Source organism: Lipophrys pholis (assembly GCF_963383615.2).
Source record: "Lipophrys pholis genome assembly, chromosome: 20".
NCBI lineage: Eukaryota > Metazoa > Chordata > Actinopteri > Blenniiformes > Blenniidae > Lipophrys > Lipophrys pholis.
Genome location: NC_137648.1, coordinates 9,600 through 80,425, shown reverse-complemented (window position 1 = coordinate 80,425; position 70,826 = coordinate 9,600). Strand labels below are relative to the sequence as shown.

General features: G+C 47.6%; 3 protein-coding genes across 5 annotated transcripts; 2 read left to right on the top strand and 1 right to left on the bottom strand.

Annotated features, from left to right (window-relative positions):
• Nucleotides 1-4,702: 4,702 nt before the first annotated feature.
• LOC308125761 (clavesin-1-like) lies at nucleotides 4,703-14,855 on the bottom strand (the record flags this gene model as incomplete). Of its 2 annotated transcripts, none has more annotated exons than XM_080489737.1 (7): nucleotides 4,703-4,781; nucleotides 8,239-8,468; nucleotides 8,587-8,697; nucleotides 9,501-9,675; nucleotides 11,083-11,201; nucleotides 13,099-13,269; nucleotides 14,754-14,855. In XM_080489737.1, 7 exons carry the CDS (start codon nucleotides 14,853-14,855, stop codon nucleotides 4,703-4,705), a joined length of 987 nt encoding a protein of 328 aa, XP_080345863.1. The 2 variants fall into 2 exon arrangements, with proteins under 2 accessions (XP_080345863.1, XP_080345864.1); XM_080489738.1 differs by having other exon boundaries at nucleotides 4,750-4,781; nucleotides 8,279-8,468; nucleotides 14,754-14,852.
• A 5,987-nt stretch (nucleotides 14,856-20,842) lies between these two features.
• Nucleotides 20,843-30,930, top strand: riok3 (RIO kinase 3 (yeast)). Of its 2 annotated transcripts, none has more exons than XM_080489188.1 (13): nucleotides 20,843-21,172; nucleotides 23,538-23,653; nucleotides 23,802-23,947; nucleotides 24,025-24,132; nucleotides 25,158-25,267; nucleotides 25,342-25,485; nucleotides 26,789-26,916; nucleotides 27,498-27,680; nucleotides 27,755-27,914; nucleotides 28,591-28,671; nucleotides 28,762-28,851; nucleotides 29,540-29,659; nucleotides 30,277-30,930. In XM_080489188.1, exons 1-13 carry the CDS (start codon nucleotides 21,137-21,139, stop codon nucleotides 30,388-30,390), a joined length of 1,536 nt encoding a protein of 511 aa, XP_080345314.1. In that variant the 5' UTR covers nucleotides 20,843-21,136; the 3' UTR covers nucleotides 30,391-30,930. The 2 variants fall into 2 exon arrangements, with proteins under 2 accessions (XP_080345314.1, XP_080345315.1); XM_080489189.1 differs by having other exon boundaries at nucleotides 20,864-21,172; nucleotides 22,760-23,653.
• Nucleotides 30,931-31,767: 837 nt separating this feature from the next.
• Nucleotides 31,768-44,290, top strand: rmc1 (regulator of MON1-CCZ1). Its single transcript, XM_080489992.1, has 21 exons — nucleotides 31,768-31,993; nucleotides 32,475-32,551; nucleotides 32,714-32,798; nucleotides 32,870-32,926; nucleotides 33,000-33,086; nucleotides 34,049-34,189; nucleotides 35,119-35,222; nucleotides 35,809-35,898; nucleotides 36,025-36,130; nucleotides 36,204-36,312; nucleotides 37,310-37,354; nucleotides 37,427-37,480; nucleotides 38,483-38,611; nucleotides 38,720-38,826; nucleotides 38,904-39,023; nucleotides 41,224-41,301; nucleotides 41,396-41,500; nucleotides 41,584-41,652; nucleotides 42,557-42,644; nucleotides 43,607-43,744; nucleotides 43,918-44,290. Exons 1-21 carry the CDS (start codon nucleotides 31,865-31,867, stop codon nucleotides 43,995-43,997), a joined length of 1,998 nt encoding a protein of 665 aa, XP_080346118.1. The 5' UTR covers nucleotides 31,768-31,864; the 3' UTR covers nucleotides 43,998-44,290.
• The last annotated feature ends 26,536 nt before the right edge of the window (nucleotides 44,291-70,826 follow it).

The following is a 70,826-nucleotide window of genomic DNA, read 5'->3' as shown; positions in this document are numbered from 1 at the left end:
GCCTGGTGTTGGTGTAAATGTTTACTTCTATACATTCATTGAAAGGAAATACATTACATTACAATCCAGTGGAGCGAGTCCAACACTGTACAGATAATTCAGGTTCTCCAGCGTGACAATAATAATATACAATCTTTAATTAACTCAGTAGAAACAATCTTTGAGGTTAAAGGTGAGTGTTCACCCTGGAACGACACTTCCTGTTTGTTCTCATGCATGTGATGGGAACCGGAATTCGAAATGCTTCGATTTAGTGCCGAGATCCAAGTGAAGGTTCTAGAACATTGTTTGTACTTGACCGAGTGAAGGTTCTAGAACATGGTTTGCACTGGACCGAGTGAAGGTTCTAGAACATCGTTTGTACTTGACCGAGTGAAGGTTCTAGAACATGGTTTGCACTGGACCGAGTGAAGGTTCTAGAACATCGTTTGTACTTGACCGAGTGAAGGTTCTAGAACAGGGGTCTCCAACAGGTAGCTCTAAATAAGTAGCTCTCCAACCAAATTGAAAATGTAAAACAATAATAAAAGAAACAAAATAAAGAAAGGAGCGAACTCGATCTAGGTATTACAACTCTAGAACTAGCCACACCCCCGCCCACCCAGCAACAAATATCAACCAATCACATTTGTATTTTGGACTCCGCTACCCGTCCTAACGAGCGAATGTAAACGGAGTTCCGACTTTAAGACAAAACGATGTGAACCGGGTCCGTCCAAGAAGAAAAAACCCAGAAGTCCAACTATGTCCATCAGGAGTGGGAGACGGACTAGTTCTTACTAAGAAAAGTAATGTGGAGCGACTCTGAGCAGGGTTCTGAGCAGGGTTCTGAGCAGGGTTCTCCAGCTGGCCACAGCCTGCGCTCAGCTGACCTGAGCTGAAGGTGGGATTACAACAACAGCAATCGTTGCTTACAACGCCGAGGCAGCAACCGAAGCATCGTTCAAAGTTAAAGGCAAAGAACAAAAACACTTTTTCTGAGGGACGTTTTGTTAAGGAAGCAGGGACTCGTGTTCCTGATACGAGGTCATGAGGTTTGACGATGACATGACGACATGATGATGACATGATGATGACATGGCGATGACATGATGATGACATGACGACATGACGATGACATGAAGATGACATGACGATGACATGACGACATGATGACGACATGATGACGACATGACGACGACATGACGACGACATGACGACGACATGACGATGACATGACGATAACATGACGATAACATGACGTTGACACGACATGACGATGACACGTCATGACGATGACATATCGATGACACGTCATGATGATGACACGTCATGACGATGACATAACAATGACACGTCATGATGATGACATAACGATGACACGTCATGACGATGACATAACAATGACACGTTATGACGACGACATGACGATGACACGTCGTGACGATGACATGACGACGACATGACGGTGACATAACGATGACATAACGATGATACGTCATGACGATGACATGACGCTGTCAGAAAGACTACAAACTCTATTCAGGCGAAGGCCAAACAACATGGAAGCTTCAAGTCTTGTTTGGATGAAGATGGTCAGAAGGTTCTGCTGGTTTGCTGCAGACAGAGATCAGATGCTGACTCACGTTTTAACTCTTCTGTCTGAAGTCAAAACTTTCATGGAACCAAGAGACGAGGACACGACTGTACTGGCTGTCTCTGAATGTCTCCCTGGGAAGAAAGGAAATGACCTGAACTGTGAACTGCAAGCTGAGAGGACAACGACCCGTGGTACGTCCAGTGCTGGCAAAGCTGGGCAAGTGAAGACAAGGACAACGCAGCACCTCCCCTCTGCGTCCCGGCCATGGACATCCAGAAGTAGCCAGACCTCTGGACCAGGCTGGACCAGGACGTGGAGGACAGATTCAGTGTCACATTCATGTCAAACCCCTTCATGGACGTGGACATATCTGAGATTTCTGAACAAATGAGTGAGACGTTGATCTGGAGATGGAAATTCTCAGTCTGCAAAATGATGAAGTCACAAGTCTGCTGAAGATTTCTGGAGACGTTCCTCAACATCTGCAGGAGACATGAGACGTTCTGCTCTGTTTGTCCATCTGCCTTTTCTGACTTGAACTTTATCAAGTCAAAGTTCCCAACTGGTCTCAAGATGCCCCCCTGGATCTCTGCATCAGAGTCAACCTCTCAGGATACACAGCAGGTTCTGACGTTCTAAAGCCCTGGTCGACAGCATGCAGCCTCAAGCACCTGATTAAAGGGAAGTAAAGAACCCTAATAGGAACTCGAGAGGTCGCTCGCCACTTCTTTTATTGTTTGAAAGTAGCTCTCATCTTAAAAAAGGTTGGAGACCCCTGCTCGAGAACGTCATCTGTGCTGGACCAAATGAAGGTTCTAGAACATCATCTGTACTAAACCAAGTGCTCTAGAACGTTGTTCGTCTGTCTCCAGGACTTTAAAGTCGTAAATGAAGATTTTTCAAAAGGTTCAAAAGGTTTTGTTGAAATCAAAACATTTTCATTGAGATGAACGGAACCCTGAACGGATTTCGACGTTCACTTCGGTCTGGATTCACTTCCAGCTCAGATTTACACCTTCAGGTTCTCCGCTGGGCAGGTTTTGTTCTCCATCACCTCAGAAAGTTATTTCACAAACACTACAAAGATGTTATCCTACTTTAAAACTGAAGTTTTAAACAATCGCAGATTTATTTGGTATGAGCAGACGTTTGGTGTTCCAGTTAGAATTTAGGTTCTAAAGATGTAAAACATGCAGGGACGTGTTGGAGACGGACCGAGATCATTTTAATGTCTTCAAATTTCATTCTTGCTTCAGAATCAAGCCAGTCTGGCTCTTTGGACGAGTTCTAATTAGAGCGGACTGACAAAGTTTGGATAAACTAAGAAGAACTGAATTGATCGCTTGTTAAATGTTTAATCCACGACAGGAACGTGTCTGGAACGTTGGATTTCTCTGGATTCGTCCACTTGTGGCTCCATGACGACGTTTTAAAGGTCAAGTTGTGTGTCCACATGTCAAACACATTTTCCACTCGACTCGTTCACACGACGACGTTTCAAGAGAAAACAGGAAACCTTCGGAGCGATTTGGCCGTCGGACCACGAAGGTGCTGGAATGCAACTTTTTGAAAACTCTGAGGAGGAGGAGGAGGATTGATTCGATTCTGACGATTCCGATTTGGAAGAAAGAACAAACAGGTTCCTTAGTTTAGAAGTAACACGATGTTACAGACACAGCAGTGAGGTCTCAGGATGTCCACAGTCTCAGGCTCCTCGGTGGATCCACAGGAAGCATTAACAGCAGAGGAGGACAGAGGAGGACAGAAGAGGACAGAAGAGAACAGAATAGAACAGAGGAGGACAGAGGAGAACAGAGGAGGACAGAGGAGGACAGAGGAGAACAGAGGAGGACAGAAGAGGACAGAGGAGGACAGAGGAGAACAGAAGAGGACAGAGGAGGACAGAGGAGAACAGAGGAGGACAGAAGAGGACAGAGGAGAACAGAAGAGGACAGAGGAGAACAGAAGAGGACAGAGGAGGACAGAGGAGAACAGAGGAGGACAGAAGAGGACAGAGGAGGACAGAGGAGAACAGAAGAGGACAGAGGAGGACAGAGGAGAACAGAAGAGGACAGAGGAGGACAGAGGAGAACAGAATAGAACAGAGGAGGACAGAAGAGAACAGAGGAGGACGCTGGGGTGCATTGGTGACTGACACCACCACGCACGTTGCGTAGCTTGCGTAAGCTAAACGACGTGCGTGGCGGTGTAATTGGCGCCCCCTGGAATTAATAAGGGAATCGTTTGCAAAATTGGCAAATGATTCCAAGGAATTGAAAGACTGGGAACTGATTCGCAACGAGAACCGGTTTTTGATCCCCATCTCTGGCTCTGACGAGGTCTCCATGGAAACGGGAAAAACACAACTTTTCTGAAACGCTGCTACTGGTTCTGATCACCAGGACCGTCGTCACTAGTAGTTCTGCACATGCTCAGTAGAGCCAATCAGAACGCTTCCTCCAGAGTGTCACGACTCCCAGTCCATATTCTCCTAGACTTGGTACTTTTATTTTGACAGTCATCGTAATAACAATCCAATTTGGCCGTCTGTCCACCAGAATGTCCGTGTTCTGTGTGTTGTTGTGTTTTCATTACCAAACAACCAACAGCGCCGACTCGTAGCCTGGGATGCTAACGACACCGTTCTCAGGGTTCCTAACGTTTTCAAAAGGCTGCACTGTGAACTTGTAACTTTTCTGTAAAGTAATACGGTGTGTTTTCTCCTGAAACGTTGTCGTGTAAACGAGGCCTCAGGTTTCGTCTTCTTCTTCTGTCCCGTCAGAGCAGATGTTCCTCAAACCGTTGAGAACATTCGAAGAGGATCTTCGTTAAAGTGAATCTGAGTCGATTCAAATGAATTAAAGTTCTGATTGTGATTTACAACTTCTTCCTCGTCGTGGCGGTTTCACTGAATAACGACATTCTGATCCGTTCTGCTACGTTCTCCACTGTGTTCGCTAAAGTTCTAGTGTCCAACTCGTCGTGAAGTTCAAAGAAAAAAACGTCCATCCTGGAGACGTCCAAGTGAGGAGAGATGCTCAGTGTGTGTGTGTGTGTGTGTGTGTGTGTGTGTGTGTGTGTGTGTGTGTGTGTGTGTGTGTGTGTTAGCGTTAGCATTAGCGTTCAGTCCAGAGCTAGCAGCGGCGTGCTGGTCTCTCGGTCCGTCTGTCTCAGAGTTCCCGGTTCCACCGCCGACTGAGACCTGAAGACAAACAACGTTAACAACAGGAAGCAAAACACTGGGATGGTGCTAATGCTAATGCTAACAGGCTACATGACATAAAGGAAACATCTCTTAGAAATCCCATGTTTCCTTGTTAAAACAAATATATTGGTGATTGTTTCTTGAATATCTGGAGTTTTGTTGTTTGGGCTCTTTGTTCAAACCAGAATCGCCCACAAGGGGGCGCACCTTGAAACAGAACTTGGAGGTTAAACACACCTCTGGTAACTTTAGTCTCTAGCGGCCAACCACTCGCGACTAACATCGTTTCTTTGTTTTATTTTTCGTGTGAGCAAAGTACCGCTATGCTATCGCTATGCTATTGCTATGCTATGCTATCGCTATGCTATCACTATGCTATCACCATGACTGGCAGTTCCTGCAGCCAATCAACACGAGCCTAACATCCCGACCAGAGGAAGGTGTGGGATGGAAACGGGTCAGAATGAGCTCCATGTTTGATTTTCTTTCCTAATATATTTTAAGAATTGATTTAAAGACGTGTTAAGGGAGACTGGTGACCAGCCGGCGACCGGCCGGCGACCTGCCGGCGACCTGCCGGCGACCTGCCCGCGACCGGCCCGCGACCGGCCGGCGACCTGCCGGCGACCTGCCGGCGACCTGCCGGCGACCTGCCCGCGACCGGCCGGCGACCGGCCGGCGACCTGCCGGCGACCTGCCCGCGACCGGCCCGCGACCGGCCGGCGACCGGCCGGCGACCTGCCGGCGACCTGCCGGCGACCTGCCCGCGACCGGCCGGCGACCGGCCGGCGACCTGCTTGTGACTCCTGAGAAAGTTTTTTCTTCTGAACCGCTTAAGGAGTGAGATTCTGGTTCAAGAGGATTTTCAGTTTCATTGCTCCCTGATGGACACAAACGGCCGTCTGAGATCAAATCAATAGAATTTATTACATTTTACAGATTATTATTACATTTAGCTTCAGGAAGAGGAAAGAATGTGGAAAGAAAAGATGGAGAAGTGGAAGGAGAGAAGAAGGACGACATGAGGAAAGGAAATGAAGAAGAAATGAGGCAAAGAACTAGAAGCAGTCAGGAACCAGGAAGTGAGAGAAGGATACTGAGGTAACAAGAGGAGAGGAGATGAGGAAACATCAAGGAAACAAAGTGAGGAACCAGGAAGGAAACAAGGAGAGGAGATGAGGAACCATGAAGGAAACAAGGAGAAGAGATGAGGAACCAGGAAGGAAACAAGGAAACAAAGTGAGGAACCAGGAAGGAAACGGAGAAGAGATGAGGAACCATGAAGGAAACAAGGAAACAAAGTGAGGAACCAGGAAGGAAACAAGGAGAGGAGATGAGGAACCATGAAGGAAACAAGGAAACAAAGTGAGGAACCAGGAAGGAAACAAGGAGAGGAGATGAGGAACCATGAAGGAAACAAGGAGAAGAGATGAGGAACCAGGAAGGAAACAAGGAGAGGAGATGAGGAAACAGGAAGGAAACAAGGAGAGGAGATGAGGAAACAGGAAGGAAACAAGGAGAAGAGATGAGGAACCAGGAAGGAAACTAGGAGAAGAGATGAGGAACCAGGAAGGAAACAAGGAGAAGAGATGAGGAACCAGGAAGGAAACAAGGAGAGGAGATGAGGAAACAGGAAGGGAACAAAATGAGGAATCAGGAAGGAAACAAGGAGAGGAGATGAGGAACCATGAAGGAAACAAGGGAACAAAGTGAGGAACCAGGAAGGAAACAAGGAGAGGAGATGAGGAACCATGAAGGAAACAAGGGAACAAAATGAGGAACCAGGAAGGAAACAAGGAGAGGAGATGAGGAACCATGAAGGAAACAAGGGAACAAAATGAGGAACCAGGAAGAAAACAAGGAGAGGAGATGAGGAACCATGAAGGAAACAAGGAGAAGAGATGAGGAACCAGGAAGGAAACAAGGAGAAGAGATGAGGAACCATGAAGGAAACAAGGAGAAGAGATGAGGAACCAGGAAGGAAACAAGGAGAGGAGATGAGGAACCAGGAAGGAAACTAGGAGAAGAGATGAGGAACCAGGAAGGAAACAAGGAGAAGAGATGAGGAACCAGGAAGGAAACAAGGAGAGGAGATGAGGAAACAGGAAGGGAACAAAATGAGGAATCAGGAAGGAAACAAGGAGAGGAGATGAGGAACCATGAAGGAAACAAGGGAACAAAGTGAGGAACCAGGAAGGAAACAAGGAGAGGAGATGAGGAACCATGAAGGAAACAAGGGAACAAAATGAGGAACCAGGAAGGAAACAAGGAGAGGAGATGAGGAACCATGAAGGAAACAAGGGAACAAAATGAGGAACCAGGAAGAAAACAAGGAGAGGAGATGAGGAACCATGAAGGAAACAAGGAGAAGAGATGAGGAACCAGGAAGGAAACAAGGAGAAGAGATGAGGAACCATGAAGGAAACAAGGAGAAGAGATGAGGAACCAGGAAGGAAACAAGGAGAGGAGATGAGGAACCAGGAAGGAAACTAGGAGAAGAGATGAGGAACCAGGAAGGAAACAAGGAGAAGAGATGAGGAACCAGGAAGGAAACAAGGAGAGGAGATGAGGAAACAGGAAGGGAACAAAATGAGGAATCAGGAAGGAAACAAGGAGAGGAGATGAGGAACCATGAAGGAAACAAGGGAACAAAGTGAGGAACCAGGAAGGAAACAAGGAGAGGAGATGAGGAACCATGAAGGAAACAAGGGAACAAAATGAGGAACCAGGAAGGAAACAAGGAGAGGAGATGAGGAACCATGAAGGAAACAAGGGAACAAAATGAGGAACCAGGAAGAAAACAAGGAGAGGAGATGAGGAACCATGAAGGAAACAAGGAGAAGAGATGAGGAACCATGAAGGAAACAAGGGAACAAAATGAGGAATCAGGAAGGAAACAAGGAGAGGAGATGAGGAACCAGGAAGGAAACAAGGAGAGGAGATGAGGAAACAGGAAGGAAACAAGGAGAGGAGATGAGGAACCAGGAAGGAATCAAGGGAACAAAATGAGGAATCAGGAAGGAAATAAGGAGAGGAGATGAGGAACCAGGAAGGAAACAAGGAGAGGAGATGAGGAACCAGGAAGGAAACAAGGAGAGGAGATGAGGAAACAGGAAGGAAACAAGGAGAGGAGATGAGGAACCAGGAAGGAAACAATGAGAGGAGATGAGGAACCAGGAAGGAAACAAGGGAACAAAATGAGGAATCAGGAAGGAAACAAGGAGAGGAGATGAGGAACCAGGAAGGAAACAAGGAGAGGAGATGAGGAACCAGGAAGGAAACAAGGAGAGGAGATGAGGAAACAGGAAGGAAACAAGGAGAGGAGATGAGGAACCAGGAAGGAAACAAGGGAACAAAATGAGGAATCAGGAAGGAAACAAGGAGAGGAGATGAGGAACCAGGAAGGAAACAAGGAGAGGAGATGAAATTGGAAACGGAGAGGAGTCTCCCTCACCTCTTCATCATGTCCTTGTCTCCTCCTCCTCCTCCTCCACAGTTGTTGCGGACGTGCAGAGCGTCGTAGGTCAGGGTGTACTCCGTCTCGTCGTTGTAGTCGGGGCCGAGCAGCGTCCGAGCCCAGATCCCCATGTCGTAGGGCGGCAGCGTCCCCCCGAACTCCGAGGGAAGACACTCCGGCTGGATGAGCTGGTGCAGAGAGTTCAGGTTGTTCCCATGGAGGAAGATCTGAGGATGAGGAGGAAAAGGTGGAGAGATGTTAGGGGGAGATGGGAGGAGCCAAAGAGAAGGAGGAGGGGCCCGAGATAAGGGGGAGGGGCCAACGAGAAGGAGGAGGCGTACTGACCCGTTTCCTGGTCTTGTCTTTGAGGAACGGCTTGATGATGGTGTACATGGCGTGAATGTACCAGGGCTGGTTCACAAAGTGGATCCCTCCAAACCGAGCTGGGAAACTGTCCTGAGGGCGGAGCAGAGGGCGGAGCAGGAGGAGGTCAGAGGGGGAGGGGCAGCAGGAGGAGAGAAGGAGGAGAAGAACTGAGCATAACAGGTGAAAAGGAGCAGAGACCTGCAGTCCTCCGATGGCCGTTTGAGAATGATGGGGGTGAGGAGGTGAGGTAATGAGGAGGTGAGGAGGAGGTGCAGAGACCTGCAGTCCTTCGATGGCCAGCTTCAGGATGTTGGGCGTGAGGAGGTGAGGTAATGAGGAGGAGGTGAGGTAATGAGGAGGAGGTGAGGAGGAGGAGGAGCAGAGACCTGCAGTCCTTCGATGGCCAGCTTCAGGATGTTGGGCGTGAGGAGGTGAGGTAATGAGGAGGAGGTGAGGTAATGAGGAGGAGGTGAGGAGGAGGAGGAGCAGAGACCTGCAGTCCATCGATGGCCAGCTTCAGGATGTTGGGCGTGAGGAGGTGAGGTAATGAGGAGGAGGTGAGGAGGAGGAGCAGAGACCTGCAGTCCTTCGATGGCCAGCTTCAGGATGTTGGGCGTGAGGAGGTGAGGTAATGAGGAGGAGGTGAGGTAATGAGGAGGAGGTGAGGTAATGAGGAGGAGGTGAGGAGGAGGAGGAGCAGAGACCTGCAGTCCTTCGATGGCCAGCTTCAGGATGTTGGGCGTGAGGAGGTGAGGTAATGAGGAGGAGGTGAGGAGGAGGAGCAGAGACCTGCAGTCCTTCGATGGCCAGCTTCAGGATGTTGGGCGTGAGGAGGTGAGGTAATGAGGAGGAGGTGAGGTAATGAGGAGGAGGTGAGGAGGAGGAGCAGAGACCTGCAGTCCTTCGATGGCCAGCTTCAGGATGTTGGGCGTGAGCTTTGAGGCCTGTTTGAAGGAGAAGTTGCTCCAGTCGATGATCAGGATGAATCCATTAATCTGCAGGTCTGGATTCTCTATCAGCACCTCCAGGGAGAGCAGGATGGCCCGCAGGATGTCCGTGAAGGAGTTCCTGAGGAGGAGAGAGGAGGAGCGAGGAGACGCAGGGGAGAGGAGGTGAGAGGAGGAGACGCAGGGGAAGAAGAGAGAGGAGGAGAGTGAAATCAGAGTGAAATCAGAGTGTGATCAGAGTGTGATCAGGGTGTCTAACGATACCAGAGACCCTGAGTCAGTACTGTGTGTGTGTGTTTGTGTGTGTGTGTGTGTGTGTGTGTGTGTGTGTGTGTGTGTGTGTGTGTGTGTGTGTGTGTGTGTGTGTGTGTGTGTGTGTGTGTGTGTGTGTGTGTGTGTGTGTGTGTGTGTGTGTGTGTGTGTGTGTGTGCGTGCGTGTGTGTGTGTGTGTGTGTGTGTCAGGTTTAATGGCAGCTGACTATGACTCTGGCCGTAGTAACTAGTAGTTCTGCACATGCTCAGTAGAGACCATCAGAACAACGTTTCCTCCAGAGTGTCACGACTCCCCGTCCAGATTCTCATTGACAGTCACTGTAATAACAATCTAACTTGGTACTTTTATTTTGACGGTCACTGTAATAACAATCTAACTTGGTACTTTTATTTTGACGGTCACTGTAATAACAATCTAACTTGGTACTTTTATTTTGACGGTCACTGTAATAACAATCTAACTTGGTACTTTTATTTTGACGGTCACTGTAATAACAATCTAACTTGGTACTTTTATTTTGACGGTCACTGTAATAACAATCTAACTTGGTACTTTTATTTTGAAGGTCACTGTAATAACAATCTAACTTGGTACTTTTATTTTGACGGTCACTGTAATAACAATCTAACTTGGTACTTTTATTTTGACGGTCACTGTAATAACAATCTAACTTGGTACTTTTATTTTGACGGTCACTGTAATAACAATCTAACTTGGTACTTTTATTTTGACAGACTGTAATAACAATCTAACTTGTTACTTTTATTTTGACAGTCACTGTAATAACAATCTAACTTGGTACTTTTATTTTGACAGTCACTGTAATAACAATCTAACTTGGTGGTCTGTCCACTAGAAGATCTTTGTTCTCCCAGTGTTTCATGTTTAGAGCTCATTGTTCTGTGTCTGTTTAGTTTCATTATAAAAACAACTAACAGCGCCACCTCATGGCCCAGGATAGTAACTACATCGTTTTCAGGGTTTCTGCCGTTGCCTTGAAAACGCAAAACTTTTCTGAAATGGAAACGCAAATATTAGGCCAAGTAAACAAGACCTGTGCCCAAACTCTGAAATCAAAACATACGTCACACGTTCACACATCTACTGATCAAATAGTTCAGGACGTGTGAAGCTGCTTTAAAACGAGTCCTGAAATCAAAAACAGATCAAGGTGAGTCGTGTTTTTATCCGATGAGTTGAGTTGGAGGTTTGGTGAAGTTACGACGACGCTGGAAGAGAGAAAGTGAGTTGTACCTGCTCTGGTCCCAGTTCGAGGCGAACAGAATGAGGATCTTCCGGCCGTGCTGGTCGGGCGTCTCCAGGACGCCGGGGAAACCGTCCATCAGAGCTCGCTTTATCCCGGGGTCGTCCACCTGGTGGCGCAACGCAAGATTTTTCAGTCCACAGCAGAAACAACAGGGGTCTTTCCACGAGCATGTACTCTGCTCGCCTCGCCTCTTTCAGGCTTTTCCATTGCATGTTAGTACCTGATACCAGGTACTTTCATGGTACCTCCTCGACCAAGGTTCCAGGCGAGCTGAGGCGAGGAGACAATGTGACGTCAGCAGACGGCAGGCTGTGATTGGCCGGGGCGTGACCACCCAGATGAGTCAGGAGAGCGACTTGTTCATCTCGCCTTTTTTTAAACCCGATCACAACAATAACGCTCAGGAATACAGACATCAGCCTCTTTGTCTGGTGGCGACCAGAGGATCCAGAGGATCCAGAGGGTCCAGAAGATCCAGAGGATCCAGCGGATCCAGAAGATCCAGAGGATCCAGAAGATCAGTGGATCCGGAGGATCCAGAGCATCCAGAAGATCCAGAGGATCCAGCGGATCCAGAGGGTCCAGAGGATCCAGAAGATCCAGAGGGTCCAGAGGATCCAGAAGATCCAGAGGATCCAGAAGATCAGTGGATCCAGAAGATCCAGAGCATCCAGAAGATCCAGAGGATCCAGAGGAGCGAGACGCCGCGTCCTGCTACGAGCTGCTGGCGGATACCACCGGTGTTTCAGATTAACGGGTTTCCCTGTTAACTGGTGAGCGGCTTCCTAGAGCATCCCTGGTCACAGCAGATGTTAGAAACCCGTAGCTGTCCTGGTGAACGTCATTGAACTGCATTTCTATTAAAGTTTAAAGGATCAAAATGTTTGTTTGTCTTATTTTAACTTCAGCTGCTGCTAACAGCTGGTGGCAGAAGTCACCAGTTAACAAGGGAACCAGTTAAACCGAAACACAGGAGCGTGACGGCATTGTCACAATCCATATTTTGTAATATTGATCATTGAACTTCTGAATGAACGTGCGCGCCGCAGCAGGGGATACAGATTCTATCGGGGGGGGGGTTACCACTCCGGAACCAGCAGGACCTGCCGGGCCTGAAGTTCTCCCCCTGAAGCTCCACCAGCTGGAGAACTGCTGAGTGTCAGGAGTACTACTTCATGCAGAGGAAATACTACTTCACTGTTGGAATCACGAGTTTTTAGTCTGACTTTGCCGTGTCACCGTGGAGTACCACAGGGCTTAGTGTTGGAGGCCCTCATCTCTTCACATCTGCTCCCCTTGGAGTGAATCAAAGGTTCTGCTGCTCCTGTCGGTGGTTCTGGTGACGTTGTGACGTCACATCCCACTGCTGTGCACAGGAGGAAGCTCTAAAGCTAGCATTAGCTTCACACGGCTTAGTCCTCAAAGCCGCCGAGTCATTTTAGAGAAACTGTTAGCTTCAAGGCTAACTTCTTTAGCATGATGACTCAGCAGTCAGGAGTTACGGTCACATTTTCCGGACAGGCGCTGAAATTTCAATGAGTCAGCACTATTTGATCTTCCCTACAGGATGTGAAACAGGTCTCAGTGGTTCCTCGTGTCTGCTAATGCTGAAGTGGTTTAAAAAAGAATCAGCTTTACTTTGAAGTCTTTGTTGTTTGCTTGGTGGTTTGGGGAGATTTGAGCCTCTTGCGGGACGGTTCTGACCCACAGGTTCTACGTTTGACACCAGGGCTTTAGACTATAAAGAGCTCTGCAGAGTCGGAACGTGGTTAAAGCGGAAGTCCAATCAGTGGAAGAACATCTCAAACTTCTGATGACGTTCAATCGAGGCTCCGCCTCCATTTCAAAGTAAGAGCTGAGAAGTTCAAGGTTGGACAAACTGTCAATGGAGACTGGAGAAGGTGACTCCAAACGTCCAACCCTGAATACTGTCCTACAGTAGAGTCTCGTCTAACCATCGGGGGGACTCATTGGAGCGTTCCAGTCTTTCTAGTTCAACCGACCTTGAAGCTCTGGAACATGTCGAGGTTCTGCTGCCTGAACTGGAAGTACTGCGCCAGCAGTCTGAAGGTCTCCACCTGGTCGAACTTCCTGGCTCTGAGGAAGCGGAGGATGAAGTCGTCGTCCGTTCGGAGGAACCCGATGTCCGGCCGTGTCACGATCATGTCCCGAACCTTCAGACGGCACATCAGGGAAACGTTCAGACAATCAGACACATCCTTGAAAACATTCTGTTCTGGAGAACAGAACCTTCAGGTGTTTACTGGCAAATAAAACCTCGGATGAACACGGACAAACATGTTTTCTCCAGTTTTTCTGGGAAATGTCCGCTGAGTGTTTGTCTTCACTGGGACGTCGAGGAACCAGAACGTTGGTCAACAGCTTTTCTTCAGGTCCCGTTGACGGAAAGATTCTTCAGGTGAAAACGTTAAACCTTCGGAGCGTTTTGGGTTTACACCTTTACACCTTTACACGTCTACACGTTTACACGTCTACACATCTACACATCTACACGTCTACACGTTTACACGTCTACACCTTTACACCTTTACACGTCTACACGTTTACACGTCTACACATCTACACGTCTACACGTTTACACCTTTACACCTTTACACATCTACACGTTTACACGTCTACACCTTTACACCTTTACACATCTACACGTTTACACGTCTACACGTTTACACATCTACACGTTTACACGTCTACACGTTTACACGTCTACACATCTACACGTCTACACGTTTACACCTTTACACCTTTACACATCTACACGTTTACACGTCTACACCTTTACACCTTTACACGTCTACACGTTTACACGTCTACACCACAACGGTGCTCAGGGCCACTGAAAGTACAACTTTTTGAAGACGGCTCCGAGGTAGAACTCACGGTAGAAAATACTCCATCAACGTCTCAGTGGAAACTGAGGAAAAGCGCAACTTCTGGAAAACGAACAGAACTTTTTGAAAACACTCTGATGCCATTGAAATGGAGAAAATGTGACTTTTCTAAAATGCAACTTTTTGAAAATGCTCTGTCTCTGTGCAAACAAGGAAATTGCAACTTTTTCAAAAACGCGCCGACTCAGTCTCTGTGGAAATGCAAAAAATGCAACTTTTTGAAAACGCTCTGACTCCATGGAAATGAGGGAAAAGACAATCTTTCCAAAATTCTCCATTTTGGTGGAAATGCTGAAAATGCAGCTTTTCAAAAACGCTCTGTCCCGGTGGAAACGGAGAATCCGTAACTTTTTGAAAACACTCCGTCTCTATGTGACGGTGAAACAACTTCTCTGAGACGCTGCTACCGCTCATTCACACCACGGCCGCAGTAACTAGTAGTTCTGCACATGCTCAGTAGAGACCATCAGAACAAAGGTTCCTCCAGAGTGTCATGACTCCCAGTCCATGTTCTCCTGGACTTGGTACTTTTATTTTGACAGTCCCCGTAACAACGATCCACCTTGGTGGTCTGTCCACTAGAACGTCTGTGTTCTCCCGTTGGGAATGTTTAGAACTCTTTGTTCTCTGTGTGTTTATGTTTTCATTCAAAAAGAAGAAAGAAATGAGCTGGCAGGATAATGACATCATCAGGGGGGTCTGATCGCCGTGTCAAAGTAAAGGTGAGGTGTGATGAAGGTGAAGACTACCTGCTGGATGTCCTGATGAAGAGTGTCGGGGTTTTCGTTGAGCTCCAGCCGAGCCTTCTCCGTCGTCTCCGAGCTCAGGCCGGCGTGCAGGTGAGTCATCATGGAGTCGGTTTGATCCCCGGACCGAACGCCGCTCACCTCCGTCCAAGATGGACGCCTGCTTCCTCTGGATTAAAGTCTTGGTCCGTGTATCAACAATCGTGTTTGCTGTATGGGATCTTTAGAGACAGAACAATCGTGGTCGTCTTGTCCTACAATCCACCGCGGTGGCGACTCTTCTTCGTCCCACGGTTGCGGCTCAAGACGTGACAATCATTGGCCCTCGTCTTCTTCTACATCGTCCCCCTTCAGGAGGCGGGACGTCTCCACATTCTGGGTTTGTGAGAAAAGAAGCTTGAGGTTTTGGTTTCTGCTGCTGATGGAGGACTTTCAGAGAGACGGCGCCGCTCCACTCCTCAACCTCCCGCTCTCCGTCATGGCGGCTCGTCCAGCTTCAGGATTTAGTGGGCGGAGTCAGATGATCCGTGCTTCGCCATGCTGGAGACGTCAGAGACGATGAGTCCTGTTCTTCAGCAGCTCGGCCCGACGGGAGCTACGTACCAAACCCAACAGGAGACAGGTTACACCACCCTTCTGTGCTAATGCTGTTAGCATTAGCTTGAGCAACACTTTCACCTCAACTTAGTTTTTTCAGATTTTATTTCCAGACTTCCTGTTTGCTGGAGCCTCAAATAACCCGCTGGCAGTAGCATTAGCATTAGCCCACATTAGCGTGCTGACGTAGCATTTAGCTTCCATTTCTAGTAGCTGTCTGCATGTTAGTAACCCCCACCCTTACCATCAACTCTACCCCGCCCTCCACCCATAACCCCCACCCTAACATCCACTCCAAACCCCACCCTAACATCCACCCAAAAAACACTATAACCCCACCATAACATCCACCTTAGCCCCACCCAAACATCACTATAACCCCACCATAACATCCACCTTAGCCCCCCCCAAACATCACTATAACCCCACCATAACATCCACCTTAGCCCCCACCCAAACATCACCATAACCCCACCCTAACATCCACTTTAACCATCATCCTAACCCACACCTATATCCCCCACCTTGATTTCTATCCATGACATCCACCCTAAAGTCCACCCCAACTCCCACCATAACCATCACCCCACCCCCACCTCCACACATAACCCCAACTCCCACTATGATCCCCCCTCTAACCATCACCCCTACCCCCACCCTCAGCTCTACGCGTCACCCCCACCCTAACATCCACCTGAGACCCCACGATGACTCCCACCCTAACATAACCTCCACCACAACAACCATCATCATAACCCCCACCGTAACATCCACCATATCTCCCAGTATCATCAGCACTACAACCCCCACCCTACCTCCACCAGCCCATCCACCCTAACCATCACCATAACCCCCACCACACCACCCGCCTCCTCCGGCGGCTCGCCCCCATCTGCCATCTAATAGTGTCAGATGTCCACAGAGACACCGACAATTAAAGGTCTCAGAGGAGGAGGAGGAGGAGGTGCAGGAGGAGGAGCAGGAGCAGGAGGTGCAGCCTGGATGCTGGGAGAAAAGACGCTGATGGAGGAGGTTTTAAGTTTGATGATGAAAGTGACCCCCACCACGCGTCCTCTCAGCCAAACGCTGCGTCCTCCCGCCTGCAGAAGTCCCCGAACATCCTCCTCCTCCTCCTCCTCCTCCTCCTCCTCCTCCTCCTCCTCCTCCTCCTCCTCCTCCTCCAGGCAGGAGCACTCACGGTGCGGCGGGCCGCTAGGTGCGCTGGTTCGATCCCCGCGGCCCTCCGGAGCTGGAGATGGTGCTGATGCTGGGGATGGAGCTGGAGGTGGAGGTGGAGGTGGAGGGGGCGGCCATCGGAGTCCGGCCGAGCACAGAGCGCCCCGAGCGGCTGAGAAAAACACCGAACACCCGAAGAGAGAGAGGGGGGGGGGGGATGAAAAGATAATAAATATCCCTGAAGGAATCAGAGAGGAAGAAGAGGAGGAGGAGGAAGAGGAGGCAGGGCCGAGGGAGTCCGAGTGGGCATCATCCCGGAGGAGGAGGAAGAGGAGGAGGAGGTGCGCTCACTTTGTGCTCAGACAGAAGACGTCAGGATGCTTCACCTGTCAAGTTTTATCAATGAAACACACTACTTCCGCCCATTACTGTCAAAATAAAGCCACTACTTACAACGCATTCAAGCATGTTTGTTCATTAAATCTTTATTTAAGAACACAAAACTGACAGAGAATAGTTCATTTGCATGATAATTTCCTAAATCTGTCACGTTTTCTTGGAGGACAAAATTCTCCATGAAAACTGTCCAACTGTGCTAATTTAATGTTTTTTTTTTGTTTTTTTTTTATTATTTTACATTTTCTTTCTGTTTTATCTTATTTCATTCTTTACTATTTAGGTTTTTGGCATCAACTGGGTCTCAAGAACAGCGACCCGGTTGTACCAGGAGAAGAAAAGAAAAACAGATTGTAATGACATGACTGTAAAAATCCTTGAAAGAAAAACGGAAAAGTTATTAAACTAAACAGTATTAATTCTAATATCGCTATATGAGATGATGCTCATAGTTTAAAATGTTAACATAATGTATATGGTTAATTTATTTGGTATTTAGCACCCTAAGCCACCTCTAGGTGTGTGTGTGTGTGTGTGTGTGTGTGTGTGTGTGTGTGTGTGTGTGTGTGTGTGTGTGTGTGTGTGTGCGTGCGTGCGTGCGTGCGTGTGTGCGTGCGTGTGTTTAAAGATATGATTGTACAAAGTTAATATTGTAAATATTTACCCTGCTTGTGTTGTGAATAATATTTATAAAAATATAAAAAAAATAATAATAATTATTGCAGTATATTTAGATAAACACATTTTACTCGACCCTAAAATACATCTGAATCTTTATTTTCAAACATTAAAATGACAATTGCCCAAATTAATTAAAACACCCAGAGACAGAAAGAAAAAGTCACTGAACGGATGAACAGATGAATACGAATAAAGAAATAAGAATATTACTGGATTACTATATTTTCTTCACCGGGTTCCACTTGAGCCGTGCTTTTGCCCTGAAAGCTCTACTAGGCGCGCTTCCGGTCTCACTTCACCTGGACGCGCCTGACTGTGACGGTGCGCGTTCATGTGCTAAAACTGGACAGATTGAAGGTTGACGCATGCACGCGCCGGCGGGAACGCGCACAAGACGAAAGTTGATGATCATATAAATATTATTCTATTTACCTGGAAAGGATATGGATATGTATTGATTCGGTTGTTTGTTTGTTTGTTTGTTTGTTTGTTTGATATGTTGACACTGCAGGTTTTTATAATTCGTTTAGAGCTTATTTTATGTAATTTTGTAAATGTCAAGATACACTTTACTGCTCATACTATACCTGGTGTGTGTTGTGTGTGTGTGTACACACACTTATCGATAAATGAATGAAAAACCATTGTCATGACTATAATTATTTCTTCCTTCCCTTTTATACACATGTTGAAGTAGATTTATCAGATTAGATTATTAGAGATGAACAAGTCTGTCTTAGAGCCGAGTCCAAGGACGCAGCGCTCACACTGGGAGTACAAAGACCAGAACAGGTAGACGGGATTGGCAGGTAAACTCCACACTCCATGATCAGTGTAGTACTCCAGAGTATTAGGGCCACTGAAGAAAAATTAATTCAGAGGTTAAAAAAACAAACATTAATGAAGTTCAGAAAAAAGTCAAAAATCAAAGTGGAGATTTTCTTTTCCACGGAGAGACGTCTGTCCGTCCCTCAACATTGTCTCTTAGATTGAATCCCTTATTTCTGACTCTATCGTGTTGCTTACTGCTGATGGACGTGATGTTACACAGGATCTCCTTGATTAATAATAATATATTTCATAAGCAGCCCGGGATCCGTGTCTCTGTCCTTCGTACTGGACGAACTTCCAGGACAGAACCAGGCTGCAGGCTGCTCTGTCTCTTCTCGTCCTGATACTGAGGACTGACTGTCTTTAGGAGGGACACTCTGTCCTGAAGCATCTTTTCAATTTCTTTGAGAACCCCGGGGAGACAAAAGATTGTTTTGTCTCATGTGGATGTGGCCTCCAGGTATTATTATGGAGGTATTATTGGTAAAGAAAAGGTTTGATCACTTGTAAACCTGGGATTTGGAGTTGTGTACCTGTAGAAGTTTTCTCTCTCCACAAATACACCACCACACTTACACGTTCACACAATCTTAATTACAGGAAGACAAATCCTGTTTTACAAGTCAGATTAAAAAAGTGACACGCTCATATTTTTACTACAATTGTTGCAGTGAATTTGGTGAAAAATCATCAAATTAGTGCTTCTGAAGCAACGTGAAGTTCTTCCCCACGAGTCACGTTCTGGTTTCTTTAACTACAAGTCAAACATTTCTCACATCTCACGTTTACAGTCGTCCACTCACTGATGGCGCCACCTGCTGGAGAATCAATGTAGGACTACAATATTATTCATATTTTTAAAAGTGTGTGTGTGTGTGTGTGTGTGTGTGTGTGTGTGTGTGTGTGGGTGTGTGTGTGTGTGTGTGTGTGTGTGTGTGTGTGTGTGTGTGTGTGTGTGTGTGTGTGTGTGTGTGTGTGTGTGTGGCCTGGGGCACTGCAGAAAGCCGCTCCATGGAGGCGGGGTTTAGTAGCAATCTAACCAATAACTGATTAACACCAGAGTGACGGACATCAAATTAAACCAATCAGCTCATGTCATGTCCAGACTGGGCCACCGATTGGCTGTAACTCACTTCTGGTTTGTTCTGGCTTGTTTCTACCAGATGTTGAGATGAAGACAACAAGCAGCGAGTCTCTGGTCATTAACTCGGTTACATCTTCTAATTTAGAAGTTTAGAGGAATTGAGCTGAAAAGCTGCAGGTCAGGTTCAACCTTCTCCACTATAGTTATTTTAAATGCACACAAACAGGTTTGTTAATATTTATAAATCTTTAGATACGCTCATATTTATTAATGACTGAGAATGTAAGAGCTCAGGAAAAGCAGTTTATGTTACACATCTTTTTTGTGGATTCTAAAATGCTTTGGAAGAGGAATCGATGTGTTGTTTGAAAATAAACCTGATATTCCTTTTGTTTTCCCTAAACTCAGACTAACTGTCATTTCAAGTAAACCAGCAACAAAACATTCATTTTCTAAAAGGGAGTAATGAAGCTTCAGCTTGTTCTTGTTAAGTATGTTAATGAAATAGTTTTAATAAGTGCTCTCTGTTCACCAGCTGTTTAAAAGAACAGAACATGTTCCATCACTGGCGGCGGCGCGATCTAGAAAAGGCCAGATTGTTGTAATGTGGTTTATAAATGGACTATATTTATATGAAGTTAACATGAGCTGAAATCCAATAATAATGAAGACCCCACCTCAGAAATGTATCACCGGCCGCCACTGGTCACGACGCAACATTAGTCGTAGGACCAACGTGGAGGTTGAGGCTCAGGCGTCCAGCGGTGAGCCTCGGTTCTCTGTGGGGAAAACGTTCTCATTCCAAACCGCAGCGTCCAGCTCCTCTCTTGTTCTGGAGAGGAGGGTCTGCACCTCATCTGAACACCAGGGGGCAGTGTATTGCTGACATTTCAGTAAACTGAAGTTAACAAAACAAGCAGTGAGCGCAAAGCGATGTATGTGAACAACAACTGGAGGGTTGTTGACCAATCAGCAGACGGCTGTTGCTGCTCCTCCTTATGGAAACGTACCGATGTGCTAGGTACGTCAATAGAGGGATAATGAAAAGTCATAACCGTTGGTCACGGTTGTTTGTGTACCATCCAGAAGTTTGTCAGTGGGGACGCACGAAATCCCAAAAAGTACCGAAAATTGGTACCGTTGAGTACCGGTACTGATTCCTGGGTAATGGGTATCAGTACCGTACCAGTTCAAATGTGAAAGGTACCAATCCCAACCCTCAATAACCAGGGCCTTCAGCACCTCGTCCACTTTTATTATTTTATTTTTACTAGTATTATTTTATTACTTTTGTTATGAAAGATACTGACGCAGTTCCGGCATTACTGACTTCATTGTGCGTAACTTCCGGCCTCACAGTGCCTGAAAACTCCCCCGTGAGTGTTTCTACCTCCGTCAAACCTCCAGTTTAGTCTGCAAAACCCTCCGTCACCGCCTCGGAAACTATTTTCATCCCTTCACTGAAGTTTATGAGTATTTGTTCGGCTTCGTGTCATTTACGTGACGTTCGTCTTTTTGCGTGTTTTTCGGGACCTTTGAAACGACGCTGGGTGACGTTAGCTCGCCTGTTAGCAGCCACTATTCACCCTCCGCAGGACAAAAAGAATAAAAACACACAATCATGGACCAAGCAGGCGTGGCAGCACAAACTCCGAAGGTAGGTCGAGCTTTCTGTGACACTGTCTCTTCATTCCGTCGTGTTTTACTCCTGGTTTCACTCATTGGACCCGCGGGCTTCGACAGCTGATAATGCGAGTTCGGATCCAAAATGGCGTCTCCTGGTCGCAGTTGCCCTTAAAAGGCTGCAGTGAGGAGAAACTACTGAGCCAGGCTTCATCCGGGTTACGGATGAAAATAAAGTGCTGAGTCATTTGAGAACAGTTTCAAACATTAACAGTCAGATTAGAGGAGGACACGGCGATTAAAGGGATTATTTCTGTGTAAGCAGCTCATGAACCAGACGTGAAAGAATGAAATACTCCAACTCGGTCTGAGATACTTCGTTACATGTAAAAGTACCGAACTCAGGATGTAAATAAATAGTAATCATGATCAGAATAGAAGCGCCAGTTTGATGACCCTCTATTACAAGTTATTAAAGTTGTTATGAATTATTAAGGTTACAAGTCTTAATAAAGTGAATAAGGTGACGTCATTGATGTGCTACATCTGTGATGACTTCTTCAGTTGAACCCCCCCCCTCCCCCCATGGTATTGAATCAATAGGGGGTCTTTTTTAAGATACTTGATTTACTAAAATAATCCAAATTTGACGTTTAAACAACGTTTCAAGTGAAAAAATGTTTTTTGTGTTTTTGTTTCAAAAAAAATTTCTTTATCTGATAAAGTTTTGAAAATGATTCACATGGAAACGGCAGAAGCAATAAATACAATGTAGTTATCATGCCAGGCCATGAGTTGGCGCTGTTGGTTGTTTTTATAATGAAACCACACACTCAAAACGATATGCTATAAACATTAACAACAGGAGCACACGGACATTCGACTAAGGTGGATTGTTATTATGGAGACTGTCAAAATAAAAGTCCCAAGTTAGATTGTTAGTCCCAGGAGAACATGGACTGGGAGTCATGACACTCTGGAGGAACCTTTGTTCTGATGGTCTCTACTGAGCATGTGCAGAAGAACTAGTTACTACGGCCGTGGTGCGCATGCACTAGCTGCGTTTCAGAGAAGTGGTGTTTTCCTGTTTCCACAGAGACAAAGTATTTACAGAAAGTTAGTTACCTCCGTTTCCACGGTGTGTTTTCAAAAAGTTGCACCGTTCACAGTGAGTCCGAGCGCTGATGTTCCACAAAACGTCCCCAAAGTTTCCCGTTCTCACTTGAAAACGTTTGAGTTTAGTCGTTCTGGACTCGATGTGAAGAAAAGCAGTGAAATTCTTTCACTTTTCACATTAAAACTCAGAATGATTCTTTTTTAACTGAGCCTCAAGCCTCTTTTTTACAATCCAGGATGTTTATTGAACACGGGGAAGTTTTCCAGGAGAAAACCTGAATCTGTTATTGTTGTTCTATGTGCTCACCTCCGCCCTGGAAGTGGTATCGTGTTGCTCAACACTTAAATCGTTGCGTGTGAATAAAAATGTGTATTTAAAATGTTAAAAATGCTTTTCTGCAAAATGAGATAGAAAGAAAGTGAAGTTAAAAATCTAAATGTAGTCAAACATTCAAACTCTCCTGAGTTTGTTTGTTGGTGTGACTGAGCTCCAACATGTCTGAAGAAGTTCCTGCGCTCCGTCCTGTTCCTGAGTCCGACCAGCGGAACGCGGTGGAACGCAGTGGAACCAGCGGAACACAGTGGAACCAGCGGAACGCGGTGGAACCAGCGGAACACGGTGGAACGCGGTGGAACCAGCGGAACGCGGTGGAACCAGCGGAACGCGGTGGAACCAGCGGAACGCGGTGGAACCAGCGGAACGCAGTGGAACCTCCTGCTGCTTCCTCACTCATCAGCTTAACAACCACAAACCTTCACATGAACTGTGTTTTTATATAAAATCCAGTACTTTGACAGAAACTTTACTAATACAGAGACATTAAATAATAAAAGGTTTTTTTTTTAATTACTTTAAGCAAAGTAATATTTACAGACGAGATCTATGAGGTCAAAGTACAATATGTGTCATAATGAAGATTATTCTTGTTTATTGTTTTATAAGGTGCTGTATAAGCTTTTTTCCATGATGGTTCTCCAGTTGTTAAGTATTGTATAATAATCAAAACAGAATCTAGATGAATTCAAACACTTTGAATCACTGAATGAGAAGTTCTATTTGATCTTCAAATCGTTATAACAGTTATACAGAAATTAGGGAATATAGGGAGAAAAAATAAAAATACAGTAAATGGAAGTAAACAGCTGACCCATGTAAACGTCAAAGATTCCTTTGGTTAGTAAAACACCGAGGTCAGGAGCCAAAGTTTCACGTTCGAAATCCACTTTTTTATGAGGAAGGAGACAAAAGAAGTTCTAATGGCTGGTTTGACCTCTGACCTCAGAGCCCGTGGGGCAGGGCAGCTCCAGCCCCTCCGACCTGCTCGCTATCCGACGTGATGAGTGAAGAACTGGCCCGGCAGCTGGACGAGGAGAACCACTCGGGCCCCGCTCTGTCCCTGTGAGTACACACAGACACAGACACGCACACTGTTGCCCCCTGGTGGAGCTGGGACGCTCCACCACTCGTGTTCTGGTTCATCTCCGTCAGTCCACAGTGAAGGGCTTCTTTATTGTGAAGACTGTCTGATCTGGTGTGTTCCTCTCAGTCCTGCAGCCGATGAGCTGCTCTCAGACGGAGCTACTGACACCACCAGCGACCTGATGCTCGCCCAGATGCTGCAGATGCAGTTTGACCGCGAGTTTGACCATCAGCTGCGGCGCGAGGAGAAGAAGTTCAACGGAGACAGTAAAGGTAAGCGGAGATGAAGTCGGGTTTACGAGAACGTTCTACTCAGTGAGTGTTCCTGAAGCCTCACCTCTTCTGTCCAGTGTCCATCTCCTTCGAGAACTACCGGAAGGTCCATCCATACGAGGACAGCGATAGCTCCGAGGACGAGGTGGACTGGCAGGACACCCGACACGACCCCTACAGAGCAGGTAGAGCGTCCACACAGTAGGTCCGGAGCGCCCAGCCAGTGGATTGTGGTCAGACTGATCCCAGGTCGGTTTGTTTGGGTGTGCAGGTGTTACTTTTTCTATTACTGTAAATGTACTCTACGACAGTCATCTGTGGTAAAACGATGATGTCATCAACCGCCTCACCCCACATGGGGATTCACTGATCTAATATCCACAACCATGAGGGACTCCATCCTCGAGCAGAACTGCAGAAGCCACTGACCCCAGCAGGAGGAGCAGGGCCATAGACCTACAGTACTCCGTTATAATGAAATATAGGAGCAGGAGTCGACTTCTAAGTTTCTATTTGCTCTGTCTTCTTCTGCGTTTTTGGTGTATTTAGTGAGTGCCCCCTAAAGGCCTGGCATATGTACTACATGCCCTGGCGTGTGGTGTTGAGCCGTGTTCATAGTGACGTGTGGACGGAATTTCTTTGAGAACCCCGGGGAGACAAAAGATTGTTTTGTCTCATGTGGATGTGGCCTCCAGGTATTATTATGGAGGTATTATTGGTAAAGAAAAGGTTTGATCACTTGTAAACCTGGGATTTGGAGTTGTGTACCTGTAGAAGTTTTCTCTCTCCACAAATACACCACCACACTTACACGTTCACACAATCTTAATTACAGGAAGACAAATCCTGTTTTACAAGTCAGATTAAAAAAGTGACACGCTCATATTTTTACTACAATTGTTGCAGTGAATTTGGTGAAAAATCATCAAATTAGTGCTTCTGAAGCAACGTGAAGTTCTTCCCCACGAGTCACGTTCTGGTTTCTTTAACTACAAGTCAAACATTTCTCACATCTCACGTTTACAGTCGTCCACTCACTGATGGCGCCACCTGCTGGAGAATCAATGTAGGACTACAATATTATTCATATTTTTAAAAGTGTGTGTGTGTGTGTGTGTGTGTGTGTGTGTGTGTGTGTGTGTGTGTGTGTGTGTGTGTGTGTGTGTGTGTGTGTGTGTGTGTGTGTGTGTGTGTGTCCCCCTCCCTCCAGAAAAGCCCCAGACGACCCCCCGAAGAGGATTCACTGGAAAAGGAAAGAACATCACCACCAAACACGACGAAGTGATGTGTGGCCGTAAGAACACGGCTCGGATGGACAACGTAAGGCGGCAGGTCAGCGTGTGGCGAGGCGACGGAGCAGCAGACCGACTAACGCCCGCCGTGTTCCTCCACAGTTTGCCCCCGAGGTCCTGGTGGGCGACGGCCTGGGGATGGATCTGAAGCTCTCCAACCAGGTCTTCAACTCTCTGAAGGAGCACTGCCACAGCGAGCAGCGGCGCAGCGCCAAGCTGCACGAGAAGAAGGAGCACTCCACCGCCGTACGTACTGAGCAGCTGCAGTGGAGGCTCCATAGGCAGTTTGTCTCGTTTCCATTTTATTTACGCTCGTCGTTTTCAAAATGACTTTTATTTCTTGGATGAAAAAGGCTTTAAATAAAACTAAAAACATCTTAAGAGGGAAAACTCGCTAAACCCACAAGAAAGTAGGAAACTAAAATGACTCGACTTTGTAAAAAGGAGAAACAAAGTGTGCAAATGGACGGAACGACCAAAACAACAGCTTGGAAAAGAGATAAAATGGTTAAAGTATCTTTCCTTCCTGTGGCCATGAGACTCTTTCACTCCTCCATGTAAATAATGTTTACTATGTTTTAGTTCATTGAATCCTCTCTGTGCTTCTGTTAGTCACACTTAATCCTTATTCATATTAATGTTTAATAGTACTGATTTAATTCTTACCCTGTCTTATTTGATATTCAACGTTCTATTTGTTCACTGAGGAGCTCAAAGGAACTTCACTCTGGGATAAATACGGTTTTCTATTCTAAATGTTAGAAATGTTGGAGAAGAAGGATGAAACTGGTTCAAAATGGAATGAAATATTTCCCGTCTTAAATTGTACTTGAAAATTCATAAGATGCCGTTTTTGTACGTGTTTCAAAACTACAGTATATAAAACTTCAGAAGCCTCATTTTAAAGGTTCCACGTGTTTTAAGGTTCCAGGTAAATTTGATTTAGTTGAAAAATCATAAAAATGTCGCTTTTGTTCACAAAGGTTTCAGACCTCTGGGATAGACACCCCCGACTCCTCCTCTTCTCTCTGACTCCTCCTCTTCTCTCTGACTCCTCCTCTTCTCTCTGACTCCTCCTCTTCTCTCTGACTCCTCCTCCCTGACCCCGCCTCTTCTCTCTGACTCCTCCTCTTCTCCCTGACTCCTCCTCCGTGACTCCTCCTCTTCTCTCTGACCCCTCCTCTTCTCTCTGACTCCTCTTCTCTCTGACTCCTCCTCCCTGACTCCTCCTCTTCTCTGACTCCTCCTCTTCTCTCTGACTCCTCCTCCCTGACTCCTCCTCTCTGACTCCTCCTCTCTGACTCCTCCTCCCTGACCCCTCCTCTCTGACTCCTCTCTGACCCCTCCTCTCTGACTCCTCCTCCCTGACTCCTCCTCTTCTCCCTGACTCCTCCGCCCTGACTCCTCCTCTTCTCTCTGACCCCTCCTCTTCTCTCTGACTCCTCTTCTCTCTGACTCCTCCTCTTCTCTCTGACCCCTCCTCTCTGACCCCTCCTCTCTGACTCCTCCTCTCTGACTCCTCCTCTCTGACTCCTCCATCTCTCCCCAGGAACAAGCGGTGGACCCTCGGACCCGCCTCCTCATGTACAAGATGGTGAACGCTGGCGTGCTGGAGAACATCAACGGCTGCATCAGCACAGGGAAGGAGTCGGTGGTGTTCCACGCTGACGGAGGGAGGTGAGGAGGAGGAGGAGGAGGAGGAGGAGGAGGAGGAACTGATCTCCATAAATGCAGACAAGAAATGATGTTCAACCACATGATATAGCTGGAAGGACAAACATCAACTCCCTCCCTCTCTCATTCTCTCTCTCTCTCTCCCTCTTTCCTTCCCTCTACCCCCCCTCGACCTCTCTCTCTCTCTCTCTCCCTCTATCCCCCTCTCTCTCTCTCTCCCTCTATCCCTCCCTCTCTCTCTCTCTCTCTCTCTCTCTCTCTCTCTCTCTCTACCCCCCCCCCTCTCTCTCTCTCTCTCCCTCTATCCCCCTCTCTCCCTCCCTCTCTCATTCTCTCTCTCTCTCTCCCTCTTTCCTTCCCTCTACCCCCCCTCGACCTCTCTCTCTCTCTCTCTCCCTCTATCCCCCTCTCTCTCTCTCTCTCTCTCTCTCCCTCTATCCCCCCCCCCCCTCTCTCTCTCTCTCTCTCTCTCTCTCTCTCTATCCCCCCCCCTCTCTCTCTCTCTCCCTCTATCCCCCCCTCTTTCTCTCCCTCTTTCCTTCCCTCTTTCTCTCCCTCTTTCTACCCTGCCCTCCCTCCTTCAGTCTGGAGGATCAGCCCGTCCCGGACGAAGTTGTCCTGAAGGTTTTCAAAACGACCCTGAACGAGTTTAAGAACCGCGACCGCTACATCAAGGACGACTACCGCTTCAAGGAGCGCTTCAGCAAGCTGAACCCCCGTAAGGTCATCAGGCTCTGGGCCGAGAAGGAGATGCACAACCTGACCAGGTAACGGGAGGCCCCGCCCCCTCGACCGCCGGCCCCGCCCACCAGGCCTCTGAACCGACTGTGTGTGTGTTCAGAATGAAGAACGCTGAGATCCCCTGTCCAGACGTGGTTCTGCTGAAGAAACACATCCTGGTCATGTCCTTCATCGGTAAAGATCACGTTCCAGCTCCCAAACTCAAAGACGTCATGCTGAGCTCCGAGGACATGAAGAAGGCCTACCACCAGGTTCTCTACGTACGTACTCACACCAGGTTCTCTACGTACGTACTCACACCCAGAAGCCTCATGAGGCTAGTACCGGAAACACTGTGGTACCACACTCGTCTAGTACTGGAAACACTGTGGTACCACACTCGGTTAGTACTGGAAACACTGTGGTACCACACTCGGTTAGTACTGGAAACACTGTGGTACCACACTCGGTTAGTACTGGAAACACTGTGGTACCACACTCGTCTAGTACTGGAAACACTGTGGTACCACACTCGTCTAGTACTGGAAACACTGTGGTACCACACTCGTCTAGTACTGGACACACTGCAGTACCACACTCTGTTAGTACACTGTGGTACCACACTGAGTTAGCACAGAGTTTCGTGAAAATTAACAGCGGCTCCTCCTTTCTCCAGTTAGCTAATGCTAAAAGCGGCCTGAGTTAGCATTAGCATTGTAGCTCCACGTTAGCTAATGCTAAAAGCGGCCTGAGTTAGCATTAGCACTGTAGCTCCACGTTAGCTAATGCTAAAGTAGTTGCTGTCGCTTTAGCATCCATAACAACGACAAGCGAGATCCTGCCAATGTGAACATTGAGCTTTTAAACTGAACTTGAGCTGATGTTCTCGAAGAACTTGGCAAGAACGTCAGTAGTGTTTGACCTTTGACCTGACGCGCAGCGCTTCCTGTGTTCCAGCTGATGCAGCAGATGTTTCAGGAGTGTAACCTGGTCCACGCTGACCTCAGTGAATACAACCTACTGTGGCACCAGGGGAAGGTAACTCCTCTTCCTCTGCTTCCTCTGTCTTTCTTCTGCTCAGTTCCTCTGTTTGGTTGCACCTTCTAAGCTCTCTGCTGCCCCCTGCAGGTCTGGGTCATTGATGTCAGTCAGTCTGTGGAGCCCACTCATCCTCACGGTCTGGAGTTCCTTTTCAGAGACTGCAGGAACGTCGCCACGGTAACGGCACCAGCTTCCTTTTGGGGCTTTTGGGAAGTTAAAATGACAACGTGTGTCCTCACCCATTGTCGGGTCCTCACCCCGTGAGCCTGTGACCCTCTGACCGGTCCTCACCCTGTGACCCTCTGACCGGTCCTCACCCTGTGACCCGTTGACGGGTCCTCACCCCGTGACCCTGTGACCCGTTGACGGGTCCTCCCCCTGTGACCCTCTGACCGGTCCTCACCCTGTGACCCGTTGACGGGTCCTCACCCCGTGACCCTCTGACCGGTCCTCACCCTGTGACCCGTTGATGGGTCCTCACCCCGTGACCCTCTGACCGGTCCTCACCCTGTGACCCGTTGACGGGTCCTCCCCCTGTGACCATCTGACTGGTCCTCACCCCGTGACCCTGTGACCCTCTGACCGGTCCTCACCCTGTGACCCTCTGACTGGTCCTCACCCCGTGACCCTCTGACTGGTCCTCACCCCGTGACCCGTTGACGAGTCCTCACCCCGTGACCCTGTGACCCTCTGACCGGTCCTCACCCCGTGACCCGTTGACGGGTCCTCCCTCCGTGACCCGTTGACGAGTCCTCACCCCGTGACCCTGTGACCCTCTGACCGGTCCTCACCCCGTGACCCTCTGACCGGTCCTCCCCCCGTGACCCGTTGACGGGTCCTCACCCAGAGTCTTGTGTCCCTGCAGTTTTTCCAGAAGAGAGGCGTGAGCGAGGCCATGAGCGTCTACGAGCTTTTCAACGCCGTGTCTCAGCTGAACGTCCCGGTGGGGGACGAGGACGAGGACGAGGCGGAGTTCATGGCCGAGGTGAAAAGAAAAGAACCAACTAAACCGTCTGTTAGAACCAGCGCACAGAACGGTTCTGACATTGTGAGGAACATATGTTTAGTGTAATGACCTTGTAGAATAGCGTGAACACGTTCATTACAAACATTTAAACAAATTGAACCTAATTTTTACGTGAACAAATTTAATAGAAAAATGCTTATGTAAATTAATTTAGCATAAAGGGACATAAATTATACTTTGATAAATTTAGCATAAAAAATGTCAACATTTTTATGTAAATAAATTTAATAGAAATTTTGAGTAAATAGATTTTGCGTAAATGAAGGTAAACTTTCCATGAATAGATTTAGTGTAGATAATCTTAATTTGATTCTTATGTGATTAAATTTCATGGAAATAAATTCAACATGAATAAATTTAGCATAATTAAGTTTAGTGCAGATAAATGTAAAGGAAGTTGACAAATGTAGTTTAAATATATTTAGTCTGGTCAAATTTAGCACAACTAAATTTAGAATAAATGAACAGTTAATAATTTTAGTGGAAATGAAAACATAAATTCCTTTGTTAGCAGCGGTATGGTTTTGTTAGCGTTAGCATTAGCGGCGGGCCTCATGGCGTCCCTGTCCTCTCAGATCGTGGCGTTGGAGAAGAGGAACGAAGACCACGTCCAGAAACGAGGGAAGAAGACGTTTCCCCCGACGTCGGAGGACGACGCCCCGCCTTTAGATCCTGACGCAGACGACTAGTGACGCCCGGCGAGCTCGGCCTGCGCGGCGTCTTGAAATCCATTGGCCTTGAAGGAGGAGCGCTACACTCGACCACGCCTCCTCTGATGCTCCACCGGGCCGAAGGAGCGCCTCCTGCTGGAGGAGGAGGAGCGTTCAGGCCTCCTGACACCACCTGTGACTCTCTCTGATGTCATCGGCTCGTTTTAAAGAATTCAAAGTGTAAACAAAGGAAGAGATGAGCTTCAGGGAAAACACCTGAGGTCAAAGGTCATCCGAGCGTGTCGGTTCCTCCACAGGAAGTCGTTCAGGGATTATTGTGTGTCTGATGAAGAATCTGAACATCTTGTTGGTTTCATGGCGACAAATGTGAAATAAACTTAAAGATAGAAGATGGAAACTTCTCCTGTTTTATTATCAGAAAACTATTGTGGATAAACATGGAGCACTGATGTAACTTCTAATTATCCAGATTATAGAGCATCTTCCTCTAACATCCAGATTAAAGATCATCTCCCTCCTCTTGACATCCAGATTAAAGAGCATCTTCCTCTGACATCCAGATTAAAGAGCATCTTCCTCCTCTGACATCCAGATTATAGAGCATCTTCCTCTAACATCCAGATTAAAGAGCATCTTCCTCCTCTGACATCCAGATTATAGAGCATATTCCTCTGACATCCAGATTAAAGAGCATCTTCCTCCTCTGACATCCAGATTATAGAGCATCTTCCTCTAACATCCAGATTAAAGAGCATCTTCCTCCTCTGACATCCAGATTATAGAGCATCTTCCTCTGACATCCAGATTAAAGAGCATCTTCCTCCTCTGACATCCAGATTATAGAGCATCTTCCTCTAACATCCAGATTAAAGAGCATCTTCCTCCTCTGACATCCAGATTATAGAGCATCTTCCTCTGACATCCAGATTAACGAGCATCTTCATCTAACATCCAGGATAAAAAGCATCTCCCTTCTCTGACATCCAGATTATAGAGCATATTCCTCTTCTGACATCCAGATTATAGAGCATCTTCCTCCTCTGACATCCAGATTATAGAGCATCTTCATCGAACATCCAGGATAAAGAGCATCTTCCTCTGATATCCAGATTATAGAGCATCTCCCTCTTCTGACATCCAGATTATAGAGCATCTTCCTCTGACATCCAGATTATAGAGCATCTTCCACTAACATCCAGATTATAGAGCATCTTCCTCCCATTAACATCCACATCATGGAGCATCTCCCTCCTCCAACATCCAGATTAGAGAGCATCGTCCTCCTCTAACAACCACAATATAGAGCATCGTCCTCCGTTAAAATCCAGATTACAGAGCATCATTATCCTCGGCGGCTCTTTCCGTGAAGGAGTCCGCGGAGGTCTCGTGACATCCGGCTGCCGGAGCTCCGGTCCTCCGCCCCTCCTCCGCGGCTCTCTGACAGCCAGTCCAGCGGGGAAGAGCGGCCCAGCCGGCGGACCGCAGCGCGAGGATGAGCGGGGAGCACCACCTGGGGGAGCTCTACCTGGGGGAGCACTACCTGGAGCTGAGCGAGGACCCGGTCCAGTTCGAGCACGCGTCCAGCGTCAACAACGTCTTCTTCGACGAGGCTAACAAGCAGGTGGCTAATGCTAGCGGCTAACAGGCTAACGACAGCTCCACAACACCTGGACCTTTTAAAGTGACTTTACCAGAGAGGAACTAGTGACTTTACCAGCAGGTTGGACAAGGAACTAGTGACTTTACCAGCAGGTTGGACCAGGAACTAGAGTCTTTACCAGCAGGTTGGACCAGGAACTAGTTACTTTTCCAGCAGGTTGGACCACAGAGGAACTAGTGACTTTATCAGCAGGTTGGACCACAGAGGAACTAGTGACTTTACCAGCAGGTTGGACCAGGAACTAGAGTCTTTACCAGCAGGTTGGACCACAGAGGAACTAGTGACTTTACCAGCAGGTTGGACCACAGAGGAACTAGTTGCTCACGTTCACATTAAGGAGTTACAGTTAGAAGGAATACTTTAGCCGTACTACTGAGTGTGTGTGTGTGTGTGTGTGTGTGTGTGTGTGTGTGTGTGTGCGTGCGTGCGTGTGCGTGTGTAGGTGTTTGCGGTGCGTTCGGGTGGAGCGACCGGCGTTGTTGTTAAAGGTCCTGATGACAAGAGCAGTGTTGCCTTCAGGTACGTCCTGCTGCGTGGGAAAGTTTATAAACACGTCTAAAGTGTAAAAGTCTGTTTTGGTCTTTTAACTTTAACTGATGAAAAGACGTGTTGGCGAGGATTTGATGATGATGATGATGATGATGATGATGATGATGATGATGATGAATCATTCTTCTTCAGAATGGATGACAAAGGGGAGGTGAAGTGCATCAAGTTCTCCATCGGGAATAAAATCCTGGCGGTTCAGAGAACCTCCAAATCTGTGGTGAGTTGAGAGCAGAGGAAGACGAGTCCAGACCCAGTGATGAAGGTTCTCACTCCTTCTTGTGTTTCCAGGATTTCATCAACTTCATCCCCGACTACCCGCACACCGAGTTTACGCAGGAGTGCAAAGTAGGACTTCTCCAGGTTCCTCGGCGCGTTCTAGTCCCACTGCGGGGCTAAACTCTTTGCTTTGGTTCCTCAGACGAAGAACGCCAGTGTTCTGGGGTTCTGCTGGACCAACTGGAACGAGATCGTCTTCATCACCGACCAAGGAATCGAGTTCTACCAGGTGAACCACTGATTCCCACCCTGAGTCGTCTCCGGTGTCAAACCTCCAGAACTTCTCTGGCGCCGTTTAACTTCCCTGCCCTTTCGGCTTGTCTGTTTCCATGACAACGGTGCTCGGAGTCACTGAAAACGTAACTTTTTGTAAAGTGCTCCTGAAGTGAAACGTTTTGGAAAAGCGCCGACTCAGCTGTCGTATAAACTGAGGAAGATGCTACTTTCTGAAAAAGTTCTGGCTCCGTTGCCGTGGGGACGGCTGACACGGTGGTACTGCTCAGTAGAGACCATCAGAACAACGTTTCCTCCAGAGTGCCAGAACTCCCCGTCCATATTCTCCTGGACTTGGTACTTTTATTTTGACAGTCACCGTAATAACAATCCAACTGGTTGGTCCGTCCACCAGAACGTCCCGATACTGTGGTTAATGTTCAGAGTGTATGAAGCTTTCTTCTCCCAGTCGTTCTGTTAAGGTTCCATATAGGCCAGGCCTGTAGGGGGCGCTGTAACTCTGCCACAGAAATCCACCTGAAAGCGATGAAAACACTGAGCATGAAGACACGTAGAGATGGACGGGTTAGAGTCCGGTTAAAAGCAACGAGCATCAGCAGCTTCTGCAGCGCCACCTAGAGCAGGTAGTCCGCCTCATCCGGGTCAAGAGGTGGGGCCATGACATCATCGTGTCCGTCGACACGTTTTAAAATTCCTCCACTCAGGAACCTTTTTAAAAAACGAAAGCGGTTTCAGACTAAAGCGCAGAGTCGGCCAGAAATGATGCGTGGACATGAAACAATGTTGTTCTGGACGAGTGTGTGTGGTTCAGCGCCGACTGGTGGCCTGGCATGTTACTACATTGTTTTCTGGGTTTCTGCCGTTTCCGTGGAAACGGACATTGTTCTCAAAATGTTGCCACAAACTTCTGGAACAAAAAATAAAAGTTTTCACTTAAAACCTAGTTTTTTATCTCAGGTGTTTCCAGACAAGCGCAGCCTGAAGCTGCTGAAGAACCAGAACATCAACGTGAACTGGTACCAGTACTGTCCAGAGACCGCCGTCATCCTGCTGTCCACCACCGTGCAGGGGAACGTCCTGCAACCCTTCGCCTTCCGGGTAGGAGAACCTCCCCACCAAACATTCAGGTCCCTACGAGGCAGCGTTCTGTAAGGCAGGATCAATGAAGGTCTGGAGGATTACTTCATTACTCCAAGTATCAATCAGGAGTCACACAAAAACACAAAAACACAGAATGGCTGTTTCCTGTTTTCAGTCGGGATGAAGCAAAGAGAAGAATCATGTTCCCATAAGTCATTCAACTATTATAACCAGACTCAACCCTGACCCTGACCCTGACCCTGACCCTGACCCTGACCCTGACCCTGACCCTGACCCTGACCCTGACCCTGACCCTGACCCTGACCCTAACCCCTAACAAGACAGGACACTTTCAATCAGGACGTACCAAAGTACCAGATGGTTATCTGCTCGTTAGACTCGGGGTTAGTCTAACCATAACCCTCACCCTAACCCAACCCTACCCTAACCCAACCCTACCCTAACCCTCACCCTCCCCTAACCCAACCCTACCCTAACCCTCACCCTCACCCTAACCCAACCCTCACCCAACCCTCACCCTAACCCAACCCTACCCTCACCCTAACCCTCACCCTAACCCAACCCTACCCTAACCCTCACCCAACCCTACCCTCACCCTCACCCAACCCTCACCCTAACCCTCACCCTAACCCAACCCTACCCTAACCCTCACCCTAACCCAACCCTACCCTAACCCTCACCCTAACCCTAACCCTACCCTCACCCAACCCTCACCCAACCCTCACCCTAACCCAACCCTACCCTAACCCTCACCCTAACCCAACCCTACCCTAACCCTCACCCTAACCCTAACCCTACCCTCACCCTACCCTAACCCTCAGGCTACAGTAGAGGACAACAACAGACACTGTAGGAACCTGTCCTGTTTCTAAAATAAAGCCGGACAAAGATCCTAGTATTGTTGAGCGTTTCCGTGTTTCCTTCAGAACGGGACCATGTCCAAGATGTCCAAATTCGAGATCGAGCTGCCAGTCGTCCCCAAACCCGCCAAACTCAGTCTGTCGGAGAGAGACATCGCCATGGCAACCATGTAAGTCCTGCTACTCACCTTTGTGTTTGTTAGCATGGACCTTAACAGGACCTGTTAGCATGTTCCGCTCAGAACACGAGCTAACAGGCTAACACTGCTAGTGTTAGCATGTTCCGCTCAGAACACGAGCTAACACTGCTAGTGTTAGCATGTTCCGCTCAGAACACGAGCTAACACGCTAACACTGCTAGTGTTAGCATGTTCCGCTCAGAACACAAGCTAGCACGCTAACACTGCTAGTGTTAGCATGTTCCGCTCAGAACACGAGCTAACACGCTAACCCTGCTAGTGTTAGCATGTTCCGCTCAGAACACGAGCTAACACGCTAATACTGCTAGTGTTAGCATGTTCCGCTCAGAACATGAGCTAACACGCTAACACTGCTAGTGTTTTCAGTATATTCCAAATGTTCTGTATGAATCGTTATCCTGCTACCACGTGTGTGTGTGTGTGTGTGTGTGTGTGTGTGTGTGTGTGTGTGTGTGTGTGTGTGTGTGTGTGTGTGTGTGTGTGTGTGTGTGTGTGTGTGTGTGTGTGTGTGTGTGTGTGTGTGTGTGTGTGTGTGTGTGTGTGTGTGTGTGTGTAGTTATGGCCAGCTGTACGTCATGTATCTGAAGCATCACTCCAGAACCGCCAACAGTCCCAGTGCGGAGGTGGTTCTCTATCATCTACCGAGGTAATCTTAGTTTCAGTCCCAGGAACTGGTCTCTGGAAGCTAGTACTCCATTACAGTTACTTCAAACCATATTTATTTTTAACCCTGCGTTGCTTGTTTGGTGTGTGTTGTCCCGCCGGTGTTCAGGGAGGGAACATGTAAAAAGAGTCAGGTGCTGAAGCTGAACACGACGGGGAAGTTTGCTCTGAACATTGTGGACAACCTGGTGGTGGTTCATCACCAGAGCTCTCAGGTGGGAGGAGCTAAAGGTCGGAGGGAGTGACACTCTAGGCGAGGAGTCTTTGATTTACTCTTTTCTCTGTCAGACGTCTTTGATCTTCGACATCCGGCTGACGGAACCCGATTGTGCCGTTAACACGCACCAACCCGTCCTGCCTGCCAGGTCCATCCACCCCTACAGGATCCCCCTGTCAGGTAAACAAACACACCCAAGTCTCAACTCCAGGCCTTCTCCTCCTCGACCTCCAACCCGAGCATATCAGGCAGTCTCTAACCAGAGCAGCGTGTCTCTAGTCTCTAACCAGAGCAGCTTGTCTCTAGTCTCTAACCAGAGCAGCGTGTCTCTAGTCTCTAACCAGAGCAGCGTGTCTCCAGTCTGTAACCAGAGAAGCGTGTCTCCAGTCTCTAACCAGAGCAGCTTGTCTCTAGTCTCTAACCAGAGCAGCGTGTCTCCAGTCTCTAACCAGAGCAGCTTGTCTCTAGTCTCTAACCTGAGCAGTGTGTCTCTAGTCTCTAACCAGAGCAGCGTGTCTCCAGTCTCTAACCAGAGCAGTGTATCTCCAGTCTCTAACCAGTGCAGCGTGTCTCCAGTCTCTAACCAGAGCAGCGTATCTCCAGTCTCTAACCAGAGCAGCATATTTCCAGTCTCTAACCAGAGCAGCGTGTCTCCAGTGTCTAACCAGAGCAGCGTGTCTCCAGTGTCTAACCAGAGCAGCGTGTCTCCAGTCTCTAACCAGAGCAGCGTATTTCCAGTCTCTAACCAGAGCAGCGTGTCTCCAGTCTCTAACCAGAGCAGCGTATTTCCAGTCTCTAACCAGAGCAGCGTGTCTCCAGTCTCTAACCAGAGCAGCGTATTTCCAGTCTCTAACCAGAGCAGCGTGTCTCCAGTGTCTAACCAGAGCAGCGTGTCTCCAGTCTCTAACCAGAGCAGCGTGTCTCCAGTCTCTAACCAGAGCAGCGTATTTCCAGTCTCTAACCAGAGCAGCGTGTCTCCAGTCTCTAACCAGAGCAGCGTATTTCCAGTCTCTAACCAGAGCAGCGTGTCTCCAGTCTCTAACCAGAGCAGCGTATCTCCAGTCTCTAACCAGAGCAGCGTGTCTCTAGTCTCTAACCAGAGCAGCGGTAGCTGAAGCTCATGTAGTCAGCCAGCCAGCCAGTCTCTGAGTAGAGTTCCCTGTGTTCTCCTCTGCAGGTCCAGCTGTGGTTCCCTCTCAGCCTCCGGTTCCCTGTCAGCTCTGTATCCTTCCACTCAGGTTGCTTTGGTTCTTTCTCTGCTTAGAGTTTTTGTTCCTGAGCGTTCCTGCTGCAGACTCTTCGTCCTGGAGCGTCTTCCAGCCCGACATCATCATCAGCGCCAGTGAAGGTTTGTGGAACAAAGTTAGTGAGTTCAACCTTTTTTACACAAGAACGTTTTCAAGAAAGAACCAAAACCTTCAAGGTGAAACAGTGAGTAAAGCTGCTGTGTTCCTACTGGAACCTTCTTCTCTCTTCTGTTCTCTGTTCACCCCAGTGTTCTGCTGGGTTCTCCTCAGTGTTCTGCTGGGTTCTCCCCAGTGTTCTCCTCAGTGTTCTGCTGGGTTCTCCTCAGTGTTCTCCTCTGTTCACCCCAGTGTTCTGCTGGGTTCTCCCCAGTGGCCTCCTCTGTTCACCCCAGTGTTCTGCTGGGTTCTCCCCACTGTTCTCCTCAGTGTTCTCCTGGGTTCTCCCTATTGTTTTCCGTTCTCCTCAATGTTCTCCTCTGTTTTCCTCAGGTTCCTCAGCGATATCCTCAGTGTTCTCTGTTATCCTCAGTGTTCTCTGATTTCCTCAAGTTCCTCATTGTTCTCCTCAGTGTTCTCAGTCACATCCTCAGTGTTCTCCTCAGCGTTCTCCTCAGTCACATCCTCAGTGTTCTCCTCAGTCACATCCTCAGTGTTCTCCTCAGTGTTCTCCTCAGTCACATCCTCAGTGTTCTCCTCAGTGTTCTCCTCAGTGTTCTCAGTGTTCCCCTCAGTGTTCCCCTCAGTGTTCCCCTCAGTGTTCTCCTCAGTCACATCCTCAGTCACATCCTCAGTGTTCTCCTCAGTGTTCCCCTCAGTGTTCCCCTCAGTGTTCTCCTCAGTGTTCTCCTCAGTGTTCTCCTCAGTCACATCCTCAGTCACATCCTCAGTGTTCTCCTCAGTCTTCTCCTCAGTCTTCTCCTCAGTCTTCCCCTCAGTGTTCCCCTCAGTGTTCCCCTCAGTGTTCTCCTCAGTCACATCCTCAGTGTTCTCCTCAGTGTTCCCCTCAGTGTTCCCCTCAATCACATCCTCAGTGTTCCCCTCAGTCACATCCTCAGTGTTCCCCTCAGTGTTCTCCTCAGTCACATCCTCAGTGTTCTCCTCAGGTTACCTGTGGTACCTCCAGGTGAAGCTCCCCCCCACAGTGAACCTGCTGCAGGACAAGGGGAAGCTGATGGACTTCCTGTTACGGAGGAGAGACTGCAAGATGGTGATCCTGTCGGTGTGTTCTCAGAGTACGTCTCCTCCTTCTGGGCGTCCAGGTTCTGTTTGTTCAGTAGAACCAGGTGAGCAACGGCCATCAGAGTGTTGACATTCTGCGGTTCTGGTCTTCTGTCTTCTAGTTCTGGAAGGTGGGGCGAAGGGAAGTCTTCCTATGGTGGCAACGGTCTTCGACAAACTGAACCAGGTGTACAAAGAGTACCTGGAGGCGGAGCAGAGCTACACCCTGGTGAGAACCCAGTCGTCCTGACAGCAGGTCCAACACACCTGCTGGAGGCGGAGCTTTCATTCTGGACCCGCCCACAGGCCATGGAGTCTGGTCCCAGTCGAGGCAGCGCCGCCCAGAAACGTCCCGTCAGGACGCAGGCGGTCATTGACCAGTCGGACATGTACACACACGTTCTGTCGTCCTTCACCGAGAAGAAGGTACACACACACACACACACGGTACCGGTGTAACAGAACGTTAAAACGATCCGGTAACCTGCAGGTTGGAACTGAGGTTCAACCAGAACTTTAAGATCCTCTGTTCTAAACTCTGACCGATCAGGTCCAAAGCTGATTGAACTTACACAAGGTTGGATCTAGAACAGGTTCTATTGAGACAAGGTTGGATCCATAACAGGTTCTATTGAGACCAGGTTGGATCTAGAACAGGTTATATTGAGACCAGGTTGGATCCAGAACAGGTTCTATTGAAACCAGTTTGGATCCAGAACAGGTTCTATTGAGACCAGGTTGGATCTAGAACAGGTTATATTGAGAGCAGGTTGGATCCAGAACAGGTTCTATTGAAACCAGTTTTGATCCAGAACAGGTTCTATTGAGACCAGGTTGGATCTAGAACAGGTTATATTGAGAGCAGGTTGGATCCAGAACAGGTTCTATTGAGACAAGGTTGGATCTAGAACAGGTTCTATTGAGAGCAGGTTGGATCCAGAACATGTTCTATTGAGTCCAGGTTGGATCCATAACAGGTTCTATTGAGTCCAGGTTGGATCCATAACAGGTTCTATTGAGTCCAGGTTGGATCCAGAACAGGTTCTATTGAGACCAGGTTGGATCTAGAACAGGTTATATTGAGAGCAGGTTTGATCCAGAACAGGTTCTATTGAGAGCAGATTGGATCTAGAACAGGTTCTATTGAGAGCAGGTTGGATCCAGAACAGGTTCTATTGAGTCCAGGTTGGATCCATAACATGTTCTATTGAGACCAGGTTGGATCTAGAACAGGTTCTATTGAGACCAGGTTGGATCCAGAACAGGTTCTATTGAAACCAGTTTGGATCCAGAACAGGTTATATTGAGAGCAGGTTGGATCTAGAACAGGTTATATTGAGAGCAGGTTGGATCCAGAACAGGTTCTATTGAGACAAGGTTGGATCTAGAACAGGTTCTATTGAGAGCAGGTTGGATCTAGAACAGGTTCTATTGAGTCCAGGTTGGATCCATAACAGGTTCTATTGAGTCCAGGTTAGATCCAGAACAGGTTATATTGAGAGCAGGTTGGATCTAGAACAGGTTATATTGAGAGCAGGTTTGATCCAGAACAGGTTCTATTGAGACCAGGATGGATCCAGAACAGGTTCTCTTGAGACCAGTTTGGATCTAGAACAGGTTCTATTGAGACCAGTTTGGATCCAGAACAGGTTCTATTGAGAGCAGGTTGGATCCAGAACAGGTTCTATTCAGACCAGGTTGGATCTAGAACAGGTTCTATTGACAGCAGGTTGGATCCAGAACAGGTTCTATTGAGAGCAGGTTGGATCTAGAACAGGTTCTATTGACAGCAGGTTGGATCCAGAACAGGTTCTATTGAGACCAGTTTGGATCCAGAACAGGTTATATTGAGAGCAGGTTGGATCTAGAACAGGTTCTATTGAGAGCAGGTTGGATCCAGAACAGGTTCTATTGAGACCAGGTTGGATCCAGAACAGGTTCTATTGAGAGCAGGTTGGATCTAGAACAGGTTCTATTGAGAGCAGGTTGGATCCAGAACAGGTTCTATTGAGAGCAGGTTGGATCTAGAACAGGTTCTATTGAGAGCAGGTTGGATCCAGAACAGGTTCTATTGAGAGCAGGTTGGATCTAGAACAGGTTCTATTGAGAGCAGGTTGGATCCAGAACAGGTTCTATTGAGCAGGTTGGATCTAGAACAGGTTCTATTGAGAGCAGGTTGGATCCAGAACAGGTTCTATTGAGAGCAGGTTGGATCTAGAACAGGTTCTATTGAGACCAGTTTGGATCCAGAACAGGTTATATTGAGAGCAGGTTGGATCTAGAACAGGTTCTATTGAGAGCAGGTTGGATCCAGAACAGGTTCTATTGAGAGCAGGTTGGATCCAGAACAGGTTCTATTGAGAGCAGGTTGGATCTAGAACAGGTTCTATTGAGAGCAGGTTGGATCCAGAACAGGTTCTATTGAGAGCAGGTTGGATCTAGAACAGGTTCTATTGAGAGCAGGTTGGATCCAGAACAGGTTCTATTGAGCAGGTTGGATCCAGAACAAGTTCTATTGAGAGCAGGTTGGATCTAGAACAGGTTATATTGAGAGCAGGTTGGATCTAGAACAGGTTCTATTGAGAGCAGCTGGTGCAGGTAGTACTGACGGCGTTTTGTCCTTCAGGGCGTCGCTCATAAGTTCATCATCGCGGTTCTCATGGAGTACATCCGGTCCCTGAACCAGAACCAGATCACCGTGCAGGTCAGTCCAGAACTGTTCTACCTCTGTAGCCCACTACTTCACTGTGTATACCAGTACTTTCCAGAGTGTATCCGAGTACTGTCCTGTGTTGCAGCACTACCTGTACGAGCTGGTGATCAAAACTCTGGTTCAGCACAACTTGTTCTACATGCTTCATCAGTTCCTGCAGTACCACGTTCTGAGTGACTCCAAACCACTGGTCAGTCTTCCTCCTCTTCCTCCATCCTCCTCTTCCTCCTCCTCTTCCTCCTCCTCCTCTTCCTCACTGTGTTTGTCTCTCAGGCCTGTCTGCTTCTGTCTCTGGAGAGCACCTACCCTCCTGCTCACCAGCTGTCTCTGGACATGCTGAAGGTACACACACACACACACACACACACACACACACACACACACACACACACACACACACACACACACACACACACAGACACGCGCACACACACAGACACACACACAGACACACACACACACACACGCACACACAGACACACACACACAGACACACACAGACACACACACACAGACACACACACACACAGACAGACACACACACAGACACAGACAGACACACACAGACACAGACACACACACACAGACACACACACACACAGACACACAGACACACACACACAGACACACACATACACAGACACACACACAGACACACACAGACACACACAGACACACACACAGACACACAGACACACACACACACACACAGACACAGACACACACAGACACACAGACACACACAGACACACACACAGACACACACATACACAGACACACACACAGACACACACAGACACACAGACACACACACACACACACACAGACACACACACACAGACACACACACACACACACAGACACAGACACACACACACAGACACACACACACAGACACACAGACACACACACACAGACACACACACACACAGACACACACACACACACACACAGACACACACAGACACACACAGACACACAGACACAGACACACACACACAGACACACACACACAGACACACACAGACACACAGACACACACACACACACACACAGACACACACACATGCACGCGAAGCTAAAAACTCGTCTTTTATTCACATGAAACTTCTTTTTACTGTTTAAGGAGATTTTCTGACTAAAAAGCTCAAAGACGGAACTCCTCACGGTTCTTCTGGGTTGAATTCATCACGTTCAGAATGTTGACGTGTCTTTGTGTCCTTGTGTCTTCATGTCTTTGTTCCAGCGTCTGTCGACGGCGAATGACGAGATCGTGGAGGTTCTGCTGTCCAAGCAGCAGGTTCTTGGAGCGCTGCGATTCATCCGCAGCGTCGGTACGAACGGTCTGGGAACCTAACATCTGTACTCTAGAACCTAACATCTGTAGCCTAGAACCTAACATCTGTACTCTAGAACCTAACATCTGTAGTCTGCGCAGTATGTGCCGGGTCGGTGTGGAACAGCAAAGCTTACCCAGACTGAACTCTGTTGTGTGGTTCCACTGCAGAGAGTACGGTTAAAGGAAGCGGGATTAAGATCAACGCTGGTGTGTGATGTCACTTCCCAACAGTCGTCACAGAACGTAGAACACAGAACACATTAGTTGTTGCGTCGCCGCTCAGTAGAACCTTGAGCCTCGTTCTCTGTGACACAGCTTGGAAAAGGTTCTCATTGTGAGCAGCAGCGTCCAGCTCCTGCTGAAGCTCCTCCTCCTGTTACTGTTACTGAGAGGAGCGTCTGAACACCAGGGGGCAGTGTCGCCCCGACGGGACTAAACCAGTTAACAACACTACCAGTGAGGATGTAAACAACAACAGGAGGAGGAACTGCTGCTGCTTGTCCATAGTCACCATCATCACCACCAATCAGCAGGCGGCTGCGTTGTAGCTCCGCCTTTTGGAATTGTTCCAATGTTCTAGGTACTCCAACAGAGGGGTTACCAAGTACAGTAACAGTTGGTACAGTACGGTACTTTCAGTACTGTCCACAACGTTTGTCAGTGGAAATGCATTAAAACCCAAACTGGACCGTAGTGGCTCATACTGTGTAGTATGACCCCAGTCTCCCAGTTGCCCCAGTCTCTGAGTTGCCGTCTCTGAGTTGCCGTCTCTCTGAGTTGCCGTCTCTCTGAGTTGCTCGAGTGTCTGAGTTGCCGTCTCTCTGAGTTGCCCGAGTGTCTGAGTTGCCCGAGTGTCTGAGTTGCCGTCTCTCTGAGTTGCCGTCTCTCTTAGTTGCCGTCTCTGAGTTGCCATCTCTCTGAGTTGCCGTCTCTCTGAGTTGCCGTCTCTCTGAGCAGGCGGCCATGACAACGTGTCGGCCAGGAAGTTCCTCGACGCTGCGAAACAAACCGGAGACCAGATGTTGTTCTACACCGTGTTCAGATCGTTTCAGCAGAGAAACCAGAGACTGAGGGGGGGTCCCTGTTTCAACCCTGGTCAGCACACACACACACACACACACACGCGCGCACACGCACAACACCAATTACAAATTCTCCCTCTCTCTCCCTCTCCCCCGCCCCCCCCCCTCCCTGTCTCTCCCTCTCTCCCTCCCCCCCGTCCCTCCCCCCTCCCTCCCTCCCCCCCCCCCCCCCCCCCCACTCTCCAGGTGAGCACTGTGAAGAACACGTTTTCCACTTCAAGCAGCTGTTTGGTGACGAAGCTCTGATGAAACCGTCTACTGTGTGACGTGTGTGTGTGTGTGTGTGTGTGTGTGTGTGTGTGTGTGTGTGTGTGTGTGTGTGTGTGTGTGTGTGTGTGTGTGTGTGTGTGTGTGTGTGTGTGTGTGTGTGTGTGTGTGTGTGTGTGTGTGTGTGTGTGTGTGTGTGTGTGTGTGTGTGTGTGTGTGTGTGTGTGTGTGTGTGTGTGTAACAAGCTGCACTGAGAGTTTGAATCATTTTAAGCTTTAATTCTGTTGAATGTCACTAAAATAGAGAAGTTGATTTTTAAATGTTAAAAAAAGATTAAAGTTTAAACAAACAGTTCTGAGTCTCGTTCGTCCTCAAACTTCGATTAAACGACTAAAGAAGCGGATTCATGGGGCGATGGGAGGAGCTTCCGGGTCTCCCGGTCCTCTGGGTTCTTCTGGGACATTTCATGTTTTACTAAAGTTCATCAAACATCAAACCATCTTCTTCACCTTCATCCCTTCATCCCTTCTGTCAGCACCACGCGGTTCCTCAGCAGCGACAGGAACCACACCTACCATCCACCTTCTCACCTGGGACACCTTGACCTTTGACCTGAAGCTCCGTTCTATTTTGTGACTCCACCAGAGGGCGCTGTTGGCTTTAAGATGGCGGCTGAAGGACAGGCGACGTGTGCGTTCAAATATTTGTTGAACAGACAGCGCCCCCCAGTGGCCTCCCTGTGAAATGATGTAAAGAAAAGTCCAGAGTTACAAGTACCACGAACGGTATGTCAACGCAAAGTTAAGTTCATCATAAAATCTCCAGAGTGAATATTAAAAAAATGATGTGAGTTGAAAACAAAACAAAAACATGGTAAGACGAATAAGATTTCCACAAAATTAAAATAATGGAAATGTTTGAAATTAGTCAGCGTCTCGCACCACTGGAGGAAACGTCTGGCACCACTGGGGGAAACGTCTGGCACCACTGAGGGAAACGTCTCGCACCACTGGGGGAAGCGTCTCGCACCACTGGGGGAAACGTCTCGCACCACTGGGGGAAGCATCTCGCACCACTGGGGGAAACGTCTCGCACCACTGGAGGAAACGTCTCGCACCACTGGGGGAAGCGTCTCGTGACACTGGTGGAAACGTCTCGCACCACTGGGGGAAGCGTCTCGCACCACTGGGGGAAGCGTCTCGCACCACACCACTGGGGGAAGCGTCTCGCACCACACCATTGGGGGAAACGTCTCGCACCACTGGGGGAAACGTCTCGCACTACACCACTGGGGGAAATGTCTCGCACCACACCATTGGGGGAAACGTCTCGCACCACTGGGGGAAACGTCTCGCACCACTGGGGGAAACGTCTCGCACCACTGGGGGAAACGTCTCGCACCACTGAGGGAAGCGTCTCGCACCACTGGGGGAAACGTCTCGCACCGCACCACTGGGGGAAACGTCTCCCACCGCACCACTGGGGGAAACGTCTCGCACCAGTGGGGGAAACGTCCCGCACCACTGGGGGAAGCGTCTCGCACCACTGGGGGAAACGTCTCGCACTACACCACTGGGGGAAATGTCTCGCACCACACCATTGGGGGAAACGTCTCGCACCACTGGGGGAAACGTCTCGCACCACTGGGGGAAACGTCTCGCACCGCACCACTGGGGGAAACGTCTCGCACCACTGGGGGAAACGTCTCGCACCACTGAGGGAAGCGTCTCGCACCACTGGGGGAAACGTCTCGCACCGCACCACTGGGGGAAACGTCTCGCACCAGTGGGGGAAACGTCCCGCACCACTGGGGGAAGCGTCTCGCACCACTGGAGGAAACGTCTCTTACCACTGGGGGAAACGTCTCGCACCATACCACTGGGGGAAGCGTCTCGCACCACACCACTGGGGGAAACGTCTCGCACCACACCACTGGGGGAAACGTCTCGCACCACTGGGGGAAACGTCTCGCACCACTGGGGGAAACGTCTCGCACCACTGGGGGAAACGTCTGGCACCACTGGGGGAAATGTCTGGCACCACTGGGGGAAACGTCTCGCACCACTGGGGGAAGCGTCTCACACCACTGAGGGAAGCGTCTCACACCACTGGGGGAAACGTCTGGCACCACTGGGGGAAACGTCTCGCACCACTGGGGGAAAGGTCTCGCACCACTGAGGGAAGCGTCTCGCACCACTGGGGGAAAGGTCTCGCACCACTGGAGGAAACGTCTCGCACCACTGAGGGAAGCGTCTCGCACCACTGGGGGAAACGTCTCGCACCACTGGGGGAAACGTCTACAGACCTGCTTTAAATGTCTTCTATGTTGAGAACGGTGAGGTGTTTGGACTGGAGGTACGTCCGTCTGCCATAGAGACACAGCAGATTGAGTCTGCACACTGGACAAGTTTGCTGCGAGGCTTTCTGCTCGATGCATTTTTATACAGCCGGTGATTTTGCTTTTTCTCAAGCCGTGTGTCTAACAACGCTTCATCATGTGCCCTCCTGCAGCAAATTCAGCAGAGACAGCATATGCATCCCAAACAAGCTGCCGTCCTGTTATCCCGAGGCAGGAGCAGTCAGCGGGTTTGAAGTGTGTCTGGAGGATCACCTATTTCTGGACGCTCGTCCACCTGAGCTGTCTATGTGGACGGCTGTAGAAGACAACATTTACATCAAGCAGAACCAGGTAGATTGTTGTTGGAACCACAAATGATGTCAAATTACCATTAAACATCACAACAGTGTAATAGTCTTTGGTTTTACTGGATGACTCAGCATCATTTTAATGGAATATTGATTTTGGAAAAGTTTCAGAAAGATGTTTTAATGCATGTATGACCATCAGCCATGGCGCCACCTGCTGGAAACAGAAAGTTAGGTCTCAGGTCATGGTCAGGTCCATGCGCCGACTGGCCCCAAATTTCACATGTTTTATTAGATGACATATATATGCAGACTGACATTCTTGGTCAGAGTCAAGCAGTGAGGACCCATTCAAGGCTGCTTGTAGCTTTAATTTAGCATTATGTCTGCTGTCCATCCTTATCTTACTGATGTGCTGCTGAAATTCAGCAAAGACTTAATAACTAGACGTGTGAATCAAAATGTGTCTGCACCTTTGCCAGCTCCAACACATATTCAAATACACAAATGACACATACTTGAGTAGTACTTTTCATTTATTAAAACCAAACTGGGCATCAGAGAACATACGTAGATGGTTCCTTTTAGAACAAACCTCTTCAAGGTATCGATGTTCAGAATGCCAGAGCTGTACACAGTCCACCACCTCTACACAGGACCTGAGTCACCAGATCTTTAACAAAGAAAAATATATTGATATTATAGGCCGTTTCTGAAACATAAACTCAACACAAACACTGGGTATGACATCACTGGGTGTGACTTGGCACTGATCAAAAAAAGCGTAAAGACATCACATGCCTTTGATCATCTTAGGATCAAAGGCATTAGATCCACAAAGCCACCCAGTGTTGTCATCAAGATAAAAGCATCAAGGACATAGCACTAGGTACCCACCTCTTCTATAGTTTCACTTTAAAAAGGTTTGCGAAACAGAACTAGTTGGCAAAGTAGTTACCACTTCAATAGCTTTATTTAAAAAAGTTTTGACAAATAGCACTAGCAGGCACAGTAGTTACCACTTCAATAGCTTTATTTAAAAAAGTTTTGACAAATGGCACCTAGAGGCGGAAGCAGTGAAGTTACCGTGGCTCCTACGCCTAAAGCAGCTCGTGAGATGATGGTGCTGCACGGTGAAATCGCTGCACTCGAGAATGCACGTCAAGAAGTATTCAAGCAGAGAAGTCCTTTGAACAGACAGGAATTACTGAAGATTGAAGAAGAACTGGACGTGAAAAAAGCCAGACTGGAGCATCTCCAGAAGACTGGTGGACTGGTGGAGGAAGATGCTCAGCAGAAGTCCGAGGCCTCCTCAGACAGCCAGCCACTGCAAACAACAAACGAGGACTTCAAAGGAAATGTGATCCATCTGAAGGTGAAGCTTGTTGGAAGTGACAAAGACATTGCTGACGTCCAGAAGGACAATGAGAGTCTCTGTGCAATGCTGCACGCCGCCTTCGATGAGCTGGCGAACATAAAAAGGCAGGACCTCCAGAGTGGACAGGAAGGGGAGACGGAGAAGTTCAAAGCTCTGGAGGAGAGGCTCCAGCAGGTGGTGGAGGAAAAGGAGTCCCTCCACAGTCAGTACAAGACTGTGATGGAGGAAAAGGAGTCCCTCCACAATCAGTACAAGACTGTGATGGAGGAAAAGGAGTCCCTCCACAATCAGTACAAGACTGTGATGAAGGAAAAGGATACCCTCCACAGTCAGTACAAGACTGTGCTGAAGGAACAAGAGTCCCTCCACAGTCAGTACAAGACTGTGCTGAAGGAAAAGGATACCCTCCACAGTCAGTACAAGACTGTGCTGAAGGAACAAGAGTCCCTCCACAGTCAGTACAAGACTGTGCTGAAGGAAAAAGAGTGCCTCCACAGTCAGTACAAGACTGTGCTAGAGGAAAAAGATACCCTCCACAGTCAGTACAAGACTGTGCTGAAGGAAAAAGATACCCTCCACAGTCAGTACAAGACTGTGCTAGAGGAAAAAGATACCCTCCACAGTCAGTACAAGACTGTGCTGAAGGAAAAAGATACCCTCCACAGTCAGTACGAGACTATGATAGAGGAAAAAGATACCCTCCACAGTCAGTACGAGACTATGATAGAGGAAAAAGATACCCTCCACAGTCAGTACAAGACTATGATAGAGGAAAAAGATACCCTCCACATTCAGTACAAGACTGTGCTAGAGGAAAATGACACCCTCCACAGTCAGTACAAGACTATGATAGAGGAAAAGGATACCCTGTTGGAGGAAAAAGAGTACCTCCACAGTCATTACAAGACTGTGCTAGAGGAAAACGACACCCTCCACAGTCAGTACAAGACTGTGCTGAAGGAAAAAGATACCCTCCACAGTCAGTACGAGATTATGATGGAGGAAAAAGATACCCTGTTGGAGGAAAGGGAGTCCCTCCACAGTCAGTACGAGACTGTGCTGGCTGAGAAGACCAGGTTAGAGGAGGCCAACAAGGCCTTAGAGGAGGAACTCCAGGACACGAAAAAGAAGAAAAGAGGCTTCTGGAGGCGGCTCTTCAAAAAGAAGTGAACAATGACAACAGAGAGACTGGGGCAGACAGGGGCAGACAGGGGCAGACAGGGGCAGACAGGGGCAGACAGGCAGAGACAGGGGCAGACAGGCAGAGACAGGGGCAGACAGACAGAGACAGGGGCAGACAGACAGAGACAGGGGCAGACAGGCAGAGACAGGGGCAGACAGACAGAGACAGGGGCAGACAGACAGAGACAGGGGCAGACAGGCAGAGAGACTGGGGCAGACAGACAGAGACAGGGGCAGACAGGCAGAGAGACTGGGGCAGACAGACAGAGACAGGGGCAGACAGGCAGAGACAGGGGCAGACAGACAGAGACAGGGGCAGACAGGCAGAGACAGGGGCAGACAGACAGAGACAGGGGCAGACAGAGACTGGGGCAGACAGGCAGAGACTGGGGCAGACAGAGACTGGGGCAGACAGGCAGAGACTGGGGCAGACAGACAAAGACAGGGGCAGACAGAGACTGGGGCAGACAGACAAAGAAAGGGGCAGACAGAGACTGGGGCAGACAGACAGAGACAGGGGCAGACAGAGACTGGGGCAGACAGACAGAGACTGGGGCAGATAGACAGAGACGATGGAAGAGACCAAGAAGGTTTCTGGTACGGACGGTTCCAGGTAAGTATGAAGTCACCAAAAGAGGAGGAGGTTGCTGTGGGACTGGTCCTTTCTGCTACCTACTGTGGAGAAGACATCCAGAACCGACTCTTCAGAAACCATTAATCCATTAGAAGTAATTCATGTGGGTTTTCTCCAGGTGCTCTGGTTTCCCCACAATTCTGGTTAAATAACTAAACAGACGGACCCAAGCACAGACTCAGAGTTCCATAAAGTTAGGTTTATTGTAGAAAAGTCCAGGGAACACGAGGAAACGCAGGGGACACAGGAGGGAGGGAGGACATAATGACAGGTCCACACAGAGGGACAAGACCATTGGTTAATTGGAAACATGACGTGAGACACACAGGGAGAGAGACAGGGGCAGATAGACAGAGAGACTGGGGCAGACAGACAGAGACAGGGGCAGACAGCCAGAGACAGGGGCAGACAGACACAGAGACAGGGGCAGACAGACACAGAGACTGGGGCAGACAGACAGAGACTGGGGCAGACAGACAGAGACAGGGGCAGACAGACACAGAGACAGGGGCAGACAGACACAGAGACTGGGGCAGACAGACCGAGAGACTGGGGCAGACAGACACAGAGACTGGGGCAGACAGACACAGAGACAGGGGCAGACAGACACAGAGACTGGGGCAGACAGACAGAGACTGGACACTGGTGAACTTATTCCGTTTGTTTGGTGAAATCTATTTGGCTCTTGTGAATTAGTGATTTTGATTTTTGATTGGATGTTCAAAATATTTTTTTTTATTGAAAATGAAAGGAGTTCAGAGCTTAAATATCAAGGCAAAATCCAGCGCAGAAAAAAACTAAAATAATCTCAATTTGTCAAAAAAAAAAGGTATGATTTAGTTTTGTCCACATTTAGTTAGAAAATGTTCTGCAGTGTTACATCGTCTTAATTCAGCTTTCAGCTGGATTACGACACCAGACACTAAACATTTTGAATCATTTGTGATAATAAGAGAAATTAAGAGTGAAACATATGGATAGTTGCTAAGCAACAGCGACGTACAGGTTAATAACAGAACTAAATTAGCTTGGATTTAAACATTTTAAATTCAGATTAACACATAAAAATCACCTTCTTTCAAAAGACGCTCAAAAGCAGGATTCAGGATTAAATGATTGAGTCTTAACTGTTTTTATGGAAACGTGTTAATTGTCAGCTCGCTTCACGTTTTGAGCTCTGAGCGTTTCAGTGACGTGTGGATTGATTTGAAATCCTTACATCTGTAATTAAATGTACTGTATATGTTTTAACAGGGGCACTTTGAGTTTGAATATAAATATGATTGCAGCGAATAATCTTATCTAAACTCGTGTTTTGCTCATCCCAAAATGTTAAATTATCATGGAGTTATATTTATAGTCTCCCCACTGGCTGGGAGGGACTACTTTTTCCTTTGCTTCTAATAGTAGCACCTGTGCGCCAACCATACCCCCCCCCCCCCCCCCAACCCCCCCCCCCCCAAGTGTTTAATCTTCATCTATAGTTCCAGCTTGTATTCCCAGAGGATTGCCCATTTTTACCAGGATGAAAAATGTAATTAAATTCCATGAAAACTTCGATGTTCGCCACGGAACAGGAAGTGCAATGTAAATAGTCTGAACATGGTCGGGAGTTTGTTTGTCGGCCCAATTTGTATGACTTGGCTCTTTGGAGTACCACCGCCATGTCTGACTGTTTGGCCTCCCCTGCTATCGAGTGTCTAGTAAAGAAGTTTCACATATCGTAGCAAGTAACTTCAACAATTATAGGGCAATACACTCTGAACATCCCAAAATGTAAAACATGGGACCTCTACTAAAATCTTCAAATAAAGTCTGTTTTAATTTTCAATTGTTCTTCTTCCGTTTTGTGACTCTATTGACATTTTCATCACGTATACTCTGTGCCACGACAAAGAAAAACTTTTGCTGAAATGTAAAGGTTACTATGGTACTATGGTACAGCAGTATGTGACCCCTGAACTGAAACATGTCCGACACACTAATATCGACCTTGTGTTGTTTGGGCCTGAACCAGCCTGCAGACGTTAGTGTGCACCATGACTGGAACATCTGGATCACTTCTTTTTCAAGGTGGACTCTTTGTTAGAGAGTTAATGAGAACTGATTAATCCATATGTGAGAATAGTTTTGCAGCAGTGCATTGATAAGGAGCTGATCCCTCTGGATGGTGTATGTAGAGGTGTAGAGGCCCGTCTGTAAAGCCTATTGATGAAAAGAGTCGTCTCACTATCATGTGTTCTCACTCTGGAGGACAATGATCACTCCATCAGTGCTCCATCCAGAAGCCGACTGTCAGGTCTCAGAGCTCCACGCGTTTCAAACAAAAGAAAAAGATGAAAAATATTGATTTAGATTATATTTAGATGTATTAGAGAAGAAAATATCATGTGTGATTGGTTAGAGAGAGAGAGGAAGAGAGAGAGAGAGAGAGGGGAAGAGAGAGAGAGAGAGAGAGAGAGAGGAAGAGAGAGAGAGAGGAAGAGAGAGAGAGAGAGAGAGAGAGAGAGAGAGAGAGAGGAAGAGAGAGAGAGAGAGAGAGAGAGAGAGAGAGAGAGAGAGAGAGAGAGAGAGAGAGAGGAAGAGAGAGAGAGAGAGAGAGAGAGAGAGAGAGAGAGAGAGAGAGAGAGAGAGAGAGACTTTTATTTAACAGCACTAACTTGTTCTAATTGTAAATGTATGTGAATTTAAATGTGTTTAATAAGCTGGCTCCTCAAGGAGCTCAGGATTACATTAATCTGCATTCTAAATGAGTTCGTCTGAATCCAAAGAAGTAGTCTGGCTCAGGGAGTGGAGCTCTGGTCAGGGATTAGAACGGGGCATTAATACTAAGATCCCTGTTTTCTGGTTCTAAACTGTTGCATGTGGGTATAAACTAATCACCATAGTAACATTTTACTGACATCTGTGGGTATAAACTAATCACCATGGTAACATTTTACTGACATCTGTGGGTATAAACTAATCACCATGGTAACATTTTACTGACATCTGTGGGTATAAACTAATCACCATGGTAACATTTTACTGACATCTGTGGGTATAAACTAATCACCATGGTAACATTTTACTGACATCTGTGGGTATAAACTAATCACCATGGTAACATTTTACTGACATCAGAAAAAGCTCTGATCGCTTCTTTATTTGAACTCTTTTGCCCTTTAAGAGAAGCAAATCGAGGTGTTTGGTTGATGTTGAAACGTTTTCCCTCCCTCTGCTGCTGCAGACATCTGAGGGATTAGACGGTGACTAGATGGTCCCTGAAGAGGACCACTTGGTCTGGATTATCTTATCAGTCACACATGCAGATTAAAAATGACCTTTTTAATTGTGTTGTTCACATAAAGCCACCCTGACCCCCTCTGAAGACCCAGACCTCGTTCACATAAAGCCACCCTGACCCCCTCTGAAGACCCAGACCTCGTTCACATAAAGCCCACACTGACCCCCTCTGAAGACCCAGACCTCGTTCACATAAAGCCACCCTGACCCCCTCTGAAGACCCAGACCTCGTTCACATAAAGCCCACCCTGACCCCCTCTGAAGACCCAGACCTCGTTCACATAAAGCCCACCCTGACCCCCTCTGAAGACCCAGACCTCGTTCACATAAAGCCACCCTGACCCCCTCTGAAGACCCAGACCTCGTTCACATAAAGCCACCCTGACCCCCTCTGAAGACCCAGACCTCGTTCACATAAAGCCACCCTGACCCCCTCTGAAGACCCAGACCTCGTTCACATAAAGCCCACACTGACCCCCTCTGAAGACCCAGACCTCGTTCACATAAAGCCACCCTGACCCCCTCTGAAGACCCAGACCTCGTTCACATAAAGCCCACCCTGACCCCCTCTGAAGACCCAGACCTCGTTCACATAAAGCCCACCCTGACCCCCTCTGAAGACCCAGACCTCGTTCACATAAAGCCACCCTGACCCCCTCTGAAGACCCAGACCTCGTTCACATAAAGCCACCCTGACCCCCTCTGAAGACCCAGACCTCGTTCACACAACCTTTTCAGGTGGAAACATAAAACCTTCTTTGCTGTTCATTTCCCTGACGGCGCTCCGACTTACAAAAACTTTCTGATAACTGCTTCAAAACCGGAACTTTTCGAAAACGTTCAGACTCCCTCTTCGTGGAAACGGGGGAGGACGCAACTTCTTGAAAATGCTTCTTCTGCACATGCTCAGTAGAATAACGTTTTCCTCCAGAGTGTCATGACTCTCAGTCCATATCCTCCTGGGACCTGGTCCTTTTATTTTGACAGTCACCGTAATAACAATCCAACTTGGTACTTTTATTTTGACAGTCACCGTAATAACAATCCAACTTGGTACTTTTATTTTGACAGTCACCGTAATAACAATCCAACTTGGTACTTTTATTTTGACAGTCACCGTAATAACAATCCAACTTGGTACTTTTGTGTGTGTGTGCGTGTGTGTGTGCGTGTGTGTGTGCGTGTGTGTGTGTGTGTGTGTGTGTGTGTGTGTGTGTGTGTGTGCGCGTGCGCGTGCGCGTGCGCGTGCGCGTGCGCGTGCGCGTGTGTGTGTGCGTGTGTGTGTGTGTGTGTGTGTGTGTGTGTGTGTGTGTGTGTGTGTGTGTGTGTGTAACAAGCTGCACTGAGAGTTTGAATCATTTTAAGCTTTAATTCTGTTGAATGTCACTAAAATAGAGAAGTTGATTTTTAAATGTTAAAAAAAGATTAAAGTTTAAACAAACAGTTCTGAGTCTCGTTCGTCCTCAAACTTCGATTAAACGACTAAAGAAGCGGATTCATGGGGCGATGGGAGGAGCTTCCGGGTCTCCCGGTCCTCTGGGTTCTTCTGGGACATTTCATGTTTTACTAAAGTTCATCAAACATCAAACCATCTTCTTCACCTTCATCCCTTCATCCCTTCTGTCAGCACCACGCGGTTCCTCAGCAGCGACAGGAACCACACCTACCATCCACCTTCTCACCTGGGACACCTTGACCTTTGACCTGAAGCTCCGTTCTATTTTGTGACTCCACCAGAGGGCGCAGTTGGCTTTAAGATGGCGGCTGAAGGACAGGCGACGTGTTCAAATATTTGTTGAACAGACAGCGCCCCCCAGTGGCCTCCCTGTGAAATGATGTACCGATTCCTGGTAAAGAAAAGTCAAACAGCTCGAAGTGAAAAGTAGAAACTCCAGAGTTACAAGTACCACGAACGGTATGTCAACGCAAAATTAAGTTCATCATAAAATCTCCAGAGTGAATATTAAAAAAAATTATGTGAGTTGATAACAAAACAAAAACATGGTAAGACGAATAAGATTTCCACAAAATTAAAATAATGGAAATGTTTGTGAAATTAGTGAGCGTCTCGCACCACTGGGGGAAACGTCTCGCACCACTGAGGGAAACGTCTCGCACCACTGGGGGAAACGTCTCGCACCACTGGGGGAAGCGTCTCGCACCACTGGGGGAAACGTCTCGCACCACTGGGGGAAACGTCTCGCACCACTGGGGGAAGCGTCTCGCACCACTGGGGGAAACGTCTCGCACCACTGAGGGAAACGTCTCGCACACTGGGGGAAACGTCTCGCACCACTGGGGGAAATGTCTCGCACCACTGGGGGAAGCGTCTCGCACCACTGGGGGAAACGTCCCGCACCACTGAGGGAAAGGTCTCGCACCACTGGGGGAAACGTCTCGCACCACTGAGGGAAAGGTCTCGCACCACTGGGGGAAACGTCTCGAACCACTGAGGGAAACGTCCCGCACCACTGGAGGAAACGTCTCGCACCACTGGGGGAAACATCCCGCACCACTGAGGGAAACGTCTCGCACCACTGAGGGAAACGTCTCGCACCACTGAGGGAAACGTCTCGCACCACTGAGGGAAACGTCTCGCACCACTGGGGGAAACGTCTCGCAGCACTGAGGGAAACGTCTCGCACCACTGGGGGAAACGTCTCGCAGCACTGAGGGAAACGTCTCGCACCACTGGGGGAAACGTCTCGCACCATTGGGGGAAACGTCTCGCACCACTGAGGGAAACGTCTCGCACCACTGGGGGAAACGTCTCGCACCACTGAGGGAAACGTCTCGCACCACTGGGGGAAACGTCTCGCACCACTGGGGGAAGCGTCTCCGAAGACGATGTTTTTCTTGATTTAGTTTATATTATTATTACAGTTATTCATTTATTTATTTATTTGAGAGGAAAACTTTGTTGTTCATTTTCTTTTTTTTTCCTTATTTGTTTTCGTACCTTATTCGAAATAAACATTTCAATCAATCAATCAAATTCATTTGCCAAAGTGTCACTGATGGTCCTGCCATTAATTCTAAGTTCCTTTACCCTCTTCTGATCATTTGTTTTGTTAGTTAAGTTATTTAGTTGTTTCCATAGGGAAGTCTTGTTACCCTCTGCATGCTCTATCAGTTTATTGTAATATGATGCTTTGGATTTACGCAGCTCTTGTAGTACTTTATTTATTAGCTGTTTGTAAATCAAGTGATCAGTTTGTAGTTTGGAGGTAAGTCAAGTCTTCAATGCTGAGTCTCGCCTGTTCATAACTTTTCTTATTTCATTGTTTAGCCATGGTAAGCTGGTTTTCTTTGGTCTAAATTGAATTTGCTTCGTAAATGTTTCTAGAGACTTTGTGATAGTTGCAGTTATAGAATTACAACAATCATCTACTTTGTATATTGATGTGAGCTGCTCCCAGTTTTGATTATTCAAATATGGTTCAAACTCCACAGATTTAGATATAGGAATAATTAAGTTTATTTTGTTATCCTCAGCACCTCCAAAATTGGCTCCCTTCCTCTTCACCCTCTACACTGCAGACTTCTCCCACAACACATCCACCTGTCAGCTGCAGAACTTCTCTGACGACTCCGCCATCGTCGGCCTCATCACCAACGACGACGAGGCGGAGTACAGAGAACTCAACCTGGACTTTGTGGACTGGTGCCAGCGGAACCACCTCCAGATCAATGTGGGTAAAACCAAAGAGCTGGTGGTGGACTTCCGCAGGTAGCGACAAACTCCCCACACACCGGTGAACATCCAGGGAAAGGACATTGAGATAGTGGACTCTTCTAAGTACCTGGGTGTTCACCTGAACAATAAACTGGACTGGTCCAACACCACACAAGCTCTCTACAAGAAGGGCCAGAGCAGACTCCATCTGCTGCAGAGACTCAGGTCCTTTGGACTGCAGGGGGCGCTCCTGAGGACCTTTTATGACTCAGTGGTGGCATCAGCCATCTTCTATAGAGTGGTCTGCTGGAGCAGCAGCACTCCGGCTGCAGACAGGAACCAACTGAACCAACTGGTGAGGAAGGCCAGCTCTGTCCTGGGCTGCCCCCTGGACCCTGTGGAGGTGGTGGGAGACAGGAGGATGTTGAAGAAGCTTTCATCCCTGATGGAGACCGTCTCCCACCCCCTACATGGTACCGTCACATCACTGGGCAGCTCCGTCAGTGACAGGCTTCTCCACCCGCGGTGTCTGAAGGAGAGACTCCGCCGGTCCTTCCTCCCTGCTGCAGTCAGACTCTTCAACCAAGCCTGCTCCCAGGAGACCACTGCACACCACCACCGGACAATATCACTCCACTGCAACTGGACAAGAAGTGGTGCTATAACTATAATAATCTATAAGAACATATTTACTATGTGCAATACATCCACCCCCATATTCTGTACATGTCCACACTTATTTTTATTATATTGTATTATTATATACTGCTATGTGTGCTTCTTTCTCTCTAATATCCTGTTGTACCACTGTAAATTTCTCCATGTGAGATAAATAAAGGATATCTTATCTCATCTCATCTCATCTCATCTCATCTCATCTCATCTCATCTCATCTCATCTCATCTCATCTTATCTTTGTAAGGCAAGGCGAATTTATTTATAATGCACCATTCAAACAAGGGGCAGTTCAGTGCTTTACAAAGAAATAAATCAAACAAATACAAAAAAGCTTTCCAAAAAATATTGAAAGCTTTAAAAGAAATGCATTAAATCAAATATTGAAGAATCTTGATCTCCAGATCAAGGCAATATAGTTGAGTTCTTTAGTCAACAGACGGTGAGACTTTTTTTACATTTATAGTTTTGTTTGGTACAAACCCCAAAGTCTCAACCGCCTCCACAGTTGTGTTCAATTGTTAGTTTTGATATTTAATAAACCTTTTTCTTTGTCACACCTGTTCTAACCACAGGGCACTCTAGAGAAGTGGGGCCTTGTCCCGGAACATTTTTAGTTATGGAATTATTGGATAATCCAAATTGAGTCACTGTAGTGGAGGCAGAGGTAAACTTGAGAGGAGTGAGGTAAGTGTTTCTCCTGGATGTGTATGTGACAGGGTGGAAACAGGAAGTCAGGAGTGAAAGGGTGTTGAGAGGAAATCTGCAGGAAGGGGGTGGAGTCTATAAAAAGGAGTGGACAGCCCACCTGAGCCATTCCTCCTGTGCTGAGACACACCTGAATGAGAGAAGCTGAAGTCAGCATTTGTTTGGTGTACGCTTTGGAGCCAGGTGAGTGATTCTACTGGATGTGGAGGGCAAAAACTTTGGAGCCAGGTGAGGGTTTCTACTGGATGTGGAGGCCAAACACTTTGGAGCCAGGTGAGTGATTCTACTGGATGTGGAGGCCAAACACTTTGGAGCCAGGTGAGTGATTCTACTGGATGTGGAGGCCAAAAACTTTGGAGCCAGGTGAGTGATTCTACTGGATGTGGAGGCCAAAAACTTTGGAGCCAGGTGAGTGTTTCTACTGTGTGTTTCAATGGTGACAGCATGTTGATTTAAATCTTTTACTTCTCCTCCCATGCTGGACTTCAGCGTTGGAGTGCGGAGTCGTATTGGAGTGTTCTTAGAGCCATGTTGGACTTGAGAATCACTGCACGCACGGCGCCCAACGCAAGGAGGTACGATTATGTGTTGCGTCACAACATACATGACCAAATAAAAATTATGTGCACACATTTTTAAGGATGGTTGTAAAGCCAATGCATTATTTGCTTTCGTGGTTCACAAACTGACCTTTTTGAAACTGAACTTTGACTTCCTGGTTACCATAGAGGCACACAGTGCTGTCTGATGTCACCATTGATTCTGATGTGTCCACTGCTGACTGCAGAGATGGTGTGGGAACAAACAATAAAAAGATGGGTGATTCAACTGCCTGCTGAGGGGTTTGTGGCTAAATGTGAAAGGCTGCAAACTGTCAAAGCTTAAGCTGGACCTAGCAGCCAGCACAAGGGATCGCATCCAATGTTTCATGTCAAACAACAACCAATCAATGGTATCAAATGGTCTAACAGAGGTGATTTGGGTGTGCAATGATACCAAGTGTGTACAACAAAGTTTGTTGGGTTTTATGTCACCTGATTTGTAAAAAAAAAAAAAAAAAACTGCCTGAAACTTGGTTCAAAGCAAAAATGGTGTTTAATAAGAAATGTATTTCTGAAGGGAAACTGGGTTTCAACAAATGAAGGTGAAGCACATGACAACTTATGGGTAAAAGTGTAAAATCCAGCACCTCTTCTGTTGTAGTTAAAAAAAAAAAAAAAAAAAAAAACCTGGATCAAATTAAAAAAGCTGAATCTATTAGAAAAGCCTGGACATGGCAGATTCTCCTAATAAAGGCATTTCATATGTTTGTAACAAAAGTTTTATGATTGTTCCATGTTTTTACGAACCACAAAAATCCAAAATAGCCACAATATGAAAAAAAGTTGTTTTGAATTGTGTTCATGTATGTTGTCCCAGCTGAGTTTGTCATTTGCGGTAAATATGTCTTGTCTCGTGTCCCCACTCGAGACCTGCACCTTTTCCTGGTGATTGGGCTGCAAACTGTCAAAAAGGGTTAGCTGGACCGAGCAGCCAGCTTAAGGGATCACATCCAAGGTTTCTTGTCAAACAACCAATCAATGGTACAAAATGGTCTGACAGAGCTGGTTTGGGTGTGGAATGATACCAAATGTGTACATGAAAGTTTTTTGGGTTTCATGTCACCTGATGAAAAACCTGGAACTTGGTTTAAAGCAAAAATGGTCAAGAAATGTATTTCTGAGGGTGAACTGGAGGTTTCAAACAATGAAGGTGAAGTACATGGTGAACAATGGTGTTTCCAATGTTGAGCAAATAATCATTGGGCAAATGTGTAAAATCCAGCACCTCTTTTGTAAAAGCAGAAGTGGAAAAGGCGGCATCCATTGCTGCACTTTTAAAGGAAAGACATGCATTGAAGGAGGAGGAGGAACTGAGGAGGAAAAGAAAGCAACTTGACTTGGAAAAAAATTGCTGCAACAACTGCAAAATGATCTGTTAAATGCCTCAAATGCTGCACGTTCCTCACAAGGCTCCTCAAATGCAATGAGCTCCGATTTGGAAAAGTAACATGGCATCTATCAGAACCTTAAACTCAGCAGCTCAACCTTGAAAGTCTGTGGACATGGAGGACTCAAAACTATCACACAACAGGAGAATGTGAGACCAAAGGAAAGATTGCAATGGATTAAACCTGCTTCTAATCAACCATCCAGTCATGACCACCAGGAGGAAACGGAAAGCAGGCCAACAGTTTTCACACCAGGCATGTGGACATACAGGAGTTGGACAGGACCAGTGTATGCCATCCATTCTTCCTGTGAGAGTGAAAGCAGCTTGGGGAAATGACATCATGGGAACTTGAGCCTTCTCGGACCCGGGAAGCTCATCTACGTTCTGCTCTTGTTATCTAATGCAAAAGGTGAACATCACTGGAGGAGTGGCAGGCTTCCTGCTGGTCACAATAGGGTGGGAGGCAGTCATTCCAGGCTGCTCCTGAACTGATTTGAAGGCAGCTGGTTTGAGCAGCAATCATTTCTATCCGGTTCTGGAGGTTCTGAAATGGGAGAAAATGCAAGTCACCACTGAAAGCATGGTGACACCAGAAAAGCTGGCAAAATGTCCAAATATATCCAACATCCACATCCCACACATCAAGGCAGGTGTTGACCTGCTGAGTGGTAAAGAGACACCTCAGGAATCTGAACCTTGGGAGGTCATCAGTTGTGAGTGCATCTCCTGGATGTGTATTTTGATGGTGTCTATGTTGATTTAAAAATGTTTCTCCTATGCTTTTTTTTCTCCAAGTGCCATCAGCCTAATGGCCATCAGTCTGGAACCAGGTGAGTGTTCCTAGTGAATGTGTATATAAGGGTGACAGTATGTTGATTTAAAAATGTTACTAATATGCATGAACCTTGGGAAGTCTTCAGTTGTGGTGAGTAGCTACTGGATGTGTACTTTGATGGTGGCAAAATGTTTTTTTAAAATGTTGTCTTTTCTCCAGGTGTCATCAGCCTAACGGCCAATGATTTGGAGCCTGACAAGTGTTTTGACTGGACATGGAAGCCAAACAATTTGGAGACAGGTAAGCATTTCTACAGGATGTGTATTTCGATGGTGAAAATATGTTGACTTTTTTTTTTTTCCGTTTTTCAGGTGTCATCAGCCTAATCACATCAGTCTGGAGCCAGGTGAGTGTTTCTACTGGACCAGGTGAGTGATTCTCCTGGGTGTGTAATTAAGTGGTGACATATGTTGATTAAATTTTTTTTTTTTTTACTATTCCTCCTATGCAGGACTTTTAGTCGGGCTGTGGAGCCGTGTTGAAGTGGTATTGGAGCTTTCTTGAAACCGTGTTGGACTTGAATCACTGCATGCCCTGCGCCCAACACAAGGAGGTAGGATTACGTGTAGCGTTTCAACATACATGACCAAATAAAAATCATGTGCACACATTTTGAAGGATAGTGGTAAATCCAATGCATTGGTTGCTGTAGTGAGTCACAAACTGACCAACTTTTACTTCCTGGTTAACAAGGAGACACGCAGTGCTGTGTCACTTCACCATTGACTCTGGTGTGTCCGCCGCTGACTGCAGTGATGGTGTGAGAATAAACAATGGAAAAAGGGATGATTCAACTGACTGCTGAGGGGTTTGTGGCTAAATGTTAAAGGCTGCAAACTGTCACTAGGCTTAAGCTGGACCTAGCAGCCAGCACAACAGATCACATCCAAGGTTTCATGTCAAACATCCACCAATCAATGGGATGAAATGGTCTGACAGAACTAATTCTGGTGTGCAATGATGCCAAATGCGGAGAAGAAAGTTTGTTGGGTTTTAACATCACTTGATTACAAAAAGAAAAGCCTGAAACTTGGTTTAATGCAAAAATGGTGTTCATCAAGAAATGTATTTCTGAGGGGAAACTGGGTTTCAAACGAAGGTGAAGCACACGACGAAACTTATGGTGTTTCCAATGTTGTGAGCAAATAATGGGTAAAAGTGTAAAATCCAGCACCTCTTCTGTTCTAGTAAGAGCAGAAGTGGAAAAGGGGGGCTTGCATTGCTGAATTTGTAAAGGAATGCATTTGAGGATGAAGAGGAACTGAGGAGGAAAAGAAAGCAGCTTGACTTGGAAACAAAATTGCTGCAACAACTTCAAAATGATCTGTTAAATGCCTCAGATGCTGGAGGTTCCTCATGAGGCTCCTCAAATGCACTGAGCTATTTGGGAAAGTAAAATGGCAGCTGTCTGAACCTTAAATCCAGCAACTCAGCCGTGGAAATTCCTGGACATGGAGTACTCAAACTATCACACAACAAATGGGAGAATGTGAGACTGAAGGAAAGTATCCAATGGAGTGAACCTGCTTCTAATCAACCATCCAGTAGTGACCACAAGGAGGAAAATGAAAGCAGGCCAACCATATTCATCCCAGGCATGTGGACATACAGAGACCAGAGAGGACTGGTTTTTGCCATCTATTCTTCCTGTGAGCGGGAAAGCAGTTTAGGGAAATGACATCATGGGAAGTTGTACCTTCTCTGACCCATCACATCCAAGGTTTCATCTCAAACAATAACCAATCAATGGTACAAATGGTCTGACTGAGCTGGTTCGGGTGTGCAATGATGACAAATGCGGGGAAGAGTGTTGGGTTTCATGTCACCTGATCAAAAAAAACCTAGAAAAACCTTATACTTGGGTCAAAGCAAAAATGGTGTTAAAGAAGAAATGTATTTCTGAGGGGAAACTGGGTTGCAAACAATGAAGGTGAAGCACATGATGGTGATGTTTCAAATGTTGTGAGCAAATAATGGGTAAAAGTGTAAAATCCAGCACCACTTCTGTTCTAGTAAACAACAAAACAAACCCTGGATCAAATGGAAAAATCTGGATATACTGGAAAAGCCTGCATGTGGCTGAATCTCCTAATTGAGGCATTTCATATATTACAAAGTTTTGATGACTGTTCCATGTTTCTACAAACTACAAAATGACATTGTTTTATTTTTGTTCATGTGTGTTGTCCCGTCTGTTTGTCTGGTCCAAGTATGTCTTGTCTCGTGTCCCCACTCGAGGCCTGCACCTTGTCGTGGTGAGTGGGCTTTCAACTAAGATGGGCCGCCTGTGTTCAAATGTTTGTTACGTCTGTGGTTCAAATGAGAATGACACACTTCCTTTTCTTCGTCTTTGCTTTAGAAAATATTTTCAATAAGTAGTCAGATCTTTTGTGTTCAAAAATTCACATTTGTCTTTTCTATTTGGGATTTCAACAATTAATGGGCTTTGTAAATCTATATGTCCTCGCCATACTGCATTTAGACTTGAAAGATTATCAGCATTAGTGCACATTTTGTAAGGTTCAGGAGCATTTTTATCAGGAGTTCTACATAGACCATAATGCTTATCGGTCTCTATCCAAGGTTCACTTGCAGGTGAAGACTGAGGACATGTGAGTCCTGTGAGTCACACAATGTGAAATGGTCTTGTACATTATCCTGTAGTAGTGCCAGTATGAAGTGGTATCAGGAGGCAGGCACACAAACCTTTCTGTGGAATCTTGTAGTTCTTGTGCCTACCATGGCTCAAAATGGAGACGGGTCAAAAGCATTTCCACCTCTGGGATCATCTGTATCTGCTTCAGAAATGGCCTCAACGTCTGAAAAATATTTCTGAATTTTACTTGAATAAACACAGGAGCAACAATTTTGTGCCAAAATACTTGAAGGAAAGCTGGAGAGACCTGTTGACCTTTTTCAGCATCTCCTTGAAAGTGAACCTCAGTCCAGTGATGTTTGTATTGACAGCTGTGAGCATCAGGAGTCTGCACATATTAAAATATCTCCCTTGCTTCTGCAACTCTTTTCACACACTCTTGTCACACTTTGTATTTTTTACTCAGGGCTACACATGCATACTGATTTCATCAAAGCAAATAAGTTTAAAATGAGTAAATAAAAGACAACCAGTAATTCTATTTAGAACTTGACTAAAATACTGGTTAAAATTCATTTAAAGCTGTTTACCATTAAGTAAAAGCATATTTTGTAGAGTTTTAATGGTTTGTCTTTCACATGGTTTATGTTCCTAAAAACGTATTTATTATTCAGAGATTAAGTTTGGTTGAGTTGACGCCAGCTTCTAAACAGTTGTGCACCCCAACTTGTTTAAAGTCACCAAAAATGTTTGTGTTACGATTGGACTGGACAATCACAGCCAATTGAAGTGTTTCACAATGCTTAAGGGGCGGGACTAGTGACGCAGTGCCGGGTGGAAAGAAAAGCCTGCACTGTCAGTCATGGTGAGGAAGCAGAGCGGAGGCTTCTCAGTGTGACAGAGAGCATTGATAAAGTTAGGTCAACTACCAGTGGACTCGAGACTAACTTTCTCTGTGACCTGCAGAAGGTAAATGAGCGTGTGCCTTTCTGTCAAGGTAACTAAATGTTATGAGAAGTGTGTGATGCTCAGTGTCTACCAGCTATTTAGCTTAGCCCCTCAGGCTAATGTGTTGTCCTATCCGCTGTAAAACCTACAGAAGAAGGATGACTGTTACCTGCTGGTTCTTCTTGAGGTTTCTGGTTTCCAGCTGCTCAGGTACCTCTGTGTCCATGACTATCCCCTTGCCAATCACACCAATTGCTTATTGGGACCCGTGAGTACCAACAATTTTGAAGTGCACATTTTGTATTGGGTGCTCAGTGTGGAGCAAAGCGGCCACATAGTTTTTGGCCAAACCGTATCCAAGCATCTGATAGACTGAACCAAGCCTGCAACAGAGCTGCTAGACTGTTACCCTTGATGGGCTGTGTTTAAATGGTGCAAGTGTCGGCCCACAAAACAGTTTGAGAACGTTTTGTGATTCGCTGAGTGAGAAACTGGTCTTTGGTTTTATAAAAGGTGCATTCTGAGTTTAGAAGATTATAATTTGATGTAGGGAGGAATTAAAGGTTTGTTTAAGGTAAACGGTTAAAACCATTTGATTTAAAAAAAAAGAAGAAAAAAAAAGGTTCTACCTCAATAAAGAAACTGGGTTCTCTTAGTTTGGCGTTTATTCAGCAGTTCACTCCTCTGGTACATACATGCAGTTACGTTGTTCTTCTGCCGCACGTATGCAACTTATGAGTTGATGTACTCTGGTGGGGCAAAGATGTAATTACACCTATCAATACTTATCCTTAACAGTCTGTCAGGTGGTTTAGAGATGTGTGTAGACCTTCTCAGCACGGGTGATGGAAGTGTCTGTCTGACACTGGTGGAGGCCCAGCTGATGTGCTGGTGCACACAGGATCCTCTTCACTCGGCTGGTCAGTGTCTCTTGTGTTTTCAACAAACTTCTCCGATTCCTTCTCAGGCCTTGACCATCTTCTGTTTTCACTGTGTAGGACCTCGGGCCTACTTCCTCCAAAACAGTGGCTTTATGTGCCCATGTGTTGTTGAAAGCCTGGAGTCTCACTGTGTCTTGTCTTTGTAGTGGAGTAAGACTCCGTAATGACTTTTCATAATCCACCTTTTGTCTTTTTGTCTCTCCTTGTTTTGTTTCTTTTGTGCAGTGTATGAAATTATGGTACGCAGCCTCCGTCTAATCAATAATTCTGCAGGAGACATGCCGTGTTCCAATGGTGAAGCGCTGTCACGCAATAGTGCTAAATATGGTTCTGAATTACTGTCTTGAGCGTTCAACAGCTGTTTGACAATGTGTACTCCTTTTTCTGCTTTTCCATTTGAGTGTGCATACAGAGGACTTGAAGTAACATCCTGAAAGTCATGCTCAGGAGAAAAATCTTGGAAGTCTTTATAGCTGTAACATGGTCCATTGTCACTGTAAACCATCTGAGGGATTCCATGCATCGAATAACACTGGTTGTAGACATGCTGGGAAGCAGCGCCATCTCTGGATAACTTGACAGTCGATCACCAGCAGGTAATTCATCCCATTAAGGTGAAACGGATCAGTCCCAACTTTCTGACGCGGTCCCTGTGGTAAATCTGTGATCAGAGGCTCTTCTGGGTTTTTTTTTTTGCTTGATGTTTCAGACAGATCTCACAGCTGGAACCCATCCTGTCAATGTCTGCATTTATTCCTGGCCAATATACAGATGTTCTGGCTATTTTACATTTCTCCATGCTGAGGTGCCCCTTGTGCATCCTTTTAACATCTCTGGTCTCAGTGACTGGGGAATGACAATTTTCTTTTCTCAATAGCAGTCTATTCACTACACTCAGCTCTGCTCTGATGTTGTATTACTGTTGACAGTCACCTTTTGGCTAGCCATCATCCATATTTTTGATGACTCTAAGATTGTATGTCTTTGTTTCTGCAGCAATGTGTTGGGATTTCATGTCAGAAACCAGAAGTGATTCAGTGATCACGTTAACATGGAGTCGAACATCAGTCTCTGTGGAGCTCTCACCATATAAATCACTCAGTTGTGGCTCTAGAGAGCATCCGCAAGCACAACGTGCTTACCTGGAGTGTAGCTTCATCATCAGTCTCTAAATTCGTGGTGACATTTCACTGAGGTTTTTCTTGATGATGGCCATCGGTGGTCTGTGATCAGTTTCTGCTTCAAATCCATATACCAGTCCTAAACACTCTTTTTCAAATTGAGCATATTGGCATTCTATTGCTGTCATCATTCTGGATGCATAGGCAACCGGTTTCCAATTTTCACCAGTCTTGGAGCACAGGTTTGGGATGAATTTGCAAACAAAATTGATCTTGCCCAATATTCTTAATACACCTTTTCTATTCTCTGGTCTGGGCATCTCCAGTATTGCCTTCAGCTTGCTTGGATCTGTTTCTATGCCTGCATCTGACAACTTGTCTCCTAGCCATGTTATTTCTCTGGCTCCAAACTGACATTTTTCTTTGGTCAACTTCAGGCCATACTTCTGGATTCTCTGTAGTACCTGTACCAGTTTCCTCTCTGGTAATGTTCTCTCAGTTATCATTCTGATCTTTTGGATCCATACACACATGAAGGCCACCGGTCTTTTTCCCAACACAAACTATGAAGTTCACCCATTCTGTGGGCTCCTCCACTTTTTTAATAATGCCCATTGATGGCGTTTGGTCAAGCTCTTTTCTCAGATCATGTCGTTGTCATACCGGAACTCGTCTGGAAGCATGAACCACTGGCTGTGCATCATCTTTTAGCTGTATGTTGTTGGTAAATTGTAAGACTCCAAATCCATCCATCCATTTTCTTCCGCTTATCCGGGGCCGGGTCGCGGGGGCAGCAGTCTAAGCAAGGAAGCCCAGACTTCCCTCGCCCCAGACACTTCCTCCAGCTCCTCCGGTGGGACCCCAAGGCGTTCCCAGGCCAGCCGAAAGACATAGTCTCTCCAGCGTGTCCTAGGTCTGCCCCGAGGCCTCCTACCGGAGGGACATGCCCGGAACACCTCCCGAGGGAGGCGTCCATGGGGCATCCGAAACAGATGCCCGAGCCACCTCAGCTGGCTCCTCTCGATGCGGAGGAGCAGCGGCTCTACTCCGAGCTCCTCCCTGGTGACTGAGCTCCTCACCCTATCTCTAAGGGTGCGCCCAGCCACTCTACGGAGGAAACTCATTTCAGCCGCTTGTATCCGGGATCTCGTTCTTTCGGTCATGACCCAAAGCTCATGACCATAGGTGAGGGTAGGAACGAAGATCGACTGGTAAATCGAGAGCCTCGCCTTTTGGCTTAGCTCCTTCTTCACCACGACGGACCGATACAGCGACCGCATAACTGCAGACACTGCACCGATCCGCCTGTCGATCTCACGCTCCATGTTCCCCCCCACTCGTGAACAAGACCCCGAGATACTTGAACTCCTCCACTTGGGACAAGGGCTCTCCACCGACCTGAAGGGGGCAAGCCACCTTTTTCCGGTCGAGGACCATGGCCTCGGATTTAGAGGTGCTGATCCTCATCCCAGTTGCGTCACACTCGGCTGCGAACCGCGCCAGTGCACGCTGAAGGTCCAGGTTTGATGAAGCCACCAGGACCACATCGTCTGCAAAAAGCAGAGATGAGATCCTGTGGTCCGCAAACCAGACCCCCTCCGGTCCCTGGCTGTGCCTAGAAATTCTGTCCATAAAAGTTATGAACAGAACCGGTGACAAAGGACAGCCCTGCCGGAGGCCAACGTGCACTGGGAACAGGTCCGACTTACTGCCGGCAATGCGAACCAAACTCCTGCTCCGGGCGTACAGGGACCGGACAGCCCTTAGCAAAGGGTCCCGGACTCCATACTCCCGGAGCACCCCCCACAGGACGTCCCGAGGGACACAGTCGAACGCCTTCTCCAGGTCCACAAAACACATGTGGACTGATTGGGCGAACTCCCATGAACCCTCGAGTAGCCGGTGGAGGGTATAGAGCTGGTCCAGTGTTCCACGACCTGGACGAAAACCGCATTGTTCCTCTTGGATCCGAGGTTCGACTAACGGCCGGATCCTCCTCTCCAGTACCCTGGAATAAACTTTCCCAGGGAGGCTGAGGAGTGTGATCCCCCTGTAGTTGGAACACACCCTCCGATCCCCCTTCTTAAAAAGAGGGACCACTACCCCGGTCTGCCACTCCAGAGGCACTCTCCCCGACCGCCACGCAATTTTGCTGAGACGTGTCAGCCAGGACAGTCCCTGCACATCCAGAGACTTAAGGAACTCAGGAGCTTAGCAACTACCTCGGTGACTTCAGCCCGGGTAATGGACGAGTCTACCTCTGAGAACCCAGCCTCTGCTTCCTCAGTGGAAGACGTGATGGTGGGATTGAGGAGGTCCTCGAAGTATTCCTTCCACCGCCCGACGACATCTCCAGTTGAGGTCAACAGCTCCCCACCTCCACTGTAGACGGTGTTGGTGGAAAACTGCTTCCCCCTCCTGAGGCGCCGGACGGTTTGCCAGAATTTTATCGGGGCCGACCGATAGTCCTCCTCCATGGCCTCCCCGAACTCCTCCCAGGCCCGAGTTTTTGCCTCCACCACGGCCCGGGCTGCGGCCCGCCTGGCCTGCCGGTACCCGTCAGCTGCCTCAGGAGTCCTATGAGCTAACAGCGCCCGATAGGACTCCTTCTTCAGCTTGACGACATCCCTTACTTCCGGTGTCCACCACCGGGTTCGGGGGTTGCCGCCACGACAGGCACCAGAGACCCTGCGACCACAGCTCCGAGTAGCAGCTTCAACAATGGAGGTGGAGAACATAGTCCACTCGGACTCAATGTCTCCAACCTCCCCCGGAATCCGTGAGAAGCTCTCCCGGAGGCGGGAGTTGAAGACTGCGCGGACAGAGGGCTCGGCCAGGCGTTCCCAACAGACCCGCGTGACACGTTTGGGCCTGCCGAGTCTGTCCGGCTTTCTCCCAGTCCAGCGCATCTAACTCACCACCAGGTGGTGATCAGTTGACAGCTCTGCCCCTCTCTTCACCCGAGTGTCCAAGACACGTGGCCGGAGATCAGATGACACGACCACAAAGTCTATCATCGACCTCCAGCCTAGGGTGTCCTGGTGCCAAGTGCACTTATGGACACCCCTGTGCTCGAACATGGTGTTCGTTATGGCCAAACTGTGACTAGCACAGAAGTCCAATAACAGAACACCGCTCGGATTCAGATGAGGGAGGCCGTTCCTCCCAATCACCCCTTTCCAGGTCACACTGTCGTTGCCCACGTGGGCATTGAAGTCCCCCAATAGAACAATGGAGTCCCCAGTTGGAGCACTATCCAGCACCCCTCCCAGGGACTCCAAGAAGGTCGGGTACTCTGACTGTTGTCTCGGCCTACGGACCAAACAGCAGTACAGAGACCTGTCCCCTACCCGAAGGCGTAGGGACGCGACTCTCTCGCTCACTGGGGTGAACTCCAACACATGGCGGCTGAGCTCTGGGGCAATAAGCAAGCCCACGCCAGCCCGCCGCCTCTCACCGCGGGCAACTCCAGAGAAGTGGAGTGTCCAGCCCCTGTCAAGGAGCTGGATTCCAGAGTCCAAGCTGTGGGTGGAGGTGAGCCCGACTATATCTAGCGGTATCTCTCTACCTCCCGCTCAGGCTCCTAGGGTTAGGTGACGTTCCATGTCCCAAAAGCTAGGTTCCGTGTCCGGGGATCAGGTCGTCGAGGCCCCTGCCATCGACTGCCACCCAATCCACATTGCACCCAACCCCTACGGTTGCCTCTGTGGGTGGTGAGCTCACAGGAGGAACCCGCGTCATCCCTTCGGGCTGGGCCCGGCCGGGCCCCGCGGGCAAAGGCCCTCGCATGCGAGCCCCAACCCCGGGCCTGGCTCCAGGGTGAGGCCCCGGCTGCGCCTCGCCGGGCGACGTCACTTTCCTCTTATGTTGTTTTGTCGTAAGGGGCTTGTTGAACTGCTTTTGGTCTGACTCGTCACCTAGGACCAGTTTGCCTTGGGAGACCCTACTGGGGGGCAAGCCCCCCGACAACGTAGCTCCTAGGATCATTCGGGTACTCAAACTCCCCCACCGCGATAAGGTGGCAGTTCAAGGGGGGAGACTCCAAATCCTTTAAAGACATTTGAATACTGCTCCAATATTGCATCCACATGAATACTGTACACTCTTGACAAGTTCCAATTTTTCACAGGCTTTGTCTCCCAACAGTGAGTCATGTCCATCTTGAACAATTACAAAAATGGGATTGTGAATTTTACTTTTAGTTTTCACCTTGAGTGAGCTGTCCGTTGTAGGCCTTGAATCTCTCTGAATGCGAGGTTTTATCTTCATG

Excerpts from the sequence above, each read along its gene's own strand:
- riok3 (XM_080489188.1), top strand. The coding sequence starts at position 21,137 with ATGGACCAAGCAGGCGTGGCAGCACAAACTCCGAAG. Across the intron at positions 23,654-23,801 it reads TCGGGCCCCGCTCTGTCCCT|TCCTGCAGCCGATGAGCTGC; the intron begins GTGAGTACACAC and ends TGTTCCTCTCAG. Across the intron at positions 29,660-30,276 it reads AGGCGGAGTTCATGGCCGAG|ATCGTGGCGTTGGAGAAGAG; the intron begins GTGAAAAGAAAA and ends CTGTCCTCTCAG.
- rmc1 (XM_080489992.1), top strand. The coding sequence starts at position 31,865 with ATGAGCGGGGAGCACCACCTGGGGGAGCTCTACCTGGGGGAGCACTAC. Across the intron at positions 32,927-32,999 it reads AGTTTACGCAGGAGTGCAAA|ACGAAGAACGCCAGTGTTCT; the intron begins GTAGGACTTCTC and ends TTGGTTCCTCAG. Across the intron at positions 41,653-42,556 it reads TGTCTCTGGACATGCTGAAG|CGTCTGTCGACGGCGAATGA; the intron begins GTACACACACAC and ends TCTTTGTTCCAG.